This window comes from Mangifera indica, chromosome 7 (assembly GCF_011075055.1).
Source record: "Mangifera indica cultivar Alphonso chromosome 7, CATAS_Mindica_2.1, whole genome shotgun sequence".
In the NCBI taxonomy this organism is placed as follows: Eukaryota; Viridiplantae; Streptophyta; class Magnoliopsida; order Sapindales; family Anacardiaceae; genus Mangifera; species Mangifera indica.
The window spans coordinates 5997364-6069452 of NC_058143.1; the positions used below are offsets into that span (position 1 = coordinate 5997364).

Sequence of the window (72089 nt, forward strand, 5' to 3'; positions counted from 1 at the left end):
CTCCTGTATTTCTAAATTTATTTTATTTTCACCTGGGTGCTATAGAATGGAATTAAATTTACTTACAAACTATTATTAGTAATATATGCAGATTTGATTAAATTTTATATTTAAAAATAATTTTTCTCTTTTATCACTTAAAAAAATGAGTCGAATGGTTATTTCTTTCTTAAACTTTGATGAAGCAACGATTTTCCACTTTTAAATTTGAAAAATTTATCTATTTGTTATTCACTTTTCTTAATAAAAATTATTAAGTAAAAGATAAAATCGTCATTTTTTGTAAAACGCTTTAATTTCTCTTTAAATTTATTCCACATTCCCATCTCATTGTTACCATTATTATCATTGTCATCACTATCAGTTCTATGTGAAAACTCACTATCATCTCTATCGCCACTTACCCTGCCAATAATATATCGTTACACCAACCTCTCCTCACATGTGTCAAATGCCCCTACATTTATAGCCTCTTTTTTTCCCATTCCCTTACCTCGACTTTCGTTTACCCTCCTTGTTCAAACCCTAACTTCATCTTCTTCAAAGTCAAGGGAGATACCTAGATGAATAATAATATTGCAAGTGATAATAATATTAATAGTAAGGGAAATGATAAAAAAATATGGGGCTTCTCAATACGAGCTTGGGCAAGGCTTTAGTTGTAGCCCCTAAGATTGGGACTTAATCCACGAGTAAAGCAACAATGATGGTAAGAATTTAGGCTGAGAGGAGGGTTAAGGAGGCTACTCTAGTGAAGAAACAAGTAGGAGAGGCATTTGTATTTGGCAATTGAAGAGAGGGAAGGAATTGAAGTAAGGGAATAGTGGCATTTTTAGTGAAATCTTCTAATGATAAAAATGAAGGTAAATTAGGGTAGTAATAGATTGTATCTTGTTTCATCTAGTGTAGTTGTGCAGGACATTATCAATGTCAAAAATTAAGCAATCAGGGGATTGGAAAATAGTTTTAGAAATTTCTAAGGATTCGTTTTGCTTGGTGTTCTGGGGTATGACTAGCTGTTAAGGTTAATTTTTGTTGCTTAATGGAGTTATTTGCCTTGTAAGTCATGTAGAAATAATTTATAGTTAGAATAGATTGTTGAATAATCATGTTTTGGATTTGTTTGGATAGGTTATATTCAGAATCTTGTTCAATGTAGTTGTCTATATTTTCCCAACATACTCTTTGAACTTCATTCCTTTTTATCATTTGAATTTTAGCAACCTTTTGCTTCAATTTGGTCATTTGGATTATACTCAAAATGAGTTGGGGTTGCATTTATATAGATATGCCATTCATGGGCTATTAAAAAACCTATTTTCAATGAGATTTTGTTGTTTGACTCAATCTTAATAAGTTTTGTTTCTCAATTTAATTGACAATGAGTATATTTTTATTTTAAAAAATTGATAAGTAAAGATAAGAATAAAATAAAATTAAAATTAATTCCGTAATATTTGAATACCTAAAATAGATATAATAATCAAATTATCATTATGTTATCTATCACGTTACATTGATAATAGAATATTACCAAAATTTTTTATTACTTAATAAACAAAATAATGCAATATTAATAATAAAATATAGTTTACCCTAAACAAAGCACCCCCTCAAGTAAAAAAATGGGATATTAATTAAAATAGGCAAAAAATTTTCCGTTTATACGTTTTTAGGCCAGTGAACAACTGTTTTACCAAAATAAGCAAACCAATATTTTATTTTCCACTAATACCCCTTTCTCATTTCACATAACTAATCAATTTGCGTAACTTTCATCTTATTTCACCGTCGTCTTCTCTCTCAACGTTATTCTTCTACCAACACTTCAACAACAACAAATTTTATGTGTGCTCTCTCTGGCATTCATCATTATCATATATCAAGTAAGTTTTTTTTTGCATTTCCTTTATATAAATAATATCTGTATCCAGAAAACTGTAAAACTCAAATATAAAGTTTAAAACTGTAATCAGCACCTCTTAACTGCTTAAATCTTTTTATAAATATTCAGATTTATGCATTCTATAGTTTTATTAGCCAGATCTAAGTAAAAACAGAAATCGCAGTTCATGCCTGGTTAATTGCGTGGTATGCGTTTTGCGTGATTTGCGCGCTGCGCGGTATGCGCTTGCGCGGTTTGCATTTTGCGTGCTTTGCGTTTTTCTTTTTGCGTTTTGCGTTTTGCATGTCTGCTCATCTTTTTTACAATTTCTTTGATGCAGAAATATGAGTATAATATATTTGCTTAGATATGGTGGACATTGGGTTAACCGAGGTGATAATAGTTTGAAATACGTTGGTGGAGTTGAAACATTTGTATCAGTTAGTAAAAAAACAAATTTTGATGGATTCGTAGAAGCAGTATGTTCTCGCTTAGGCATTAATCAAAGTTGCAATAGTGTAAAAATTTACATGCAAAATCCAACCACTTATAGTGATTTACCGTATTTGTTGAAGGATGATTTTGATATACGGATTATGATGAGATTATCAAAGACACATAAAATGGATCCATTATTTCTTACAGTGTTTACAAGGCCTACAGAAGTCATAACCAATATGCAACAACAGCGAACTGAACCTATGGATGATGCGATTAACTCTGTGGATAATATATATTTTGAGACACAGCTAGAAGGTATGCCAGAAGGTATGCTTGAGGGTGATGGGGTTGAGGTTATGATACATGATGAAATAAGAAGGCAACAAGGCCCTTTACAGGGTACAACAGATAGATGTGATGAGATGGGTACTATTCTGACAGAAAATTTTCAATCAGATGAGGAAGAATATGGTGATTATAATGATTGGGATAATAGGGGTGATGATTTTGGGGATAACGGAAGTGGTCATGATAATGGTGGTGATGAGGAATGTGATGATGCCGGTGATGATAATGATGAAAACAGTGGTCATGAAGCAGGAGTTGGTCCAAGTAGATTAGCTGAGGAAAGTTTGTTTCATAACACTTCAACAATGCATGACCAACCTATTCCTTTGAACGTAGAAGTTACAAATCCTTTTTTCGGTGGTCCAGATCCTTACAGGGATATAAAAAACGAAGGTATTACATTACATTCAGTTCCACCACGAGATAGGAGAATCAAAGTAAATGATCAGTTCACATCTAAACAGGTGTTGAAAGATACGATGTATAGGGATGCCTTAGAAAAAGGCTATCAGATCAAGGTAGCTAGTTCGAACAAAAAAAGATGGGATATCAAATGTGCACATCCTCAATGTAAATGGAAGGCAAGGAGAGTTAAATTACATAACACAGATGTTTTTGTATTACGAAAGTTAGAAACTCACACATGTCCTCGGGATGTGATAATGCCTCACCACAGGCAAGCAGGTAAACGGACACTTGGAAAAATATTGCAATCTGTGTTTACTACTTCTAACCGAATCTATAGGCCAAAAGACATTATAACGGATGTTGCAGATAGATACAAAATAGATATCTCTTATACTCAAGCTTGGCGTGCTAAGAATTGGGCGTTGAATGAGATTAGAGGTTCTCCTGAAGAGTCGTTCAGACAATTACCTGTATATTGTTATAATTTGGAATAAAAAAAACCTTGGCACCATTACACACATTGACACTGATATGGATAATCGGTTTCGTTTTGTCTTTATGGCCTTAGGTTGCTCAATTAGAGCATTTCGAGAATATTGTCGTCTTGTTATTTGTATTGATGGAGCTTTTTTAAAAGGACGTTATTGGGGTACACTGTTTGTTGTTGTGGGTAAAGATGGAAACAACCAAATTTATCCTTTGGCTTTTGGTGTGGGGGGAAAAGAAGAAACAATGACTTAGACCCCTTTTCTGAGAGCGTTATATGGGTGTGGGGGGATATCAAATGTGCACATCCTCAATGTAAATGGAAGGCAAGGAGAGTTAAATTACATAACACAGATGTTTTTGTATTACGAAAGTTAGAAACTCACACATGTCCTCGGGATGTGATAATGCCTCACCACAGGCAAGCAGGTAAACGGACACTTGGAAAAATATTGCAATCTGTGTTTACTACTTCTAACCGAATCTATAGGCCAAAAGACATTATAACGGATGTTGCAGATAGATACAAAATAGATATCTCTTATACTCAAGCTTGGCGTGCTAAGAATTGGGCGTTGAATGAGATTAGAGGTTCTCCTGAAAAGTCGTTCAGACAATTACCTGTATATTGTTATAATTTGGAATAAAAAAAACCTTGGCACCATTACACACATTGACACTGATATGGATAATCGGTTTCGTTTTGTCTTTATGGCCTTAGGTTGCTCAATTAGAGCATTTCGAGAATATTGTCGTCTTGTTATTTGTATTGATGGAGCTTTTTTAAAAGGACGTTATTGGGGTACACTGTTTGTTGTTGTGGGTAAAGATGGAAACAACCAAATTTATCCTTTGGCTTTTGGTGTGGGGGGAAAAGAAGAAACAATGACTTAGACCCCTTTTCTGAGAGCGTTATATGGGTGTATAGGTGATATTCCAGATTTGGCCATCATTTCGGATAGACATCATGCTATCATTCACTCCGTGCGAGAAGTATTTCCAAATGCACACCACGGTTGGTGTAACCATCATATAAAAGGTAATATGCGAAGCAAGTATAAACAAACAAAGCATATAGATGGGTTGTTTTGGCGAGCAGTGAAAGCTTATCGAATACCAGATTTTGAGGATGCAATGCGAATGATTAATGAAGAAAATCCTTCAGCAGGTGCATATTTACAGGGTATAGACTATAGACGTTGGGCCCGTGCTTATTTCCCAGGTATTCGATATAATATAATGACAACAAATATTGTTGAATCGTTTAATGCCTTAGCACGACATGCACAAAAATTACCGGTTATGATGCTACTTGAGTTTTTGCGTTCCACCATTCAGAAATGGTTTTACTCTCGACGCACTATGTCAGGTTTGTATAATTTTTTACTATTTTTGTTCATGATGTTTGAATGTACACTTATAATATATATTTTTGTAATTATGCAGAGGCTTCTACAAATAAACTCACTCCGTGGGCTGAGGAGAAAATAGTAAGTCATATCCTAAAATCAGCTAACATGGTTGTCAAACTAATAAATATGCATCGATATGAAGTCCATGGTGTGGCCCAATCGATCGCTATAGTGGATCTATATGCGCATGAGTGTAGCTGTAAGAAATTTCAATTGTCACATATTCTGTGTACACACGTTGTAGCCGTGGCTAGGTTTCAGAATCTTTCTGATTGTTATCAATGGGTTAGTAAATATTATTCAACCGAATATTGGCAAGCAGTATATAGAGAGAGTGTTGAACCACTAGGAGATTCTTCTGAATGGTTACGTCCGGAGAATCTTCCCACGATCCAGCCACCTCTAATGTAGAATCGGCGTTCAGGTCAACCATTGGAACAAAGAAGGAGACCATCGTAGGGGGAGGAAGTATGTCAACCTGTTTGTAGTTGGTGTCGCAAGCGTGGGCATACTAGACTTACTTGTACGAACCCTTTATAAAAAGCAAGACGAGGTATCTAATTGCTTGTATGTCCAGGTATCAAATTGTTATATATTACATTTGCATTTCGGGTTTTATTTTTTTTACAATAATGTTTTGTATTGTTCTATTGCAGATGTTTAGGATGTGCAATTTGAGGACAATAGGCAGTACAGTGTAAATCTCCAAATGTTTGGAACTATGGGAAATTATTTTTTTTGTTTGGAACATTCACTTTGTCCATTAAACTGTAATATTATTTTTTGTCAAAAATTTCAATGGATGGTTTTTATTTATATATTAAACTATAATGTTCTCTCTGATTGTATTAATAGATGGTAATTTTTGTTCTGTTCTCTCTGATTGTATTAATATTCTCTCTGATTGTATTAATAGATAGTAATTTTTGTGACTGTGAAGTGCATTATTGCTTAAATTAAGGGATGATAAAAGAATGTTAAAAGTAATTTTGATATCATGGCTATAATGGATAAACTATATATATATAAGGTAATATTTTTAAACAATTTTGGCAGAGTCTCCCCTATATTATTATCATTATCCAAATCTTCTTCGTCCTGTTTACATTTTATCAAAAAAATGCACTTCAATATCAATCCAATCAATCCAATCAACCCAACCAAAAATCAACTTCAATATCAATCCAATCAATTCAATCAAAAATGCACTTCAAAATCAATCCAACCAATCCAACCAAAAATGCACTTCAATAGCAATCCAATCAATCCAACCAAAAAATGCACTTCAATAGCAATCCAATCAATCCAACCTAACTCTGTCTCAAAGCATGAATAATATGAAACATCAATAAAATACTATCATGCTAAGCAATATAACATAATAATTAAAATATATGGACTATTTACACATACAATCCAAAAAATTTATAAATATACATAACTAAGAAACAATATCAACAAGTGCATCCGTGAGCAAAAATCTTAGACGCGATCATCCTGCGCAAAGGAATAGTATCAGAGGATGTATAGTTAAATTTTCGACCAGTCGCTAAATACTCTATCATCAAAAGTGTGAATACTCCACAATCACCAAAGGCTTTGCCTTGTTGTGCAACATCAGTACATCGCATCAACGTGAATGGCTCCAAGTTAGGGTTATCACCCCTAATCTCCTAGTATCTAGTGGCATTAATGATAGCTGGAAGATGTTGATATCGTGCCATCATATTAATGAACTTATCCATGGAAGATATGAAGCTAGTTGAAGAGTCGTATACGGTAAAAGTCTACGCTTTGAGATCAATTTCCCCACATGCCCAATGTTGACAATCATAATTGATAGGAATGTACACCTGCAAAAGCAATAACAAAAATTTGGTAAATAACATAACATAATCTTAATTAAAATAAAATACTCTAATATATAACATTTTAAATACTTTGTCAACTTTCGCCCATGCAACGTATCTCATATCCCTTTCCCCTTGTACAAGTTGTGGACTGATCCCTTCGATAGGATCTAGTAATACTCGAGGCCATTGAAAGTTGTCAACATCAGCCACTTCTCGATCTTGTAAAATACGTGGTAACCAACCATCCCAAAATGTATCAACACATGTCCAATTAGCAGTGGAATACGAATGACGCAACATCACTAAGTAATTATCCATATGCTGAAAAAACAACAAAAACATAAATTACAATTACTTTGTTTATAGTAATGAAATCGTATAAATATAAAAATATATTGATAATTAAGCACCTCATCCGTTAACCACTTGTTTTCAGTGCAAATGTGGTCCCACTAGTCAAGCTTCTTACAAGGCCCATGCAAATAAGTCAAAGCTGTATCATTATTGTCAGTATTATCATACCATTGGTCAAAATCAATATTTATTTGTTGGTTCCCCTCTCGTGGTCGACGTGGTCTCATAGGATCAGTAAAAGGGCTGAGTAGTGCCCGCCCCTTCTTGATAATTCTTTCCCGTAATGTCCTTCAGGTATTCGACCGAGGTTGAAGTGGTGTTTCAGTAGGTTTACACTTAGTAGCTATCTCACAATAATCAGGTGGACAAACATCATCATCTTGGCTACCTCAAAAATGACCTCAGCTGACTCATCCTGTGTTATCATAAAATATTATAATTATCATCATCTCATTTTAAATATAAAACAAATCATTTTGGCATTTATACTAACCTCATTTCCGGGGGTGGCATAAAACATACATTGCATATCAGAAACTTTTGTTTCAATTGATGTTTATCGCTCTTCAAAGTGTCTAAAACGTTCTTCCACTGTTTCCATGAATCCACATAGCATTTCCTCAATACAAACATAATCAGTAGAAGATATGGATGCAGCATGTGTAACACCAGGGGATCTTCTTGTAGTCTGCCGAGAAGACATTGATGTTCGATGTGTGGATTGATGCTCCGACCTAGTAACTGGTGGTGGAGTCCATTCAGACCTTACTAGACTATGTACAGGTATGCTTTGACGTGTAGGGTGAGGAGATTGGATTGCATCACTAGATTGAATAGGCATACGATCATCATCAGATTCTTCTATGTACCCCATATAATCCATAACTTCTTTAAACCAATCAGATTGCTTTTCCTCAATACATGGAATCAAGACAAGAGTGACAACATCCTAATAAATATTTTAATAAATGTATCAATTTTTTATATATAACAAATTAACTTATTTTTTAATATCAAAAATATGTTAATATACCTGAGAAGTTTCAAATAGACAGTTAACAAGATCCTACCCTGGTCGCTCAAGTGACTTCCATCTCAACATACGAGGAATTCTATCTGTAGATTTGCAAGCTACGAAACCCCCCAAGTTACTGAGAGTTTCATATATCCATAGCTACATCCCGTAACAAGATCAAATTTATAAAATAAATAACTTAAGCATCAAAAGAGTAAAAATAATATAAATCATATTTAAAACGAAGGATACCTGAAATGCAACTGTAAATCCCATTAATGCATAACATTGCACTAGAATATCTAGATCATATGCCCGATGGTCATTCATAACTTCTTTATATCGTTTCTCTACTGCTCGGCTCATTGATTCTGCAGTCAACTTCCAAACCATAGTCCCCCACGAAAATTTATTGAAACTATCCTAATCATCTACTAACTGTAATATATGTTCTGATACTACTTTTTGATTATCTGCTCCTAATAATCCATAATGTATCAGATATAATACAGCCATCTTCACAGCATCTTCATCATTGTTTCCCCACACATTAGACATGAAACTTTTACCTAGATCTCTATAAGTCACTGATTTATCACTTTGAAAGTATTTGTTTTTAAAATTCAATGAATCTGTAGTTATGTAATCAATCATATCTGATTCCTTACTAAACCTTAACCCAGTAATCATAGCAAACTCAATCAGACTAAATCTACAATCAATCCCATTTAATCGAAACCAAAACACTTCTCCCAACTCATCCTTATTCACTTGTTGAAATAATACACTATGTAATAAAGTTGAACTATATCCATGCACTTTAAGATCCAAAAAATGCCCAAAACATGTTTGTCTAAATAATATTTTCTGCTGTGAATTTAATTTTGCTCTTATATGTTGAACCGTATCCTTGTGACTTCGAATATTAATAGTAACTCTAAAATCATGCGTATTATGAAATCGTCTCTCACCAACTTGATTATTAATTGGAAATTTCTGAAAAAAAACACGTTAAAAATGAAATGATATGAGTTTGATTCAATAAATTTTAAATTTAAACAGGTGATATCGCAGTCCAAAACGTAATGGTTGCGATTTTGCGCGCGGTTGCGCGGTTTGCGTTAAGCGGTTTGCGCAGTTTACGCGGTGCTGTCGTTTACGGCTGAACTTTGCGTCGCTTTCGTCTTTCGACGGCTTCACTTCCAGCCATCTATTACCATTCCAAACGCAAATATATATAATTCGGCAGATTTAGGGTTTTACTGTACAAACCCTAGCCACCATCGCAACCACCGTCGCAACCATTATAACTACCATTATATCCACCGTAAACCTCCGTAAATCGATGCACATTCTCATAATCCATTCAATTAATAACATCCCAACATTATCATCCCAATATTAAGCAATACCCACAATAAATTATTTACAACCGATCAATGGAGATTACATCAACCAAATAAATAAAATAAATACAAATTGTATCTAACCTGTGAAGCCATTGTTGATATATATTACCACTTCGACAGATTTTGGCTGTTTTTACTATTTTTCCAATATTCGCCGGTGATTTTTGCTCTGTATTTTCAGATTGCTGATTTCGGCCTCCCCTTTTCCATTTTCGGCAAAGTAACTTTCAGAATATTTCATTTTGGATTTTACTAGGGTTTTTAACATAAGGGTAAAACAGGTAAAAAAATATTGGTTTGCTTCTTTTGGTAAAACATTTGTTCGTTGGCCTAAAAACGTATAAACGGAAAATTTTTTGCCTATTTTAATTAATTACCCAAAAAAAATCGTTTCATCAACGTTTGGGTGGAAGATAGTCATTTGACATAAAACAATTTCTTAAATCTTTTGTAGAAATTTGAATCCACAAAGAAAATTATGGTTATCCCTTCAAGTTTACATATTTATATTATAAATTTAAACCAACATTCAATAAAAAACATAAAATTTCAAATTAATTAAAAATATTTATATGTGTATATTTAAAAACACAAACAAATTTTTTATTTATATTAAATATATTTTAATAATAAAAATTTATTTAAAAAAGATATCTATTTTAGTTCTTATACATTTGAAACATATCATTTTCTAAAATTAAACTAAATAAACACTTGAAAACTTACAATAAAAGATTATTAGAGATGGATTAACATAATTAAAGGAAAAGGTACGACAATCCAAACTATGCTTTAATTCAATGAATCGAAAGGAGTAGAGACATGATAAACGAGATGTTAATTATCATATAAATAAGTTGTAATTCTAATTTAGATTACTATGTGAGAACTAATAATACCTTAACATTAGTCCAAACATGTCAAAAGGTCAGCCTAACCCTTTTGAAAAAGCATGATTGGCAATTTTGCAAGCCATGTTAGGGTTGTGCTTATACGGGTCGTATTGAAGGTTTTAGGGTTTGGTTTACATACCTCACAAAAAATAAAAGCATAATTAAAAATAAAAAATATATAATTATATAATATGAGAGGTTGACTCGCTAAAACTTGTCATCTCGTTTGTTAAAGGTCCATAAGGGCATGGTGTAAAGGGCTTTGAGACTTGTCGTGCCATGGGCTAGTACAACCTACAAGGCTTGCCTTTTGGTAGGCTTTGGCATGACAAAATCCATAGACATGATGGGTTTCACTAAATTAAATATGAAATAATTCATTATTGATATGTCTACACAAGGGTATGATGGGTCCAATCGGAGACCTAATTTGGCATTTAAAGAATACAATATATAAAAATTATTTTAAAAGAATAAATTTGGTCTGGAACACATCCCCTTCCGAGGCTTTTTATTAAGAATGGTATGGCCCATGAATAAATATATATAATAATGGGAAATTAAATTAAACACCCAAAATTAACACAACTTAAGCAAAATTACCCAACTACATTCACTTTAAAACCAATTTACCCAATATATGTAAAAGGGGTATTAAATTAATTAACCTAAATATCAAGGGTTTAAGCAAAATGGCCCAATTTTTTTGGACTTAAAAAAAATGCCCCCCCTTTTACCTAAATTGACTGAAATGCCCTCATATATAAACAAAAAAAAATATTCATATCCTTACTGATATTTTCCTCGATCCACTATTTCCAAAATCAAAGGATTCAATACTTCCATGAAACAATGACTTTCGATGATTTTCAACTTTTTGGATGGAATTTTTGACATTTTTCAATGATAAAAATGATGAAGAAGGTGAGTAAATCTTCTCTTATCTTGTTTGAATCATTTTTATATTTAGATTTTACTGATTAGATTAAGATTTTGGACATTTTTAGTTTAGGGTTTTTGAATTTGAACAATTGATTTGTGGTTTGATTCTTACTTGTTTTGGATGAATTGGTTTAGGGTTATTTGTTTAAGTAGGTATAAAATCATTTATTGTTGAAATGATAGCCGAAAACTAAGATTTTAGTTAAAAAATTATGTGATTTTGAAATCGAAACTTCACCTCGAGGGAGAAATATTAAACTTGGGGAATCCTAGGTTTGAGAAATATCCTCTTGGTTGAATCGATGTCATGAGGGAAGGGGGCAAATGTGATTTTTTGAATAGTAATTACATTTGGGGGGGGGGGGGGGGGTTTACAGGGGAACACTATAGGAGCGAGGAAATTGCAAGTTTTAAAATAGTATCCTATAAAGAATCACGGGGGAACCTCAAGGGAGGGGAGATTTTTTAAATAGTGATACTCATGGGATCCCTTAGGAGGAATTGTAGGTTTTTAAATATTTTGGACCTGTGGGAGAGAGAGAAATTGATAAGAGGCAAATTGATATTTTTAAACATTTAGGACTTACAGGGGCATGTAAAAATGTTAAGGGGGTAAATTGATATTTTTTTAAATCTAGGTTTTTTTAAGATATAATTTTTGAATTTTATATCTAATTTTTCACATTCTAGGATTTTTTGACATATAGTTTTTGAATTTTAAGTTTGTTTTTTATTTTGTGATTTCTAGGTTTTTTAATATGTAGTTTTTGAATTTGAGGTCAATTTTTTTATTTTTGTTGATTTACGATTTTTCAATGTCTATTTTTCAAACTTAATGTCAATTTTTTTATTTATGTCATTTGTAGCGTTTTTTGACATGTAGTTTTCGATTTTCAGATTTGTTTTTCGGTATTTGTTATTTTTGAGTTTTTTTATGTGTAGTTTTTGAATTTTATTTTAGTTTTTGTCATTCTAGGGTAAGTGGACGTAAGGTTTTTAAATTTTAGGTACTTTTTAAATATTTGTCATTTTAGGATTTTTCGATGTGTAATTTTTGAATTTTAGGTCAATTTTTTGGTATTTGTCATTATTGGGTTTTTTGGCATATAATGTTTAAATTTCACATTGGTTTTTCAGTTTTTGTTATTCTAGGTTAAGTAGATGTATAGTTTTTAAATTTCAGATATATTTTTTAATGTTTGTCATTTTAGGGTTTTTTAATGTGTAATTTTTGAATTTCAAGTCTTTTTTTTGTATTTTTTATTCTTGAGTTTTTTGACATATAGTTTTTAAATTTTAGATCAATTTTATGGTTTTTGTGATTCTAAGATAATTAGGCGTGTAGTTTTTTAATTTCAAGTTAGTTTTTCGATATTTGTCATTCTAGGGTTTTTCGACGTATAATTTTTGAATTTTTGGTCTATTTTTTGATATTTGTCATTTTAAGTTTTTATACGTGTAGTTTTCAATTTCAATTCAATTTTTGAATTTTAATCATTTTAAGAATTTTTGAAGTGTAGTTTTCAAATTTCATGTCTACTTTTTAATCTTTTTCATTCTAGGGTTTTTTGACTGTAGTTTTCAAATTTGAGGTCCCTATCTTTATTTTTATCTCTGATTTTATATCTGTTTTTTATGAAATTCTTATAAGTTTTGTTATGATAATAATTTCTTTTTTACAAAATATTTCTCATAAAAGAATATGTGGGGATAGTAAATTAAGAATCTTAGACGAGGCACGACACTTTTGAGCAGAGATTTCTTCTTGTGTACAGTGAACCACAATGTCCAAGATTAAATCTACATTGGCACAAATATAGTTGCGGTTGTTTGAGAGGACTTGTTTTGGGCATTTGCTCCAATTATCAAATATGAGATTTAGCGGAGTGTTGGTGCACTCATTCATGTTGCAACAGTTGTATTGGAGATTAGGGAGAAATGAATTTTGGTTTAGAATTAATAGAGTTGACATGAGATTCAGTCTATTCAAGTTTGCACTTATGACCGAGCAACCATTCAGTCAGATCATTACTCTTTTATCATATATTCCATAAGGATCCAAAAAAAGGATTCGGGAGACCTATTTTTAGGAATGTCAAAATGTGCAATATTATGTATAGAGCGAGTTTTCCAGACGAGGCCAAAAGGGGATGACGATATTGATGCCGTCAAAATGACTTTATTGTATTGCCTTCATATGATGTTACTAGGGAACAACAAACAAAAGAATGTATATGCAAAGTATCTCTAGTTGGTCGATCACTTGGAAGGTTTCAATTTTTAACTGTGGGGTGTTCCAGTGAGGGAAATGACATATGAGTCAATGTCCCAAGTGAGTAAGAGGATCTACTCTGGTCAGATGCCATATATGCATAAATATGATATTTATGAGTTCCTAGTTGCATTCCAAGTAAATGTATATTTGTTAATTATATATATTGATTGCATGGGAAAAAATATTAAGTGAATTTAAATATTAATGTTTACATTGTAGTATTAAATCTACAAAACGATTGACACATTGTATAATTGGGTCAACTTGGTTCCTGTTAATGCGTCTCCATGAATGTTCAGGTGGCATACGAGAGAAGTTCCTAGATGGAGTCATATAAGAATTATATTCACCAGTGATAAGGTATGTAATTGTTAATTGAGCAGTTGATTGATTTATTATCGATAAATGCAAATATGTCTAATTGTATATCTTAATGAGTATGATGATGTTACTTTTCTGTTCCAATTGTCACTGATTGAGGAGACTACACAATGGTATGCTGACATTGTTGTGTACACGAGTATGTTGGATCCCTAGTCATTCTCATCCTCCTTAGTGCCCTTTTTCGACAAGAGATGAAGTTTCTCTAGCTATTACACTTATGGACATTCCGACCTTTAGTCCTAATACACCTATCGATGTTTAGACCCCTGTTACCAAGTAGACTACATGTCTTACCATTAAGACCCCAGCCACTGAGACCACACATCTTTCACCCCTCCATGAGTGCCTATCAATTGTGTCACCCATTTTGTCCCCCTAAGATATTGCATTGGCTTACTAGTGTAATATGATATTGGGCAAAATTTATAGTTTGCGAGACCAGATGTCTATCTTGCGAGAACGAATGTCTCCAAATGATTGGATGATTGAATAAGTCATTTGGAGAACATCGTTACACGTACACGATTGAATATAGTCAAGCAAGTGACAAAGCCATATCTTATTTGTTCGTTTCATAAATTTTATTTACCCGCTTGTCTAACATGTATATTTACTTCGTACAACATACTTGTGATAGTGCTGGGAGGCCCTTACTCGTTAGCCCTACGATCCATCACCTCCCCAATTTGAGGTTTGTAATTAATTATTATTAGTATATTTTATATAAAATATTATTAAACAGGGTTATTAGCCATGAGAGAGTATCGGTTAATAGTTCTCCACGTACACCTTCCCCGATTATATAGGTAAGGTTGATTGTTGTTATTCATTCAGTTGAATATAGATAAACATAATTATGTGTATTTAAATTGTTTTTTTCCTTCTTTTCAAGATGAACTTTGTGGTTAATTGTTGACCTTCCCAATGTGAGCAAAGTGACATTGATATTAGTTTGCAGAGGGATGAGCGGCTTGATGCTATGTTACAGGGAGAACAAAATGAGGTATATTTATAATTAAATATATTTTTACAAATATATTGATCACTAATAATATTTAATTACTTCTCTAATCCGTTTTTGAGGTACAGATGATTGACTTGATAATAATAGAGAATTTTCTTATCAAACCTCCTTCGTTGTATATCAAAAAGAAAACATTAATCGATTTCATCGTATTTATTAATTAAGATGAATTATTATATTAATAATTTTATATAATATTTTAGTTAGTACAGATTGCTTATTGTAGAGTCATCCGAAAGGGTCCTCTCGTTTATATTCTATCTACAAATCTAATAAAACCAAGAGTGAAACAATAGACTCAGACCATTCCATTCTCTGCCGCCATGCAAAGTCTTCTCCAAAAAATAACCCACGTCCTATTCCTATTAGCACTCATAGTTTTCTTGTATTTTTTTGAATGTACCTATTTTGTCTTACTGACAGATCATTTAACTTTATTTAATTTCTCCAAAAATGTATTTTAAGATATTAAAACAATATTTAAATTAATTAAAAAAAAACTTTCTAGCTGGTGTCTAAGCTACGGTTAAGACTTAAGGCCTGCCAACATTGGCATCATTTCTTGAATGAAAGTGATGGTGCCAGGTGATTAAAATCAAATATTGTTATTTAGTTGCCAAATTTAATTCTGTTTTGTTGAGGCCTGAGGGATTAATAGATTAGATTGAATTTTGAAATATGGAAACCCTCATGCCCCAATTACTGTAACTTCAACGTGCCTATCACCACCTTGATTGTATAATTTCAGCGATACCCACAATTCAGCTGCTACCAATTTTACCCGGAAACCCATATTGCGCAGAACCCATGTGGTTGTCAAGGCTGAAGAGCTTAAGAGTTGGGACAATAGTCTCTGGAGTTGCTAATGTAATGGTAGTCATCGTTGGTGGGATTATTATTTTTGCTGCGTTTCCTTCTTGCGATGGCCACAAAATTTTCCCCATTGGGATTGTTTCAGTGGCTGCTGGGGTTAAATTTTGTGCCATGATTAAAACAGGGATGGCACAGGAAGCCACTGCCAAAACCGTGCTTGAGTCTGCTGCTGATACCATTATTCGCCACGAAAGAAGGGTATTTTTTTTTTTAGCAAATGAAGTGCTGGAAATGTTTGTTTATTTGTGTTGTTTTGTTCAGCTATTGAAGAACAATGCTGTTGTGTGTTTCTTGGCGGCAATTTTTTGGAACTTATTGAGGCATCTAGAAATTAGAGGCTAACTAGAGTTTAATGAAGTCTAAATAGAAGTTTATACACTCTTTTGTATTTGTAATGATCTTGATCATATGATACGTTCAACTATCTTTCATTGTTGGGTTTAATTTTGTCTTCTTCGCAGTTATATAACATGTCTAACCAAGGGTTACATATATGATTTCACTTACAGTCACATGAAAGTGATATCCTGTATGTAATCGAACCTAGGCTTAATTTTGTCTTCTTCGCGGTTATGATTGTGTGTGTTTCACTTTATTTCATTATATATGTAATTTAGTCTATTTGGTGCATATTTTAGTTTACTTATATGGGGAAAAGAGAACGCAAGTTGAAGATGTAATGCACTTTCATATTTATAGGTAGTTTATTACACATCATTTGCTGGTTTCAACCACCATTCAGCATCAGGCATAATTTTGTCGTCAGAGATATCATTTAAGATGTCTAACCATTGCTTACATATAGAATTGTTAACTTAATCATACACTCTTTTCCTGTGAGCTTGTTTAATGCATATTGCTATGACTCAACTGCTTTCACTCTAACATAGAAGATAAAATTGTGTTTCACTTCTTTGAACAGATGAGGTACAGAACATGGCTTTGGTGGACCCGTTTTGCAATAGGAATTGCATTTTTTCAGGTTGTTGGTGCAACTTACCTGATGTTTAACATGGCTAAATATGTTTCTGATGATGGAACTTCAAGTGGTTGTATTTTAGGTAAAGGATCATTCTTGCATCATCATTATGCCCTTGTCACTGTCACTATCATATGACTTGAGAAATAAGTTTGTGTTTGCCTTTGGGTGATTTACTGCTTCATTGTTTTCTCTTAGTTTTTGAATTAAATCTTCCCATTTCTTTTTTTTTTTAAAAAAAAGGGAAAGCAATAGACAGAGACACAAAAATTAAGACACTGTACCATATGGACTCTCTATTACTTCATTAATGGATAAGTTCAGTCTTACATCCATTAGCTGACAAACCTAGGTTTCATTCCAGAAATTGTTCAATGAAATGATCTTGTTTTTTTTTTTTTCAAATGGGAATCATGTCAACGTATGTGCCGAAAGTGTGGCTTTAATATTATTTTAAATAAGTGAAGGGACTTTTCCAAGTAAACTAGTTAAACAGTCTTTTCCACTTCTACTTTTTTTCTTTTTTCCCTTTCTACATTATTTTCCTCTTTACCAAGAGGACAAAAAAGCTATGAATGTACATCTGTTTCACTAATATAAATTAACTCAAGTGTGACAATTAAACCAAAAACTTAGCAGGGCTGGGTTTCCAATTTCAGAAACTTTCCACTCAATTCAGCATTTTTTAATTTTTGTATAGCAGGAGTGGCTTCAAATGGTAACTGGTGGATGAAAAAGCTACTGGTGGTGTTTGTGATCATGGTTTGTTTTGTAGCACTAGTGCAGTGTTTTTTAGGTTCTGATGTTTTAAGATGGAGGTCCTTTTATGCAACCCAAGATGATGTATGGAGAGCTCACTATCATGAAGTATTTAATCATGGCATTCGTGAGATACTGTGCTGTTTCGGACGCATTCAATACTTGTAAGTCTGCTTTCTTAAGTATTTTATATGTTATTGATTGATTCTATCTGATATCAACTTATGTAAGTTGTCCAGAACTGTCTCAGAGGAAGATGAAATATATTCAGTGGCAAAATTACTTGGTGATCTTGTTTCTTATCGAGCATCAGGCACGGGTCATTTGGAACTTTTGGCAGGTCTGTTTTAAATCTTTTGAATTCAGCTAGTTTCTTTGTATGTTCATGTAGATAATACATGCAATCTCTTCATGCTTTTCTATTTTTTGCCAGTCCCTGATAGATAGGATATAAACCTTAACCCTATGCTGATGCTAATCCTGATCCCAACCAACCTTCCCCCAATTGCTAAATCCAGGTATCTTGATACTGATCTTTTAAATCTGATATTTGGTGGAGAGATTCAGAACCTAGTTAGTTTTTTTCTTTCTTTGTATATATATATATATAAAAGGTTTCAAACGCTGCTAAATGCTTATGTACTTGGTTTTTTTTTTTTTTTAAATCAGTTCTTTTTGTCTATAAGGCCTATGCAACATTTACATACTGGAATAATTATAAGTTATTAAGTCTTTGTCTATATGTCTTTTTTGAATAACTTTTACCAACTTTCCCAAACCCTCTGTCTATGATTAAAGTTAAAAACCGTCAATTTTATTTCTCACTGGCTTGTCTTACTTGACACAATAAAGCATTATCTGTTCAGGTTTGGCTTTATTGCAGAGGCATAGCCAATCCTCAGGATCATATGAAGGATTTCCTGAGGCACCTCAAGAACGGCTTAAGGAAGGTGCTGCTTTTCATAAATTTGCTGAAGCTGCCTACACGGTATAAAGCATTTTGTTTCTTTTGTCAATAATAAACCTTTTTATTGTTACTTAGAGTCAATCATATATGTAAGTGATGCATGATGCAGGGACCATTACTTGATGTTGGAAGAAATCCTATATTGTTTCCTTGTGCATGGCTTTATCGGCAAGGAGTTTTGTCTCCATGGACTCGTAGCAGGTAGTCAATTGATTGGAAATCTTGCCTCAGAGACCTGTATGTAAAGGGATTTGAAGTTATGCTGCACGTGTTCAAAACTTAATATCCTTGAAATATTATGGCGATTTTGTTTGTCAATCAATTTAATATTTAACAAAACTAGATATCAATAATTATTCTAGGATGAACTTGCACCTAGTGTAAGAGTAGCAGCTCCTACATCATCCCATAACTATTTGCAGGACTCATTTTTTGGCAGAGTAACCACTAGATCTGATGTTTTACCCTTGTTATACAGGCCAATTTCTAATCAATTGAACATCATCTATCTGGTTCTTGTAGTGATAGTTCCTTTATAGAAATTTAAAGTGTGGACCTGATTATGTGGAAGTGATATGCTTCATATGTATGTGTGTGTGTATGTAAATGCACTTTCTTAGTTATAATTAAATAAATGGAGAGTTTGAACACACTTGTGAGGAACATCTTAAACATTACACGATGGCCTCTATCAGGATTCAGGAAAAATATATTTATAGAACATATAAAGAAGGTTTCCGACATACATTTTGACCCTTCTTTCTCAATGCATAATTTTGCTTGTTAGAGGTTATGACCACCACACGTGTCATGTCTCATAAATAGTCAATGACTTTTGTATTCACACATGAAATACCATTGGAACCTCTGTATACTTTTCCCTAAGGATTGCCTTTTTTGTCCTTTATATTGTGTCATGTTTCATACATTTTTGTATTAAATCGAATCCCATTGTCTGTACACACACTTGCATGCTCATAGTGGTATTTACATATTTACCATTCCTTAGAAAAGCTTTTACTCCACTGCAATCATAAACTTTTATTTGTTTCTTCTCAGGCGACCAACACTTGATGGTGATAACTGGTGGCGAGGTCACGCAGCAGCCTTTCTAAAGTACGTCAAATTATCCCCAAATGTACTTCAGCGAGGTCGTGTGAATCAGGTGAGTTTATGTTGATAGCATATTTTTTTATCTCAGATGTGTAGCTAAAAATTGGTTTGTACTATAAATTTGTTCTAGGCTTGAGACTTGACAGACATATGACGATATATATCCCACATAAATCTCATTGAAGGTTTTTTAACTAATTTGACAGCACCTTTTATCTTAGTTGTTCAAATGAAGGATATTGATAGAGCAAGCCTTGTGGGATTGCAATCTTGCTATCAGAGGAAAATACCTTCTAAACTATGAACATGATAAAGGCAAAGTTATCCAATCTAAATGTACCAGTGCTTTAAAATTTGCAGATTTTTTGAATTATGAGAGGAAGAAATAAGAACCCATTCTCTGTTGTACAAGAAAATGAATGTAAGAAATGGAAACAATAACTTGGATGTGGTACTTCCTAGACTCAAAATTCTTCTTGTATGATTTTTTAAAAATCATTATTTTGATATGAGAATAGAGTAAATGCTTCTGGTGGAATTTTTTATTTTTTTGACAAATTACATAATTATCTTTCATTAAATGTTAAAGTTTGTGACTAACCAATAGATAAAACACTTATTTTCTTATTTTGTTGCTTTAATTCTTTTAGTACAGCTAACGTACCTGATTTTACATGAATCTCATATTTGAACTAGCTATTTCGGAGAGTTTGAAATAATAATCTGAATTCAAAATTACAGAATACTTATTAGTAAATTAATTTGTAATCGTAGAAAGAAAATTTGTTGCTTTAAGTGTCATTTGTAGAAATATAGTTCTTAACTAAGTTAATTTTTACAAGAACTAACACTTATTGACATGATGTTTGGTTGAAAATTTCTTATGGAATGAAATTTTTATTTAGTTATTTTTACAAAATCTGGCAAATTATATTCTAGTTTTACAAACATTTTTATGAAATAAAACTATCAATATTTTTTCTTTTTTTGAACTTAGAAATTATAGTCAATTTAAAAAAAATGTTGCATAATTCTTCCTAAATATTTCAATAGAAAACTCTCTTAATTTTCTTTCTTCCTAGGGCTTTTCTTAGTTAAATTCAGCTCTGGTAAAAGTCTGAGACATCCGTATTCTGTTCACTAGAAATTTACCTTTTCAATATCCTGTTTATGTAATGTGAGTTCATCAAAATGAATCCCTCTTCTGAAATAGCATAGTTGTTCTTTTCTTTAATTTTTGTTCTGTGCTACTGTATTGTGTGGTCCAGAATGGTAAACATGTTTTGTTTTCTATGAATACTCTATATTTGACAGATGTTTTGATTACTTTATGTGGATTCTTTCCTTTTCAGGAAGAATGTAAAGCTGCATACTTTATTTTGGTTTTACATCATCTAAAATCGGTCGTAATTGCTGTACGAGGAACTGAAACTCCTGAAGACCTAATAACTGATGGTTTAGGCAGGGAATGCCTCCTCTCTGCTGAAGATTTGGATGGGTTAATGAAGTACGTTTCTCTCTCTCCCCCTCTCTCTGTCCTGCTAAGCACAAGTATATCTGGATGCACATTTACCAATTTTAAGTAATGTACACATACATGGTTTTTTGTGGTGAATTTAAGGAGACTGAAAGTTTTATCACTTTCATGTTGTAGCTTTATGTATAAATTCAGACAATCTCTTATTTCTTGCACTTCATAGGAGATAAAAGAAAAAAAAAAGGTGATGCAGTGCAACATAATCAGAATAGGATTTTTTTTTTTTAATATATATTTTGGTTTTATAGTTTATTTAATACTTTATTGTTGGGCACTTTTACTTGATTTATGATTCTTTTATTTACTTTTCGGTTGAGGTTAGACTTTCTCCTAAGGGCCACCTAATACAATCAGGGCAGATTTTTGTAATTATTATTAAAAATTTAGTCAAGGTTTGTGTTCAGATCTTATTACGTTCTATTGTTCTAACCATGATCATCCTATTCAAGCTAAGTTGACGAGACTTAATTGACTCCTCTATTCCACTATGTCAAGTGGTGTTAGAGTATTAATACTACACATAGGCTAGTTACATGAGGTTAGAGCACTGATACCACTTGACGTAGCGGAATATAGAGTCAATTAAGTCTTGTCAGCTTGGCTACAATAGGATGATTATGGTCGGAACATAGAACGTAATAAGGTCTGAACACAAACCTTGAATAAATCTTCAATAATAATAACAAAATTTACCTTGATTGTATTAGGTGGCCCGATCATACAATTTAGGAGATATCCTAACCTCAGTAACTAAAAAAATCCTAAATAAAGTGAAAGAGTCCTACAACAAAGTATTAAATAAACTATAAAGGCAAAATGAAAAAAAAGAATCCTACTCTGATTAGGATGCATTGCATCAATAGGGCTGAATTAAGAAGGGTAAAGTGGAGAAATTGAATAATGTTAAAGCCTTCTATTTCAAACCTATTGCAGAACATTTGTCTTGTGTCTGAATCATGAATACAAATTAAATGTTTGAGAAGTGCATGTACGTAAGACAGTCAATATATTAAACTGATAAACTGGAATGAGTTTATCTTTTATATACATTCTGCAAAGTTTCCCTTTGTAAAAATTCTTGACTCCTCTTTTGTTGGGACAGAAGTTATAATTTGATACAAACTCATCCCAAATCTGTGCAATATTTAAATAAGAGAAGGAAACATAGTAAATCATCACTTCTCTACATTTTGATATATAAAACATGTTCACCTACTTGATGACATAATATATATTCACTAGTATGGTCAACTTATTGTGTCCCGTAAATCTTTGTCTCGAAGTCATCTTAGTACCATGCAAGTGGTTGATCCATTATGTTTTGGCCTTGATAGCATGATTGGCCAATTTTGTTCAGGTAGGATGTCTTAGTTTCATGTTTTCAAAAACAATGAAACTATATGTACACACTTTTGAGTACACAATTGGGTACACAAATGATTTGTCACTATGTGATTAGATGATTTTAAATTAAAAACAAAATAATACCTAATTATATAATAACATATGATTTTGAATTAAAAATAAAGTTAAAATATCAGTACTTGAGACTAAAAAAAGGCTTACACTATTGCCAGGTTAGGAACATGGCCAGTTCCTATATGATAGAGATTCATGTAATCAGACAACATATAATTTATAAGCTTCTTTTGAAACTGTGACACATGGTTCTAACTTTTTCCTCAGTCATAAGCAATATAATTCATTGAAGCAACATATATAATTGTATGTCTCAGTCTAGAAATTGATGGTTTTAATCTCATCTAAAAGAATCAACCTCTACCTGTGTACTTATTTTTGTTTTTTTTCTTTTCAGCAATAGTCATATTCACCCAGATGTAAAGCAAAGCGTGGAATCATCTTCCCCGCACTATGGGCACCGGGGTATAGTTGAGGCTGCACGGGAGCTTTATATGCAAGTTGAAGGAAATCCTATAAATGATAGTCATGGTAATGTTGTTAATAATTGTTGTTTTTCTTGTTCTAGCCCTTCTTCACGGTTGTTTGTCTTGCCCTTCATCACTGGTTATTATTTGATATGAATGGCTAATTGGAGGAATTTGGGATTTCATCAAAGAAATCCAATGTCAGGGATATAATAATTCAGATTGTTTTCCATCCAGTTGTTCCGTAAACAGTCGTGGGTGCTTTCTTGAAAATCCTTCTTTAAGGTCATTTTTCGGTATCAATGCAGTCCTGTTGATAGTGGCCAAATCACTTATCAAATCTGAACAGAATTCTACCTTAAAGTCTAATGTGGAAAACCAATTCAACTCAAATAAGTAACTATAAGACTTAAATCCCGAAATTATAAATGTTAATTTTTGTAATTTGATTATCCATCATTTTTCAATATATGAATTGTGTTCCACTTAATATTTTCTTCTGACCTATTAGTGAAAATGGAATGCAGATTTTGGTTCAATTGGATTCCTTTCCTCATTACTAGGAGCCAGATGTGAGTGTGACGGTTACAATGTGCGATTAGTAGGACATTCTTTGGGAGGTTCCATTGCTACATTGCTAGGACTGAGAGTATGGCTTTTCTTGTTTGCACTTATACATTTATCTCTTTTATTTGCTTATATATCTTTTTTTTTTAACCTAGTTATCAGTTGAAACTTCGGATTTTCTTCTAAGATGACCAATTTCATTTTAATAAAATTTTGCAAAATTTAGTGGTAAAAAAGAGGTGATTACTGATTATGTATCCTTTGGCTAAGGTGATTCTGGAATGTACATATGCACCTACCCAATATATTTATAATTACACAAATCTTAAGCCATTATATTAGTGTAGTTTGAATGTTTGAGATTCAATCTACCATTATTAATATACCTTAGAGTTGAATATTTACTCAAAGTGCATTAATTCAATGACTCAACTTGTCAGAGACTGATGAATGTCTTTCTTTTCATACTGTGTTTTCCTAGAGGTTGTTCCCTCCCCCATGGTGTGCCTCCATTCAATTCCCAATAAAAGTATTTTGAATTTGTTGAAGGCATAATTTATTTCCTTTTTTCTGATCCAGCTATATGGTCGATTCCCAAATTTACATGTATATGCTTATGGTGCCCTTCCATGTGTGGATTCAGTGATTGCAAATGCTTGTACAGAATTTATTACTAGGTAATGTTGATTGCCATTCATACTGCTGAAAGTTTAAAAAAAAATCAGCTCCATTCTTTTGCTAAATCTTGCATCATTGTAAAGTTTTAAGCTTTTTGCAGCATTGTACACGAAAATGAATTTTCTGCACGCCTTTCAGTTAGATCGATCATGCGGCTACGTGCATCTGCGATAATGGCACTGACACAAGATACCACAACTGATACAGCATTGATTTTCAGACTTGCACGCCGGTTTCTCTATGCAAGCAAGTATCAAATAAGTAGAACTGTGGCAAACAATTCTGCAGAAAATCATTCTGAGATCAACATTCCTGAGGATTTCAATAACCACATCTATCAGGGTCAGTGTGAGGATGATGAAGTGCTAGTCCCCTTCTTATTCTTGTTTATTAAATTGGTTGGTAAAGTTATGCATGATTATGCTTTTGTTCTCATGACTGTGAAAGATCGTATGCCGGTTCAGTGTGTTTTTAGAAGACAAAAGGTATCTTTGCTGAAATATTTTAACTTCACTTCAGGAGCCAAGAAACCAAATAGAGAGTGTTCCCTTTTGATTGAGGATGACTCAAGAGAAGATAATTTTGAAATGGATGGTGATAATTTTGTTAATCCCTACCACAACATTGCTGCTGGTGCTAGTCCATCAGGTGATCCTGTGTCTTGTTTGATGGAAACTGTCTCTAGAACTGAGAATGGGTCAGCCACAAATCCCACCGAGCTGTTTTTGCCTGGCCTCATAATTCATGTAGTGTTGCAACAACAAAACTCGAATATTCCGCTGTGGGCAAGCTGGAGAGCCCAAAAGAGAAGAAACAATTACAAAGCTTTTATAGCAAACAGAGAAAATTTTACAGATATAGTTGTATCACCATCTATGTTCCTTGACCATATGCCCTGGAGGTATAATTGAGTTCTTTCCCAGTTGTAAAATCTTTGTGCTACAAACAAATAGGTAAAGATTATAAAATTTATTTCTTTTGACCAAATTTATATTTTCCAGATGTTATCATGCCATGCAAAATGTATTGGAAGCTCGTGCTGCGCAAGAATCCCAAGCTGTAGTGGCAGATGAACCTCGAATTCTGTGATATATATTCTACAAGGTTGACTCTAAACTTATTTCTTTTTTATGGTAGCCTCTGTTGTATTGATGATTTGTCTGCCATTTAAGGTAGATCTTCAAAGGTAGATCTACATATATATTCTAAGGAAGAAAACCAAATTTTATCAACAGGAGGGATGCCCTTACTTGATACTGAAGTGATGAAACAGTTCCTCAAAGTTAATGTTGTAATTTCTTAAGTCCAGGGTTCTCAATTGTGGTGTTCATTTTGCAAGCCCCACTCTTTGTTTCAATAAGAATTGTCATAATTAATGGATGGTAAAAGTCCGTGTGCAGTATTAAAAAGACAATGTGCAAAAATGATAAGCAGTCCTCAAAAAGATCACATAATAGGAAGATGCAATGGTGCTATAATTGGTACATACTAGCCAAGGGCTTACCCTCACTATGTCTGAAATTCCTAGATTGTTTGATATTTTGTGCTATCACTGAAGTTTTACCCTCGATTGATTCAATTCTAGGGTGGTGGGTTCTATAAAACCCTCAAGAACGGTTTTCCCACCACCTAGCTTTGGTTGTTAGTGTACCCGTCATTAGTGAATATCATATGTATATATTGTCCTACATTCTCCTGGTACTGCAAAATCAAACATAAACTAAGTTTGCCCATCGTAAATAGGCTTTCATAAGTTTGTTTGGACAGTTGTTTTCTCCAAGTTTTGGAGCTTGGGTTAACAAAAGAAGTTATAGCTCAATCTCTGTTCTAGTCTTAGGAACAAACCTCAAGCTCCATTTATGGTCAATAATTGTTATTTCTTTTCATCTACTTCTCTTTATTTATTTATTTAGTTTATGAAAACCAAATATCTATAATTTTTTATATTTGAAATATTTGATTACTTGTTAAATTAATGCTATTCTTAGTCGTAACTCTAGGAGAGTCTCCTAAAGGTGGTGTTTGGGCTTGGAAATTGAATGTGTCTCTATCTTGAGTTGGGGTGGATTTCAAACCAAGCCAGCTTGGTATTCAACTTGAACAAGTCGAGAGACCACTACAAAAGGATCAACTTGTCAATTTGGAGTTAGGCTCGAGATTGATGCCTCACCAACGATTCATTTTACTTTTTTCTAGCGATTTTTTTCTTCTCTGGCAACACTTTTCCTCTGACGTTATTGCTCACTAACTCAAGTTGGTCATTTTGCATTCGAGCTAAGCTTGAACTAACGCTTGTTCAGGTTTGGCTTCACTCAAATCCACCTGTAATCTTGAGCTTCACTTAATTTGTTAAGCGAATTAAGCTAACTTAAACTAAGTTGGATCCTACTTTGAGTAGTTTCTTAATTATTTGACATGAAAAACTACTTTGGCAAATGCATTATATAGAAGTGTTTTTACTACTATATATTACATATGTGCAAGAGTAGAAGCTTTTTAGATACAATGTTAAGCTTTTCAGTCCTTTTCTTTCAAGGTAAGGATTCAATATTCACTTTGTCGTTTTCAAGGAAGCATTTTTACCATATGGCATATAGAAGCAATGTCAATTTGTGATAATTTTGTCATTATCTCAATGTATTTGTTTAGATCCAGTCGGTGATTTGCAAATATTAGTCTCTTATGGAACAGGCTATTGCAACAGATGTTCATGATTCTTAATTGTGTAAGGTGATATCATGCATTTGATCTTTTGAAAAGAATTCTAGCTTCCTTATTTACAGAACTGTATTCTTATTACTTCGCTTGATCTTTGGGGATTTGATGATTTTGTTAATCATAATGTAATGCATCTTAGTACATAGACGGAGCCAAGAGGGTCACTTGACCTTTTTAGCTTTAGAAAATTGCTTATATGGATATGTAAAATATAAGTGATCCTTTTTTACCATGGAAAATTATTTCTAAGGACATATAAAATTCTTTTCAATTTTTTTTAATGAAATTTAAAGGATATTATTGTTAACCCCTACTAATTTTCTGTCGTTCCCCCTTAGCCTCTTTATATTTTATTGATGTTCTACCTTAATTTGCCTACCTTTCCTTCTTAATTTTGCCACTGTTTTGGTATATACTTTCAATTTTGTGTATAAGAGAAAGTTCCCGTTTGAGCAGATTGAACCTTTTAGGGGTATTGTTTTTCTTTCAATAAAACAAAAGGTGGGGGTGGGGGGTTGGGGTTGCTTACAATCTTGCATATGAGAGCAAGGCTGACCATGAAAGAGTTTAGTTTTAGAGATTCAAGGTTGAAGTGATCAATATCAACTCTTGAAAGAATAAAACTAAACTCAACCGTGGTAGCGTCCTCACCGATAACAACAAGCTTGGTCAATAAAGCCTGCTTGGAAATGACAAACGAAGCGTCTTAAAGTTAATTTATGTCTAACACGAGAATATCACTTGATTATCCTGAAACGTGTATCACCTTTAAATAAATCTTATAATGGTAAAATACAAAATTCCACATCGATTAGAAATGTTATAATGAAATTGATTAAATAATATGTAAATTTTTAAACTGTTAAGATGTATTTTATATTAAAAAATTTAAAATCGAAATCATAATGAATTGTTTGTCTAAATTAGATAATAACTTGACAATAAGTCAAACTATTAGAATTAAGATTTTATGTGTCATCCATCGTATGAGACTAAGTATGTTTTTTACGTGTTAGGTCTAGGTTCGGTTCTCTTTGAGGTGTACCTTTGAATGTCACCGAGAAGATAGGAGGACAAGTGTATATAATTTTTGGTTTCTGTGGCAAATTGAAATGATTCAGTTTCAAATGGGAGCTTCATTTGTTCAATGCTACAGTCTTTTTAGAAATTTTTTTATGCTCTGGACTCATTCTTTATACCGTTGAATGAGATGAATTCAGACATATATAAACATGGCTTTTGACAAATATAATATAGACAGTATTCTTTCTCTCTCTATATATTTATATATACACACATACATAATTTTCTTACGAGTAATGTTATATATCTTCAGTTTTATTTATTTAATTCAATTTTTGAATAATTTATTATTATAAATTGAATATTATTTTATTTTTAATTTAAAATTATCTAATTACATGATAACCCATTATTTTGATACTTAATTGAAAAAAGATTTTATACAATTCAGCTCCATCAAATTATGTTCTTTGAACCATATTATGGAAACTCTTAAATATGAACATTTTTCAAAACTTAGACTTGTTACCATTGAAAAGCATATAACACTATTGGATTAACTTGCCCTTTTATTATCCAAGATTATGTTAAATCATTTTTGTAAACTCAAGTTCAAGATTGAAGTCTTCTTCAAAATTGGTTCAAATTTAAAAGAAACAGTTTGAGATTGACGAATCAAAAATAATTTTATTTTGAATTTAATCCAAATTAATTTAAGCTTGAATGTTCAAATGGGTTTGAACTTAACAGGATTTTGTGAAAATAATTCTAATTCTTAGTTTAAACTCAACTTTTTTGGTGTGCACTAAAATTCAAGTTCAAACAGTTCATATTGAATTAGTCTTAATTTAAATATGATGGTGTGAAATTTAACAGTTGATAAAGAAATGAAACACATTTTTATCAAGAGAAGAGTTGAATACATGAATGAATAAAAAATCTATCAAAAGTGAGTGATGATGGAAAACCATCAGACAGATGCGACTCACAAAGCCATTAAGCCGAAAAGCGAGAACTCCACTGAGTGAACATGTTAGTTGATTTGTAGTCATTTGGAGAAACAAAAGCTATCAGAAAGTAACCACTTTCTTTTGCTTTTATATAATGCTTTTTGTAAACAGTCAAAGCAATCCCAACTCGTTCAAAGTTGGTAAAAATAGCCGGTCTCCAGAGATTGCGTAGTTCCGAAGAACACTACCGACCCATGTGAGAGCCTTCAATTCCAAATGCATCACCACTCAATTTTTGTCATTACAATTCACTGTAGTTTACACTGGAGTTGGGTTATCTTTGATTGTATTTCTTTTTAAGTATTCAATTAAATATTTAAATATTATATTATTAGATAATTTTAAATTGAAGATAAAATATCAATCAATCATATGATCACACATTATTATGATACTTAATTGGATAATCAGATAATATATTTTTAGACGATTTTGAATTAAAAATAAAAAAACGTCTAATCGCACGAAGACACATAATCTAAATGTTCAATTATATATTTAAAACTAGATGTATATAATATTACTCAAAAAAAGTCTAATCGCATGATGCCACATAATCTGAATGTTCAATTATATATTTAAAACTAGATGTATATAATATTACTCTATGTTTTAAGATTAAGAGTTGTATATACTATTTATCCCATTTCAAATTTGCATTTTAAATGATGTGCCAATTAATTTGGCAATACCATCTCGTTCATCAACTTTCTATATGTTTTAGGTTGGAGTGAAATATCTTTAATTGTACTTTCTTTGATGTCGTAAAAGATTGACTTAGGGTTGGATATATAAATTTTCTTCAAATATAATTATAAATTGGTTTAAAATTGATTTTCTTTTTGGTGAATCATCGTTACATAACAATATATTGTAACAAATATTCAATTTAAAGATGAAATATTTGATTTTAGAAAACAACCTTTATTATATTTAAAGATGGTTTTTATCTTTTAAGATAAATTTTTGATTTTTTGAAACGAAAAATTTCATTAATTTTTGTGAAATTTGTTGTAGTGATATTTTAGGTTATGTTTGAAATTAAATTTACACAATGATCTTTTAAATGAAGTGAAAATACATTTCTTTGCATTACAATAACGGAAAAAACACAAAAACAAAAATTAAAACAATGGTTCTTAAATCAAATATATAGTAGTTAATTTAGAAATTCTTTACTCCAATCCGAAATTAACCAATGAATAGACCTGACAACATGGTTATCAATACCTACGATATACGATATGTATTTTATGATATGATATGATATAAATTAAAAATGATTTATATAATAAAATATATTAAATTAATACGATACAATAAACATATCATATAAAACGATATGTATTCTATAATACAATATATATTATTGATATAAATTGATATACCTTTTTAAAGAAAATGATGATATTATAAGGGTATATATGAGAAATTTTAAATTAGAATTTATTATTTTTTATTATTTTACTTTTTCAAAAACTGTTTCTTACGATATTTGACACATGATATAAAAAAATTAAGTTTTTCATACACAATATAACACACAATTCAATTACAAAGACTGACAATTTTTGAAATGACCCATTAACCCAATACACTATGTAAAAAGTCATGTTAAGATACAAATTTTTGACAGAAAATCTAATTCGGTTCATGTTTAGTTAATTTAAAATTGAATTTGATCGCATTTAGGTTAGCTCAAAACTTTATCCTATTAGTCTTGCTAGATTGGGATTAATTTTGGGATTGGGATGTGGAACTAATAGTCTAATCCCTTTAAATGCCACCAAACAAAAAGGGTTTTGTGGGATACCACACAATTTCTTTTAATACTGTGGTTTTATATTCTGAATCCAAAGGATTTTCTAGGATGCACTACTAAGATATTTGTAATGGGATTTGTTTTCTCATTTCTAATATTATAGACAAAGGACTTATTTCCACCCAAAGATGCCTTCTTTCTCAAATTTTTACTCTTTAACTTTGAAAAACCCTTTTACTGACCCATGACTAGTTAAAGTTAACCGAACCCTAACTCCTTAAAATTTTATTTCCTTTTCCCTCTTTAAATCCTAAAAAATAACAATTTTCCCTCATACTAAGTTTTAGAAAATAACATTTACACCCCTCAGGTTTATTTTTCCACCACTAGAGCCATCTCCAGCGCCATCGTTGACAACCTCTCTCACAAACGACCTTTCTCGCCCCATATCTCCCCCAAATTCATTGTCGAAGCATCGAATCATAGATGGGAAGATGAAGCATTGTCTTCCTTTGTCTTCCCCGATGAAGACGAGAGATCTCGTCTTCGTCAGGGAGGACGATCATCTTTCTAAAAGAAGATGAGAATGCACATCTTCTTTTGGGAATACGATCATCTTCTCGAATGAAGATGAGATCTCTTGTCTTCATTTGGGAAGACGAAGCCAAACAATGCTTCGTCTTCCCATCTTTGATTCAACACTTCGACAACCAATCAAAGGGAGAGATAGGGGGAGAGAGATTGCCAAAGAGAGAGAAAGCACCGAAAGGGAGAGTGAAAAACCCTAATTGACTAATAATCTAGAGGTGTAGTGAATAAGATTATTTAAAAACTTTTAACCAAATAAAATCTTTTATGCAAATTTATAATCAAACATCACCAAACAAATAAATTGAACAATATATCCAAACAATTAAGAACAAACTATATTTAGGAATTAATCAAAACATGCAACACATATGTAAGCATAAAGTAAAGAGAGTAAGGAAAGGAAGTGCTCAATAATTTATAGTGGTTCGAAGCTTTCTCTTCCAAGTCTCCTATATCCACTTCTTCAAGCAATCCACTTAAAGTTCCAGTAGTAAAGAATCCCCTCTTTACAATAGTTTTTTGAGATTTCATCCACGTACACTAGTTTTTCGGCATTACGCCCATCACAATAGTTATGCAGGATTTCGCCCACGTGTTTGAATATAGAAAATAATGTTTGTGAATGTTTATACAGACCGATACAAAAAAATGAACACAAATGTATCTCCTAAGAATTTGAGTTATGAGCTTTGGAAAGAAATTCCAGAAGAAATGAGTATTAGATTTTATATTAGCAATCTTTAACCTATTCCCCATTAAAGAGTTTTCAATTTATAATCTTGGATAGTTGGAATAGCTCATATGATTGTTGATTCAGAGAATAGATCCATTGAGTATCAAAATCAACAATTTTTGTAAAAAATTGTAAGAAACATAGGCGTGTGTCTCAGGCATATGAGTGTGTATCCTTTAGTTTTTCACTTTTCACACTTGGTCAATCTTCGGTTAAAGCTCCCAACAGTCAAATTTTCAAATGTGCCTCCTGAGGGATGGGTCTCCCTATTTTTAGGACAGGTGTCCTATCTTGCACCTTCAAAATTCTAAAATGTTTCAAACATGAAAAGACGGGCAAGGGATAGATAAAAGGATGAGCGTCCTTAATACATAGGCGTGTATTTGGTTAGACCATGTTGACTTTGCCCAAAACTACATGGGAAAGATACGCGACCACTTTTCTTCATGTTTTGGCTGGATACACGGACGTGTAGTCATGATGTACACGTGTGTATGTCCTGTTTCTGCATTTTTTAATTTGTGTCCACTTGATAATGTTTTTCACACATTCTTTGGACAATGTTAAATATTCAAACTTATATTTTTAGTATCATCAAAACTCCTAGGGGTCTAATAGAGAAGTTGTCGATGATGGTGCTAGAGATGGCTTTGGTGATGGAAAAATAAATCCTAGGGGACAAATGCTATTTTCTAAAACTTGGTTAAGGGAAAAATTTATTAGCTTTTAGGGTTTATGGGAGGAACCAAAATAAAATTTTAGTTTATTTTTTACATTATAGATAAAATAGTAATTTTACTCTTAAAATTAACAAACTTAATAATATATGATTTTGCTCAAGCTTGAAAACTGCTAAATCCAATTTAATTTAACAAGTATTCAAACCATTTCTCCTTCTTTTTGGCATTAATGAAAAATCAATAATAACTTTAAACTCAACCATTTCAATTACTCTTTTCATTAACCATTTCATTACATAAACCATTTCAAGTTAAACAAAAAAAAAAAATTCAAAATCTGAACTCATTTCATCAACAAACTTAATAATAATTTATTATCATTTAAAACAAAATAATCTCTCTCCCCTTTAGTCGAAGACTATACGCTCCCTCTTACTTTAACACATTTTAACAAACATAATTACTAAGTTTTGGTGTTGAAGTAACTTCATATGATAAGATTTTGGAAAAATTTTGGCATAACGTCCCCTAAATTTTTGATAAATCCCTCCTTCAATCAACAACAAATATAAAAGAATACACTCCAATAAAATCTATTCAATCCATCCAAACTTCTTTCCAAACACCATCAATTTAATCTCAAGAATTCACCTCAATTTCAATCCACAAATATCACATCAAGTTCATCAATTCAATTTTAAGATAATCAACATGAACAAAAGACATTAAAATCAATTGAGAGGGAATCAAAAGGAGATATTATTTATTTAACCTTCTATCTATCCATCAAACATGCAGTATTCAAATAACACATATTCAAAAATATATCCATAGTCAATTCATCACAACTCAATGTTTAAAATTATGATTCCAAAAGCTATTTAATCAATCATCATCAATTAATATAAATATGATACTCAACTAAACATGATAACAAACATGAGAATAAGTTTAAGTACTATAAAAAGAGTATGTTCCTAAAAGAGTCATGATATGCAAAAACTTAAATTTGAGAAACTATTAACATTTTGCATAAAATGATTGGCCAAAAAATCATGAATAGATATTTATGTAAAAGGACATATGATTTTATGAGAATTTTAAAGTTAAACCATGCAGTGAGACAAATGAATTATGTATTAATAGGATTTGACACGTAAAATAAAGTTGGGTTATGATAGAGTTTTTACATAAAATTTAATGCAGATCTTGTCCAAATCAATTTGAAACTGAATGGACGCAAGTCTACCCCTTTAGTCCCATCCTTACTCATGAGCCATGAATATGGAAGGGACTACTAGGCCCGCTAGATCGGGATTAATATTGGAATTGGAATTAGGAATAATAATCCAATCCCTAGAATTGTCGATAGACTAGGATTTGGGAAAAAAATCATTAAAAATAGTCTAGTACCAAGACATTTTCGAGCCCCAAAACATTACCTCAGGGTCTTGCGGGATGGCATACAATGTTTTTTCTTTTTTTGCATAGTTTTGAATTCTTAATCCAAAGGATGTTGAAGGATGCCCTACTAAGGTACTTGTAATAGGTTTTGTTCTCTTACTTCTAATCTTCTATTTTAAAATGCATGTCCATAATAAAGTTAAACTAGTTGGAATCAATGTGTCTCGATACAGAGTAATACTATATATATCTATTTTAAATATATAAATATATATATACTTATTTATGTCATCATATGATTAAATATTATATAAATCTATGTTGAATACACAAATAAGTGTGTATTTATATGTGTTATTATATAATTAAATGTTATTTTATTTATAATTTAAAATTATATAATTATATGATAATACATATCGAATATATACTTAAATGAATTCTCATAGTTTTTTGCTTTAAAAAAATAAATGACAACAAAATTCTCCACTGGACTTGAAGCATGGTACGAAATAGATTAGATACAAAGTCACCGGTTTTGATCCAGGAGCATTTAATTGACTGTATAGTATGAACGGATGAGAATCACATATGTTTCATGCAAAGAAAAACACATATGTATCACGGTAAACATTTGACCACCCAAGAAGATTGAGCATATTTATGTTTAATGCAAAGAAAAACACTTATTGATCACGGCAAACATTTGACCACCCAAGAAGATTGGGCATATTTCAAGTACAAAGCCAAAAAGGAAAGGACTAAACGCTTTTGGATTCCCACTGCTTACAAAAAATTAAATCAATTTTGCTAAAAATTCCTGTAGGATAAAAACTAAATCTGTTAAACGTAATTAATTGATTTACTATAGAGTGACAATAGATGTATTCGAACAGTCTTATTAAAAACTTATCGAAAAACCCCAATGAGACCAAATCTGCTCAAAGGAAAAAAGTAGTACGAAACACAGTTTGTCAAATATATTACTTCTTTAAAGAATTTGTCCGATTATTACTTCGTGCGGAAGTTGATATGAATTAATTTGGCTGCTTTCAAAGTCATCACATGTCGATGTTATGTATACATTTTTCTTGTCTTTTTTAACATAGTATTAAATTCTGAACCCTAAGGATGTTGAAGGATGCTCCATCAAGATATATTTTTGTAATAGGATGTCCATAATAAAGTTTAAGTAATTGGAAGCAATGTGTCTCAATAAATGACAACAAAATTCAGAAGTTGGACTTGAAGTATAGTACGAATTAACTTGATTAGATACAAGTTGACTTTCCTTTCAGAAGCATTTAATCTACCGTATAGTCTGAACGAATGAGGATCTGGATCGCGTATGTTTCATATGGAAAAAAATGACTTGTTGATCGTGGTCAACATTTGACTTTCCAAGAAGAAAGGGACACGGGTTCTTAAATTCAATTGACCATAATATGTAAACCAATTAATGTAATAAGGTCAAACATAATTCAGTAATTGGTTCCTACAATTTAAATAGAGAATACCACTCCCACACGATAATTGGTTTAAGGTGATAAATAACAATCAGTATGATGGGTGGATAGTATAACAAAGTAGTGATAAGAGGGTTGAAATGAAACAAATCAAATTATAAGGGTCAAAGGTATGTTAACATTTGTTGTTACTAAAAAATGAATATATATAATATTATTCGAAATTTTTATTGCAATTTATATTTTGACTTATGTTTAATCATAAATAAAGTACAGAGCCAAAAAGCAAACTGTGGAGTTATGGTTGGGGGCAGGCGCACACTTGTAGTGAATTGCACCGCCTTCATACCGGGCCCAAGCACTTGTTAGAATGCTCACCGATATTTTGATAAATACACTTTAACAACCAAAGAAAAGATGGAAGACCAACTGGAAAGCCTAGATATCTTCTGATTATCCTTTTGAGATCATCACCACTAATAAATAATTGCATTAAATTTCTCGGTGAAAGTCAACAGAATAAAAACACAAATTTACTATGGAACAAAACTTGCTAAAGAAAAAGACTATATAGTACACTATATATATATATATATACATCTTTCTTGAAGAATTTGCCGTTACAAAAAAAAAAGTTTTTAACGAGAAAAATTAATGAGAGTAAAAATACCTTGTCATTATAAGTATTATTTTTATAATTTTAATAATCAATTATATACATTCTCATTAAAATTAAACAAAATTATATTTTCAACAACAAAATTTTAAATCCCACTGAAAAACTTAAAATTTTGTTTTTATCGGTTTTATGGATATGTAAAGAGTTAGAGATGGATATGAATTGAATTGAGTTTAAATATTTTCCGACTCTAATTCAACTTGAATAAAACATAATCTGACTTAAGTTTAATTTAAGTTTGTTGCGCCAAAATTAAGGTTGGTTTGAATTTGACTTGAACAAAAAATAATTTGACTTGAATTTATGACTAAAATCAAAGGTTCGATTTCATTATTTGAGTTTGTAACTCATTAACAAATAATGTCTATTTACCTAAATAATGGGTAAAACGATATTGTTTGTAAACTGATTTAAGAAAACTTTGGAGTTTGTTTCAAAAATTAATAAAAAAAATCTGAAATGCATTAGATGTTTTTAAAGGTGTTTCTGCTTCAACAACTTTAAGTTATGCATTCCATCTTTTTTAATTGAAATTCCCAATCAAAATCCCTAACCTGCGTATCATCTTCTTTGCACTCTGGCATCTCAAGATCTCCTCTCCGGTGTCTCAAATGTCTCATCTCTTGTATAGTCTATATTTTCACTTGGTTGTTGGAATGACATTTAGGTTAATTTAATCTATTTGTTTATGACTTTTATTGCTATTTTAATGAATGGTAAATATAGGTATTAAGCCAAAAATATTCATTATTAACATTATATTTTAGTGACTAGTAAATACACTATAACGACAAAAATATTAATTGTTAATATTATATTTAGTGACTAATAAATATTGCTATAATGACAAAAATAATTATCATTGATATTATGTTTAATGATTGATAAATATTGTTATAACAACGAAAATATTTATCACTATTATTTTCAACAACAAAAAATATTGTTTTAAGGACGAAAATTTTTGTTATTATTACTATTTTTAATGATGGGACATACATCCTTTGTTATTTACATTAACGACGAAACTTTTCTTCCCTTCATTAATACTTTTAACGAGGGAGGTTATAACAATTAGTGATTACGAGATCTTTCTTGTTGCTAAAACTTTTTAACGACGAGAATTCAACTTTAATAATCTTTTTTTTCTTTTTAAATGCCTTTTTTTGGTAGTGTGTTGTCCCTAACTATTGCTCCATTTTATTATAAAAAATTGATATGGATTAATTTGTTTGCATACTAAGTTGTCACATGATGCTACATACCAACTTTTTAAAAGTTGATGTTGATGACATTTTAATGAATAAATATTCAAAGTTATCACTAGAATGTATACATTGATGTGAATTTTTTGGGTTCTTCGGGAGTTCATGTGTAGAAACATAATGTGTGTATGAAATACATACAAATATGGTTATAATAATATGTTTTTAAAGTGAATTTTAGTCCATTTTGCCAAACTTTTCAAGTTTTATTTAATTTTGATGGTTTGATCTTTTGCATTTTGAATTATATTTTTAGATGTTTTAGAGACATTCAAGCCCTTTCGGAGCAAAAATAGAAGCTTAAAGAAGCAAATAATAGAACTTCATATCAAGAGATAGAGGACAATTATGGACAGTCTTATGGCCATAATTGTTGCCCATAATTATTGGACATAAATAATTTAAAAAAAAAAGGAAAATAGGGTTAAGTGGCAGCTATAAAAAGAAAGTTACCTCTTCTCTACTTCCTTATCACCAAAATACGACAACCTAAATGATTTTTAGAGAAAGAAAGCTCTAAGAAACAAAGAGAAGAATGAAGATCCGATATTAAAGATAGAAGACCCAAGAGAATCAAGATTTAAAGATCTTAGAATTTTTTCTATCTCTCTTATTATCTTCTTTTGCTGATTCAAAATGTCTCTTTCTTCAACTTTATCTTATAGTTTGAACTTTATAGTCATAAATAACTAACTTCCTTTGCTAGGGTTTATAATGAATCTATAAATTCTCAAAAATTATGTAATAGTTTTTTATTTTTAATTAATGATGATGAATGTTTGATTTAGTAATTGTGATTTTAACTTCTTGCTTGGTGTTAGGGCCCAATACCATGCGTGTTTGTAGATTGAAGTATGATATTGAGAAATACATACCTAATTAGTTCATGTCTTTGCTAAACTTAGAGTTTTATTTAGAGACAAATATAAATCCTTTGTGGGTAAATTGATTATCATAGAAATTAATGAGTTTTGATTAACATCATACCATGAAAGTAGGTAAACTTTTAATCTTAACATGCCTAATTAACCTTGAGAGAGAAATTGAGTAAAATAGGATAATCAACCATCAATAATTCATCTTATCATTGATTTTAATTAGATTCGTTACCGATTTTTGAGTGATTAATTGTAAAATCATAAACCCTAGGCTTCTTTATATTGGTATTTTACTTTTAATTTGTTAGATGTTTATTTCCCTTTATTAATTTTGACTTAATTAGTTTACATTTTAATTAAATTTCCATCCATAGCATTTCATTTCTCTAGCTAATTTAAATTACAAAACGAATTAGTACTTAACAACCAATCCTTATGAGACCAACATCTTTCTATATTACTTGATTGACTCATATATTTGCGAGCCATTGGCAACAAAAACCTTTGGTAGCATATGTTTGGTTTTATCTCATTTGATGTATCCTCCTCTAATATTAGTAATATAAGCTTCATAATCTTTTTATAATATGCAAGGAATGTTTGTTATGAAAGAAAATCATCATGTATCCTAGATTTGTTGTATGGAAAATTATAGCCATATAAATTCTTGGAGGACTTTAGAGTGCTACAATTAATTTCTTAAAAACTGGAAAATGTTGCAACCAAAGTTTCTTTCGTGGAACACCATAATATTTTTGTACAACTACAAGTAAAAATGTTTTTTGTTTGTCAGAGTGTCTAGTAGACTCAATGATATATTTTAGCGTATTTAGAAGTTATATTAATGTTTAGATTATATGATATTGATGAGCAATAAGGATGTTGTTGTTGAGATAAGAAAATAATATGTTTTTAGCCAATCCAGACATCTGGACCACCATGCATCAGTCATGCATGGCTGCCCCATGGCTAGAATAAAATTTTGGTATGCTACAAATGCTTGTTTGCGTGATAGCACATGCCTATTCATGGTTTGTAAATTTTCCATGTGATAATGGACAAACGTGCATGCATGTTGCTCGTTCATCTTGATGAATGACTGTGCATAAGGTAAAATGATAAAAATACCCTTAGGGTTTAGGAACAACCATGATAGAGAAGGATGGGCATGCATCAAAGGGTGATGAATGCCTATGCCTATAAATAATTGTCCACTCAATAGTGGACAATTGTGTAGTAATGTAAACTATGAAATAAAAAATTAAGTCATGAATCTTGAAAACTCTAGTTGTACAACATAACCCTATAACATAGGTTACTACCTCAAGACTCTAAGATGTAGACCAAATAAAGGTGAAAATGCTACGAGCTTATAGACAGGTAGCTCGAGTTAGCATGCATGATTACATTGTCCATACTAGGGCATTGTTCATAGTAGAATCTGATTACCCGTAGTACGGTGTGGTGAGTCGAAGTAGGCTTGAATTAGATTGTAGTTTAATAGTCATGCAGGGAGTGGACTAGATAGTTATGATACTTACATGGCTAAGATTCCAAATCCCTATATCGACTTAGTCCAATCGGTAAGTCAGTTACAAATTAGTTTTAAGTTAAGTAACCTTTTAGCTATATCATAAAGTACAGATAGGATTCCAAGGGGTCAATAAAGGCTCAACATGAGGAATAAGATTATGCGGTAGACTTAAGGGACCCAATAGATCTTGAGTTTAGATAGTTAAGTATGGGTTCACTTCATCAAGGCTGAGTGACAACTTACGCTCGATGACTAGTTTAGTATGGACCGAGTCGAAGGGCAAAATAAAAATTATGATGAATTCACATTATGCTCTTACTTAGTGATTATCACTCACATTTTTCTATTCTGTCTATTTGCATGAGATAGGATCGAGTGATGGCTGTAGTACGAGGTTTCAACAACATAAGTAGTTGAGGGCATTTATGTCATTTTCAGCATTTCTTGTGTTTATGTTTTTCAACAAACTATGCATTGGATATTTTACATGGATTATGAGTGTTTTGTTTCATGTATTACAGACATCTTTAACACGTTTCCATTTTATGCTCTATTTAATAAGGGATATTTTGGTCTTTTTATTTATTAAATTTATTTTATGTTTTATTTTCATTTATACGAATGCTTATAAAATTAATGTTAGCAATACTTTCCTCTGGAAGGTAGTACTTCTAAAGTGATATTATAATTGGTATCAGAGTATGATTTTGGTACTCAAAGGATGTCAAGGGAAAAGTAAAGTAAGCCCTTCATGCCATGTTGACCACACTTGTAGCCAATCACTATAATTTTAATACCCATGTGAGTTTTCAAGATTCATAATGAGGAGGTCTAAACGACTTAATGGTAATAGTCAAGGTAACCAGCAAGAGGCTTAAGCATTAGGGACAACTCCCTTAGCTTTTCAATCTAGATTGAATGCTCTGGATATCGCAAATTTGATCTGTGAAATATTAAGGGAGCAATAGAGGGGGTTTAGGGTAATGAGTCAGTGTAAGTTCCCCCAAAACAAGTACCTAATGAAGAGGTATCAGAGGATAACCTAACTCTAGGAAAGACTTAATTACATCCAATTTACAACTTATTGAGCATGCATCAACATAAAAAGCTTGAAGGTACTAAGGATCCAATGTAGGTGAAAAGTGGTTGGAATATGTTGAGAGCACTATGTCACTGTTCAAAATGATAAAAAGGGAAAAGTTAAGATATGCTACTTATATGTTGAAATTAGATGTCGGATTTTGGTGGAGTCTTATCCTAGAGATGGTGAAGGTAGCATATATGACTTAGGTAGACTTTAAGACATGGATTTAATAACTAAAACAGATCATGAACTATTTTGAGCTTCGGTTTCAATCAAATCAATCAGACCATTTTAACTGACTAATTCAACCAAATTTTTAATTTTGTGTAAGAATTTGAAAATTTTATATTATAAATAATAATATAATTAAAAATAATAATAATTTATACTTGATAATATTATAATTATATTACAACTGGGGTAATACTGTTTGAACTTTGGATTGTATCTCGGTGAAGTTACAACCCATAAAATAATTTATAAGTTTACTATACTGTTAATGAAGAGTTGATAGGCTATAAAAAGGGTGTAAAAAAAATGTTTATGTAATTCATTTTCATTAAAAAATCTCTCTCTACCTTTTTTAGAACTCTCTAGCTTCTTTATTCATTTGTTCTTCATATTTTTAGATCCAGGTTTTGTCAATGGTTTCTTTTGGAAGATTGGAGCATGCTTGTTGGTTTACTACTTATAAGTATAGAGAACAATATACTTTCGTCTCTATTCTCCAATCATAAAACATCTACCATTGGTAAAGAATCTACTTACAAGTCTAATGTGCATGAAGCTTTAAACGTTAGCAATATGCATGAGAAGAATAGTCGACCATTGGCAAAGCACATAAAAAGAACAACCAAACATCGTCAGAAGTTGGCTGGGTGTGTTTAATGCTAGAACAATAAAGAAAAAAACGTTGCAAGAGAAGACGTATTTTTGGGTTTTGCTTTTTATATTTGAATTTATATTTTTGATTTGAAATGAATGGACCAATGTGACACCCTTAGGCAAATCCCACATCGGCAAGCTTGTGGCGAGTGAAGTGCTATATATGAGTAAGGCCCCCATTACCAGGCATGACACGTTTTAAAGTCGAGCGGGCTAAGGGTTGCCCAAAGCGGACAATATCATACAGGGGGGCAAGGGCCCAAAGTGTTGGTATCAGAGCCCGACCCAAGCTTCTGAGGGATAGTGGGGTAAACCTCAGCAAGGACGCTGAGTCCCGTAAGGGGGGGTGTATGTGACACCCCTAGGCAAATCCCACATCGACAAGCTTGTGGCGAATAAAGTGCTATATATGAGTAAGGCCCCCATTACCAGGCATGACACGCTTTAAAGTTGTGCGGGCCAAAGGTTACCTAAAGCGGACAATATCATGCAGGGGGGCAAGGGCCCAAAGTGTTGGTATCAGAGCCTGGCCCAAGCCTCTGAGGGATGGTGAGGCAAACCTCAGCAAGAATGTTGAGTCCTGTAAAGGGGGGTGTATGTGACACCCTTAGACAAATCCCACATTGGCAAGCTTGTGGCGAGTGAAGTGCTATATATGAGTAAGACCCCCATTACCAGGTATGACGCATTTTAAAGCCGTGTAGGCCAAGGGTTGCCCAAAGCAAACAATATCATATAGGGGGGCAAGGGCCCAAAGTATTGGTATCAGAGCTCGGCCCAAGCCTCTGAGGGATGGTGGGGCAAACCTCAGCGAGGACGCTGAGTCCCATAAGGGGGGTGTATGTGACACCCTTAGGCAAATCCCACATCGACAAGCTTGTGGCGAGTGAAGTGCTATATATGAGTAAGACCCCCATTATTAGGTATGACATATTTTAAAGCCGTGCGGGCCAAGGGTTGCCCAAATCGGACAATATCATGCAAGGGGGCAAGGGCCCAAAGTATTGGTATCAGAGCCCGACCCAAGCCTTTGAGGGATGGTGGGACAAACCTCAGCAAGGACGCTGAGTCCTGTAAGGGGGGGTGTATCTGACACCCTTAAGCAAATCCCATATCGGTAAGCTTGTGGCGAGTGAAGTGCTATATATGAGTAAGGCCCCCATTACTAGGCATGACATGTTTTAAAGCCGTGCGGGCTAAGGGTTACCCAAAGCGGACAATATCATGCAGGGGGGCAAGCGCCCAAAGTGTTGCTCTGATACTAACACTTTGGGCCCTTGCCCCTTTGCATGATATTGTCCACTTTGGGTAACCCTTGGCCCGCACGGCTTTAAAATGCATCATGCCTGGTAATAGGGGCTTTACTCATATATAGCACTTCACTCGCCACAAGCTTGCCGATGTAGGATTTGCCTAGGGGTGTCACATACACCCCCCCTTATAGGACTCAGCGTCCTCATTGAGGTTTGCCCCACCATCCCTCAGAGGCTTGGGCTGGGCTCTGATACCAACACTTTGGGCCCTTGCCCTCTTGCATGATATTGTCCGCTTTAGGTAAACCTTGGCCTGCATGGCTTTAAAACGCGTCATGCCTGGTAATGGGGGCCTTACTCATATATAACACTTCACTTGTCACAAGCTTGCCGATGTGGGATTTGCCTAGGGGTGTCACATACACCTCCCCTTACGGGACTCAGCGTCCTTGCTGAGGTTTGCCCCACCATCCCTCAGAGGCTTAGGCCGGGCTCTGATACCAACACTTTGGGCCCTTGCCCCCTACATGATATTGTCCGTTTTGGGTAACCCTTGGCCCGCATGACTTTAAAACACGTCATGTTTGGTAATAGGGGCCTTACTCATATATAACACTTCACTCGCCACAAGTTTGCCGATGTGGGATTTGCCTAGGGGTGTCACAACCAAAATAAACCAAACTAGTTCACGAATTGACAATGAACCTTTGTTCCAATAATGGTCTAGTCAGAAAACATGTAACCCATTTGAAGTGTCGGTTCATAGTTTAGCCTATTTGATTGATTAGTTTGATCTAGTTATGTAAACCATGCCTAAAGAAGTTGTTTGAGGCAAAATACAAGACAACTAATTTGACATATTTGAGGGCCAAAAAGTTTATTAATATCATAGGAGACCATTATAATGAAAGAATACTTTACTAGGTTCAATGCCTTGGCTTGATATGCACCTGGTATGGCTAGTACTGATCTAGGCTAGATAAAAAAGTTTATTTAAAGGTTGAATCCGACAATGGCCCATAAAGTGATAATGAGAGTTGTACCACGATAGACTTACAATAAGGCATTAGATATGGTTCTTAAGTCAAAAGTATTTATTCAAAAAATGAGTTATAAATCACTACCAATAATTCCTTTGAACAACAATATTAGTGTCAAGGACCAAACATAACATAAGACGTCTAATAAAAGGAAGCAACCATTCTAACCTAAGGGGAAGAAGAACTAGAGTGCTAATAGGAAGTTAAGAAAGTCAGATGCCTCAATTTGTTAGAAATATGGCAAACAACATAAGGGTGAATGTTTGAGTGGCTAAGGGTGAATGTTTGAGTGGCTAAGGGTGAATGTCAGGTGTAAACAGCTACTACACCTAGCCAAGGATTGAGTGGACCATGGGATGAGCTACAATTATAGTATATGTTATAGCCTAGGGTCAAATAGAAGCTAATCTATTAGTTGTAACTAGTCAGTTGTTTTTCCTTGAAACTCTTTTATATATGTTAATCAATTGTGGTGCTATGATTATTTTGTAGTTAGAGATATAATAGAAAGATTAAAAGTTACATCAGATACCATGTTATAGAAAATGAGAATAAAGCTACCTAATGGGGATATGGTTATTAGTGATCAAATTCTAATGGGGTAGACGATAATAATCAAGGGCAGATAAATGATGGTAGACTTAATCACATTTAGAATGCTAGATTGCTGAAGGAAGAATGTTTGATTTAGCGTAGATGATGAAATCAATTCAAGTTTAGTAAATGATAGATTAGAAGCCTAATGATCAGTAGCATGAAGTCTTAGAAGATACTAAATAAAGGGTGCACTAGGTTAGTTGCCCATATAGTGAGTAAGGATGAAAAGGTAAGTTTGAGAGTTGACAATACACTAGTGGTCTAAGAATTTTCATATGTTTTTACAGATAATCTATTAGACTAGTGACAAAATAGGAAGTCAAATTCAACATAAAGGTGGTGCCAAATATAACACCTATCTCTAGAGTATCGTTTAAGATGGCCCTAACAAAACTCTAGGAGTTAAAGAAATAGTTACATGAATTATTAGATAATGAGTTTATCAGATTGTGCAATTCACTATAGGGAGCTCCAATCTTATTTGTGAAGAAGAAAGATGTGTCATTAAGGATGTGTATTAACTATTATGAACTTAATAAGATAAGAGTCAAAGAATAAGTACCTATTGCCCAAAGTTGATGTCCTGTTTAATTAGTTAAGGGAGCCTTAGTCTTTTCAAAGATAGATTTGAGGTCTCAATACTATCAAGCTAGGGTAGCTAAGAAAAATATTCCAAAAATGATCTTTAAAATAAGACATAAATATCATAAGTTTGCGATGATGTCATTTGGTATTACAAATGCCTTAGCCATTTTCATGGACTTAATGAATTAGGTATTCTAGGATTGTCTCAAAAAGTTTATTGTGGTGTTCATATATAACATTCTGGTGTTCTCAAGAAGCAAGAAAAAGTGTGAAAGTCACTTAAGGTTTGTGCTATAAAAATTAAGGTAGAAAAGTTATATGGTGAGTTCTCCAAGTATGAATTTTGGTTTGATCAAATGATTTTTTTGTGGCATGTGGTGTTCATAGATAACATTTTGGTGTTCTCAAAAAGCAAAAAAGTGTGTGAAGGTCATTTAAGGTTTGTGCTACAAAGATTAAGGGAGAAAAGTTATATATTGAGTTCTCCAAGTATGAATTTTGGTTTGATCAAATGAATTTTTTGAGGTATACGGTGTTAGCATAAAAGAGTATCAGTGGACCCGAGTAAGATAATAGTTGTTGCTGATTGGCACGAATTGAAGACGGTTAAGAAAGTTCAAAGCTTTTTAGATTTAGCTAGATATTACTGTAGGTTTGTTAAATGATTTGCCAAATTAACTAAGCCCTCACGATGGTCATTAAGAAAGAGACATTGTTTCAGTGGATTAACTCTTATAAGAAAAGTTTTCAAGAGATGAAGAAGTAATTAATTACAACATCAGTGTTGATTTTACCTAAAGATGGGGTGGAATTTGATGTTTATATTGATTCTTCTCAAAGTGGGATTGGTGTTATGTTAATACAGCAAGGTAAAGTGATAGTCTACCTTTCAAGACAATTGAAGGATTTTGAAATGAGATATCATATTTATGACATAGAGTTGACAACGGTGGTTCTTACACTGAAAATATGGAGGCATTATTTGTATAGAGTTTGATGCAATATTTTTACAAATCATAAGAGTTTAAAGTATTTCTTCACCTAGATGAAGTTGAATATAAGAGAACACAGATGATTGGAATTAATGAAAGATTATAATTGTGACATCCAGTATCACTTGGGTAAGGCTAATATAATAGTTGACCCCCTAAGTAGGAGGACATACCTATCATAGATTTCAGTGCAAAAGGAAATCCAAGTAGAGTTTGATAAAGCATAGATAAAATGGGTCACTAGGGTATTGGCTAAATTAGAAATCAAATCAACTATGTTAGAGGAAGTTTGGGTTAAATAAGCTATAGATTAGTGGCATGGTTAGATGATCCAGAGGATTAAGGATAAAGTTGAACTAGAGTTTTAGATCATGGAAGAGGTATTAAGGCTTTAAGGGTAGGATATATGTACCTCAAGACATATAGTTGAGACAAAAGATCTTGGCTGAGGTACATAGTTCTCTTTACACAACTTATCTTGGTGGTATAAAGATGTATCGGAACTTGAAGAAGAGTTTTTAGTGGTTGGGATAGAAGAGAGATATAAGAGAGCATGTAGCTAAATGTCTCACGTGTTAGTAAGTTAAAGTTAAACTTTAAGGACTATCAGGGTTGTCTTAACTATTGAGTATGCCTGAGTGGAAATGAGAGCACATTTCCATGGATTTCATTATACGACTTGTAAAAGTTCAAAGGTACAATGCATTATGGGTGATAGGACCAGTTAACCAAGATAGCCTATTTCTTACCTTAAAGGATTTGACCTCTATAGATTAGTTGGGTTGTATCTATGTGAAAGAGGTAGTTAAACTTTGTGGAGTACCCAAGACCATAGTTAGCCTTTTGGAGGGTCTTCAGAGATCCTTAGGTATAATTTTAACCTTTAAGACAACATACCACCCTTAGATGGATGGTTAGACAAAGAAGACTAATAAGGTGATGAAGGATATGTTTAAAGCCTATTTTCAAGATCATGGAGCAAGTTGGGTTGAGTTATTGCCATTGATAGAATTTACCTATAATAATAACTACTATACGACTATTAAGATGACACTTTATAAAGCCTTATATGACAAGAGAAGTCATTCCCCTTTGCATTGAGATGTGATCGGTGAAAGGGATGTTTTAGTTCATTTGATTAGGTTGGAGATAACCCAAAAGATTATCAAAGATGTCAAGAAAATTAGACAAAAGATGAAATAGGCTTATAATCATTAGAAAAAATACGTTGATCAAAGATAATGTGAGCTAGAGTTCAATATGAGTAGGAGAGTTTTCATGCGAGTAACCAATTTCAATTTCAAACATGTAATAAGGTTTGGGAGGAAAGGCAAGTTAACTCTTAAGTTTATAAACTTATATGAGATAGTTGAATGGGTCAATAACGTAGCCTACTATAAGGAATTTTTGGGTTATCGATAACCAGTGAATGTAGCAAAATATAATGAAAATTTTTAAACATCTCATAAACCCTTTGGATCACGTTTTAGGTGTAATTATTCATGAACATGACATCATTAACTATACTGTGTTTAGAACATGATACCTACATTTGGAGGCTCTTTCAGTCATTGAGCGATAAAAAAGTGCCTTTCTAACCCACTTTGAGGTGGCACTTTAGTATCAACATGAAACACATATGAAATAAGGTTGAAATCATTCATAAGAGGCTATTAGGGCTTTGTGAATGAGAAAAGTGTCTAAAGGGACAAACATGTGTCTATATATTTTGCAAAAAGATGCGAAATTGCAAAATCACATTTATATTTATAGGATGTCATGAAAGACTTTTCATAAGGCATGAATAGTCATTCTTCCTTAATCCTTATCCCATATGATCTATGATTTATTTGTATCTTTAGGCCCAGATTTGGATAAAGTTTTATCCTAATTTGACTTACCATGACTATTTATTGATAGAAAGTTGTTAATGGTTAAGGAAAAATTTACTTAGGCTGATTCAATCTTATTAGACAACCCCAGTTTATTCCTAATTTAACCTTAATACAAACACTTCAAGATCATTACCAAATAAGCCTATACCTTCAGATTTTGAATTGACTCCTATATGCATGTGATCCATAAGTTTTTCATTGAGTTGGTAGTGTTTGAATTCAGATTGAATTTTGACAGAGACCAAGATTGGCCTCTAGTATGGTATCATAGCCATTTAATCAATAGGGTGTCAACAGACAACTTTTAAGCCTTGTCAAATTCATGGTTACATATAATATGATCTGTCTATTAACTGATATCTCTTAAGGTTGAGACATAGATACGTGTTTATCTTAGTAACGTTTTGATATAAACTGATGCACATCAATGACCTTATGATTCAGATCAGATTACAACTTGATCTTACTATGGCCCCAGTTTGAATGGCTATTGATATCTTTTGGTATAATTATTTAAGACATCATTTTTTGTGCTCAAGAATGACGAATCTTTTATTTATCCACTATAGCCTTCATACAAATCTTGATATGGTCAAACACTACTTTTATGGTTATCCGTATTACAACAAGACATTGAGTAGCATCAAACCATATTGATCTTTACATGAAATGATTCAATAACTTCAAATAGAAGAATCACATGCACTTGTGAGTTAGAGGATGTCTACCATAGACATTGGAACATCCATGTATATAACAATCTTTATGTTGGGTCAATTCGGTAAACACGTTTTACACCTATATGTTACGCCAAACTATTAACTAATAACTTTGAATTATTGCTACATTTTTATGGAATCACTTAACACTATGATAATTTCATCTCTATTACTTGTGTCTTTGGTTAAATTGATGTTGGGAATATGAACTTTTCTAGAATGACCACCTAGTGTGTTCATTGAGGTCTCATGATCAATCACTTGATCCTTTTGTCATAGTTCTAACATTTTGAGGACATATTATTTATACAATCATAACTACTATACTTTTAATATGAATAAATGACAACCTATTATTAATAAATGAATAAATTACATTATATACAAGTACAAATCAATTTGCTTTAGGGTACTATCCTAACAATCTCTTACTTGTACTATAGTCAATCTCTCATATGTCTAATGTCGTGTATGGCTACATGTTTATCATGCTTCTGCTATGACACAGGCTTAGTCAGTGAGTCTACCAAATTGTTTTCTATGTTAACGCTTACAATATGTATATCTCCACATTGACCAAATTCTTGAATAAGGTGAGATCGTCTAAATATTTTGTTAGACCTTTTGTGAGATCGTGGTTTCTTGACCTGAGCAATGGCTCCATCATTGTCATAATAGAGCTCTAATGGTTTTGCAATGTTGTGATCAAGTCCAGTTTTGGTCAAGATTAGTCAAACAAAATTTGAATGCTTGTACATGCATGTATTTAGTGTGTACAAGCATACACAACCTCAAAATACATACACATAAGCCCAAGGGTGGTACACCCATGTGTTTGGAAGAAAAACCAAAAACACAAGTGTAAATTGGCCACTATACACCCATTCTAAAAGTAAGGACTAAGTGTACATTGAGTTTTACTCATGGTACACCTAATCCAAAAACAAAGACTCGGTGTACCATGGCTTTTGGCCATGGTGCTCTTGTGTGTCTTTTGACAATAAATTAGTCACACATTAAGTGTTTTAGGCACACTTGTGTATAATGCATATCCCAAAATCTTATCTCAAAAAAGAAATTCTAAAATATTCCCCATAATTTGATAGTCGTTGTTGAAACAAGACAAAAATGACATGCACGTTAATCATATCTTAATAAGGTCCATTTTGATCAACAAGGTCACATTGGGCATTAACTAGAGAACACATAAATTGTAATTTTATCAACATAAAATCAAAAGGCTAAAAATCAACATAATTAAAAAATAATTTACGTTAATAAACATCAATTAAAAAACTGCTATGACAATTTTTTAATGGCCAATTATAATTTCAAACAATATATCAATAACAACTAAAATTACAACTAAAACATAATAAATTCACATGTATTTAATTTGTGAATTAACTCTCGAGTATCGCTTTAATGCCATTGTAGGGATTTGTGACACTCAACAATAAAATTTATTACAAAACAATTTCATACAACACCACAAATCCTACTTAAAATCACCCTCATAAGATGATTAATTCACAACATACAAATTACACAAAAGGGGTGTTTATTTGTTTATACCAGTGTAGGTGGCTTCTTCATCTTTCTTTGATGGCGAGAGGTTATGAAGTCGTACTCTTAGAGTTAAGCGTAAGTCTGCTCCTTAGTATCCACACAAAGTAGTAATTCAAATGAAGGCTAAAAGTACACTCAAAGTTTGCTAGAACGTAAGGACATTTCATATTATTTTAGTCTTTCAGCCTTGTGTGTAATTGATTATGCTTAAGTATGCAACATGTTGAAAACCGTGGCATACGGTTGTGTGGGGCTGCCGTATGCCTATATGTGTTGTGGTAAAGGGTAAAATGGTCTTTTCCAAAATAATTTGCATAATTTCACTAAGTCTGGAAGACATGCATAGTTGTGTATGAATAGTACATGCTCATGCATCGTCAGTATGTTTGAACTTTTAGATAAAGAGTAGTTTCATAAGGATTTTGAAAACTATCATTTTTGTGTAACAACATACATGCTCGTGTATGAATAGTATGTTTGTGTGTCGCTTATTACAATGAAAATTAAAATGAATCTACACATATGTTGGCTTATATTCACACACATGAAATACAAATTTGTCTTGTCAAAACTGATTACTTTAATAAGTAAATATTTTAAGCTGTTTAATTATAATTGATACAGATGTTTTGAGTTGAATGTTTAAGGCATTTGGATTATTAAACTCGATGATTTTGTCATTGATAAACACTTTGTATGGATATATGAAACTTGGTAACTTTGTTGTTGTTGCAATTATGTGGGATAAGGATTTGAATAATTGTATAGGTTGAATGATGAACTAAAGCATGTTGTGTACTTTGAATGCATGTTCTTACGGTTGTAGTTTATAATTTGCCTAAGTTTAGGTAGTGTTAAGTATGTGATTAATTCAAAAAATGTTAGTTGGTTAGTAATTGTGAACGTGGTTACCTAAAAAGTAGTTTAGTATAAAAAAAATGATAGAACCAGGCGAACAGATTATCAAGAAATTTCTCGACACATACCCATGTGTCATTTGGTACATGGTCGTGTGTCATATGGCATGCAATCGTATAGAATTAGCAAGAATTCTCCCTATATGTGTGTGGCATGTACATGGACATGTGTTAGGAGATGTAACGTCCCTGTGTGTAGGAGATACACCCTCGTGTGCTTTTAAGAAAAATAGACTTTAGGGATTCCAAGGATAGGTTTCTTATAACTGTTCAAATGACCCTTTTGCTCTTAAAGGGGATGATTATGAAGGAAAATAGGATAAAAGGTCCTAACAAAGACTATTGACAATGGGAACATTATAGAGGTGCCTAATTATATAAACAATAACATGGAGCCCAATCAGAGCAATTCCAAGTCAAAAATATGAATGATGCACTATAAAATTCTTACCACCAAGTTATATGCGTTGTGTATTCCACCAAGCTTATTGCAATGTGGAACAGTCACCAAGCTTACTATAATGTGGAATAGTCACCAAGCTAAGTGCAGTGTGATGTATCATGGAGTAGTGTGTAATATGATGTAGCCACCGAGTTTTATGAGGTATGACGGTGAAAACAAAAAGGTTTGTTTATGACCCCAACCCTAAGCCCGATTGATATAAGTACAATATACATCATAGAGTTGACATTGAGGATGTCACCTGCCTTCACCAGACATCGGGAATGCCATTTTACATTGTTAGACGATTCATTAGGGATGAAAAAATTATTTGGAATAGACTTAGTGTATTGGATAAATCAAATGGGCATTTGGAATATTGAGAAAATATTTAAAATACCACAAAGTTGATAAATATGGAACATATGGGGAATAACTGATAATAATATGTTATGTGTTTTTCTAATTATTGAGTGTGTTTCACTCACTATTTTCCCTTATGATTTTGCAGGTAAATTCGCAAAGTACTAGAGTACTGGTGGAGGTAGTGGTTTAACCTGCGACATTACATGAGGAGCAAAGACATTTTAGTCATTTTGGTCATTTTTTTATGTGAACCTTTACTTACATAATTTATATTGAGATTGCTTATGTTTTATATTTCATGATTATGGATACTTTGACATGTGGTTTTGGATTGGAATATTTATAATGTTCAATAATTTACAACTTTGGGTCTATGGATATTTATATTAGGAACCATGTATTTATTATTTAAATATTTGTTATCATAAATGTTTTTTTGTAAATTTTTTAAGGATGACACATCACTTTGGGTATATATTATGGACAAGGGTATGTAACTGGAGAAGGGTGTTACATTTTTGGCATTAGAGCATGTTCTTAGGAACACAAAAGTATTAAATGTCTTAGTGTGTGTGTGTGTATAATTGCCTAGATAGCCTGATGCAACGCTGACCACTCCGACACACCAACTATTGTAAGTATCATATAACCTACATTTGAATTATGGTTTATGTATGTCTGAGCATATGTGTTATTTTAGGATAATAAGATTCAAGAGACTTATTGGCAATGAGTAAAAGGTCCTTATCCCAAAAGGCAATTAGGGGGAGACATAGGGATAAACAATTGACATAGCTGTAACATCACAGATGATACCTTATTGATTACATAGATGGTTTACTAAATTCTTCAGGAGAATCGGGAGGCTTTTGAGAATATGAGACATCAAGTTGAGGTCCCTATAACACCCACAAGTATATCCAAGGGTATTTCAATCTTATGGTCTTATATATGTATATTTATGATTAAGCAATAATATGTGTTAAACAATGAACACACGACTGTGTGCGAAGGTCACACGCTTGTGTGTGTAATGGAAAAAAGGAAAAATCATCTTTTTCACTTAATGTGTTCTATTTGTTTAAGTTTTAGTTGATCCACACACTAGTGTATGATAGTCTTCATGTCTGTGGTCAATGTATTTGAATATTGAATAAGGATGCGTTTCACAAAGATTTTGGAATGTGACTTTTTTGCATAACGACATACATGCCCTTGTGTCTTAAGTACATGACTATTTGTGTCATTATTTTTGAAAAAAAATAAAAGAACATATTCATGTTAGCTCACCACGTTTCATATATTTTCTTTAATAAAGCAGAGAGAGTTGAGAGGATTTGGTAGGTCTTGAAGCCTTAGAGATGAATGGAGGAAGGGAGAAAGCAGTCAAAGCCACGTGAAAGTCATCAAAGCATAATTGGATGAGAGGTAAGTAAGCCAACTACTCTTTACAAGCAATGCATGATTTGGTATTCAGTTATATTATTGTAAAGTTTCTTTGCAATGGATATTACGATTTCATGTTTATTATGTGGATTAAATTATTGAGATGATCTATTAGACAAGTTTAGATAAATCGTTGGTAATATTTTATATGAATAATTTGTCTTTGTGTTGAAAATTGAGAATGATGTGGTGATAAAGGTTCTTTTGGAATTATATATGTCGATTTATTGATAATAATTAGAGTGTAATTGATGATCATCTTTGGTGAATATATATGCATAAAGTGTAAGGCTCATGTAGACATTTTGATTATGATATGTTGTATAATTGGATGGCTTTGGCTCCTATGATACGCTGTTGGTAATCTTGAAACATATTTCGTATGGCTAAAAGTGTTTTTGTATATTCTAGAATGATTTAGTTGAGGATAAAAGATTAGAAAATACAGATAAGTAGTTGTCGAATTATAGAGAAAATCGCAATAAAGTCCATGTGTTTTGTGGGAAAATTCTCCCTGTGTTAGGTCAATACCAAGAGAGTGTGGATTTGAGAGTGGACACATGCTCGTGTGGTATGGGAGACACGACCATGTGCCCTACCCTAAGGATACACCCTCGTATGCTTGGTTGCATGCTCGTGTGGATTAATCAACATACCCTATGTGTGAGAAATACAAACTTGTGTACGTTTTGGGGAAATGTAAGAATAAAGATATGAGGAGTTAGTAAATAAGGCATAATGATTAGTTATGACTGTGAGAGTTTAGAACTAATTAAATTACCTTTAAAAGGAATAATTATGAGAAAAATCAATGATATGGCTCTAACAAAGATTGTTGATGATGGAAATCATTAAGGGTGTGCTTGACTGTATAGACAAGGCTAAAGGACTATTTCCCACCCAAGGTATGTTGTAATCTCAAGTTTCCACCCTTTATCTTTGATAATACCAAACACTCACCCATGAGCAGTTAAAATTAACAGTGGTAAGGGTAAAATCATTATTTTCTCTATAATATTAAAAATAAAGTAAAATAGAATCTATTTTTGCCCCTCAAAACTTTAAAAACAAAAATTTTCCCCTAGCTTAAGTTTTAGAAAATGGTAGTTTCACCCTAGGTTTCGTTTTGAAATCTTCAACGATATCTTTGACTTTATTATCAATGACCTCTCCTTCCTGAAGCATCTTCTCCTTTCGGCGATCTCTTTTCTCCCATTTAGACGTCTGGCTAATATCGAAAAAGCCTTAGGAGATGAAGTCCTTCATCTTCCCAAACGAAGACGAAGCTATCATCTTCATCTAGGAAGATGGTTGTCTTCCCAGAGGTCATCTTCTAGGAAGACAATCGTCTTCATTTTCATCTGGGAAGACGGTCATCTTTCTAGAGGTTTTCTTCTGAGAAGACGATTGTTTTCCCAGAAGAAGACGACAACTTCATCTTTGTCTAGGAAGACTAAAAACTTCATCTCTTCGTCTCCTAAGGCTTCTCTAACGTCGATTGAGCATCCAAATGAAAGGAAAGAGATAGTCGAAAGGAGAGGATGCTTTGGGAGGGAAAGACCATCGATAATAGAGCCAGAGATGTTGTTGAAGATTTCAAAATGAAGGGTAAAATTATCTTTTTTTAAAACTTAGGCAGGGGAAAACTTTTAGTTTTTAAAGTTTAGAGGGCAAAAAGAGATAAAATTTTAAGGGATTAGGGTTCCGTTAATTTTAACTGCTTATGGGTGGGTGTTTGGTATTATCAAAGATAAAGGGTAGAAACTTGAGATTGCAGCATGCCTTAGGTTGGCAATAGTCCTTTGGCCTATAAACAATGACACATACCCTAACCAGAGTGGTTTCGAGTTGAAAACCAAAAATGATGTAGTAAACTAGTTCGAACCATCGAACTGTGAATGAGGTGGTGGTGAAAACAATAAGGCTAATATAAATAGAATTGTACACTTAGATAATTTTGCACTAATGACGGGCATCATAGCATTTGAGATGCATGTTCTATTATGAAAGAGGCTTAGGCTCTTTTAATATGGAATCTAAAGCCCAAGCTTGATTGACATGTGTATGACGTACACTTATAGATGACATTTAGGATGTCACCTTCTTTCACCACATGTCTGGGATATTAACATATGCCATTTGACACTAGTCATTTGAGATGACACTGTCATTGAGAAAAGGACACTAGGTAACAAAATAATCTAGATAGGTATTTGGGATATTGTGAAAACATCTATAAAACCACTAATTGAGAAATAAGGGACAAGTATACGTGTGTGTGTATGTGTGTGTCTCTCTCTATATATATATATATATTTGGGTTATAAATTTCCTACTTATTGAGTGTGTATCACTTACATGTTCTGTTTATATAGTTTGGTAGGTAGAGTTGTAAAACAAGAGGTGACAACAAGAGAGCCAATAGGTCTACTTGTGGTGACGCATGAGAAAAGGGTGATTTTATTATTTTTATTTTATAAGATAATTTATGTAATTTGAAATATTGGTTCTCTATGTATGCATTTTAGTTTGAGATATGATCTTTTTGGATTTATATACTTGGTTTTCATTTAGTCATTAATATACTTTTGAGATTGTTGGATTTTATTAATAAAGCATATTGGCATTAATTCTATGCATGCATAGTTTTAATTTGACAAATCTCTTTGGATGCATTTTTTGTGCAAGGGTATGTGTTTCAAGAAGGGTATTATAGTCCCTATAGTTGTTAAGCACCCACTAGTGATGTATGCATCACCCTAGTTAGGTTGAGTGGGTTAAGGGATATAGAAGGCTACAACTACTTGTAATAAGAGATAACTCCACCACATAGATAGTTTAGCAAACAGACACACACTCTTAAAGTTCCATGGTATAGGGACAAATTATGTGTTAACCAAGTATTAGTTAGAGATCGTTGAAAAGGCGATGAAACATTTTAAGATGATAAACTATGAAAAGGCCTGATATGCTAGTTACTTGATCAAGATTGATGCCAAAGTGTGGTAGCGAGCACTCTGTGACACTCGTTGGGCAGACATGATAAAATAGGACAAGTTTAAGGAGGCTTTTGAGAGGCAGTTCTTAAGAACAAATACATTGTATGTTTGAGCCTAGAAATATCTTAACTTAAGATAATATTATATGACAGTTAACGAGTTTTCCATCAAACTAAATGCATTGGCCTAGTATGCTCCAAGTGTGGTTAGCATGGATAAGGGGAAGATAAAGATCTTTATTAATGGGTTCTGAGCAGACATCGCTAAGGATGTGCTGACTAGAGATAACCTTCTAAAAACCTACGTAGAGGCAATTGGTAGAGCCCAAAAGTCAGAGGTTATAAAATGAGAAACCATAATAAAAAGACCCACTGAGGCGTGATGATCGTTTTTCTTACTACAGGTGTAGGCGTAGACACACCAACGATTGTACAGGGCATAGATTGTGTTATAAATACAAATAATCAGGTCATTTCACTTGAGAATGCACTATTATAGTACCAACCCTAACTGAATAGACTATTAGAGAAGATCAGGCTAGATTATTTGTAGCCATTCATCTATTGTGATGAGTCAATTGAATTTCCATCTTTATTACTTATATGTGCTAATTGATTCTAATATCACTCATAGCTTTATTACATGAGGTATTATTAAAAAACTAGGATTAGAGCATACACCAGTAGATAACGTATGTATTGAATTGCTTGATGGGAAGAAAATTACTAGTGATTAGATGTTGCTGGGTAAGACAAAAGGACAAAGATATGATAACCAACCTGATTGTGTTTGAAATGCCTAATTTTGATATGATCTTGGGTATAAATTTCTTGAGTTGGTATGGAGCTAAAATTGACTATTAAAAGAAAAAAGTTTGATTCCTCCTGGATAATGGTGAGAAGTTCACATTCAATAAGGGTCGTGTGTTGAGTTTCATAATTAGTAGCGTTAAAGCCAAAAAATTGTTGAATAATGGTTGTACAAGTTATATGGCACATGTTGTGGGTAAGAATGATAAATCAGTCCCTAGTTTGCAATCGATTTTAGTTGTGTGAATTCCAGAATGTGTTTTTTGATAAGTTACTAGGGTAAGCACTAGAAAGGGAGTTAGAGCTTAATATTGAGTTGGCTCTCGAGACTGTGCCTATTTCTAAAGCTCTATACATAATGACCCCAATTGAACTTCAAGAATTGAAGAAAGAGTTGTTGGAGCTCTAAAACAGTGATTTCATTAAGCCAAGCCATACACTTTAGGGTGCATTAATCCTCTTTATGAAAAAGAGTGATTGGTCAATGCGCATATGCATTGATTACAAAAAGTTGAATAAGGTGACTATTAAGAATAAGTACCTATTGCCATTGACCAATGATTTATTTGACTAGTTGAAACGCGCTTTTGTGTTCTCCAAAATGGACTTGAGATTTGGGTATCATCAAGTCACATGGCTAAGAGAGACATTTTGAAGATAACATTTTGAACCAAATATGGGTATTATGAATTTTTGGTGATGCCTTTTGGATTAACTAATGCACTAGTAATTTTCATGGATTTAATAAATAGAGTATTTCAGAAATGTCTCAACATATTCATTGTGGGGTTTATCGATGACATCTTAGTGTATTCCAAAACTCATGAAGAATATGAGAAACATTTGAGATTTGTATTATAGAGACTGTGTGAGAAATAACTGTTTGCTAAGTTCTCTAAGTATGAGTTCTAGTTAGATCGTGTGACATTTCTAGGTTACATGGTGTCAACTGATGGTATCTCAGTGGACATGAGTAAGGTAAAGGCTATACTTGGTTGGCAAAGGCCTAAGACCGCCAAGGAGGTTAAAGTTTTTCTAGGTTTGGTAAGATATTACAAATAATTTGTAGAAGGCTTTGCTAAGTTAGCTAGACTGTTAATGGAGTTAACCAGGAGTAATATTCCTTTCACATGGTTTGATACATGTGAAAAGAGTTTCTGAGAGTTGAAACTGAGGCTGACTTTTACAACAATTTTAGCATTGCCAATTGAGGGTGAAAAGTATGATTTGTATACTGATGCTTCTCGTTAGGGCCTAAAAGTTGTTTTGATGTATAAGGGGTAGAGTGATTGCATATGCCTTACAACAACTTAAGGAGTATGAGATCTTATACCCTACCTATAATCTAGAGTTAGTTGTAGTTGTGTTTGCTTTAAAAATATGATAGCATTATTTATATGGCGTGAAATGCAATGTGTATATAGACCATAAAAGCTTGAAACATTTCTTCACCTAGAAAGAATTAAACATGAAAAAAAATAAGGTGGTTAGAGTTTGTTAAGGATTATGACTATGACTTAAAAAAAGGCTAATATGATGGCTAACACTTTGAGTAAGAAAGTAACCCTATCTCAGATCATTGTTTGTAAAGAGTTATAATAGGATTTGGTAAAGGAACAGATTGAGTTGGTTACTAGACTAATGTCTGATGAGATCTAGATGATGTAGTTGTCAAATGAGTGATGTGTCTAGATGAGACAAAAGGTTGTCAAAGGTATTGAGACTGAGTTTTTTGTGGTTAATAATGTGTTGATATTTCGTGACTGGGTTTATGTTCTTAGTGATGATAATTCGAAGCATAAGATCCTCATGGAGGTGTATAATTCCTTTTATACAACCTACTATAGGAGTGTAAAGATGTATTAGGACCTGAGAAGATCATTTTAGTGGTTCAACATGAAAAAGGATATGGCCAATTTTATTGCCAAGTGTTTAGTGTGTTAGTAGGTTAAGACTGAGCATGAGAGACCATCAGGGTTGTTATAGCTTCTAAGTATTCTTGAGTGAAAATAGGAACACATTTGTGGATTTCATGGTTAGATTGCCAAGGGTTAAAGGAGGATTCAATGCATTGTGGATGATTGTGGATTAGTTGACTAAGTTTGCTCATTTTATCCTAGTCAAGGATAGTACGAGTTCTAATTAACTAAGGTAGATCTATGTTAGGGAGATTATGAGACTTTATAGGGTGTCTAGAATTATTGTGTTGGATAGAGACATGTGACTTGTTGCAACATTCAAGCAAAGCTTACAGAGATCTATGAGACCAGATTGGCCTTAAGCATCACCTATCATCCTCAGACAGATAGGCAAACTGAAATAGAAAACCAGGTGATCAAAGACATGTTAAAAATATGTTTCATAAATCAAGGAGTGAGTTAGATTAATGTTCTACCTCTGGTGGAGTTTGCATATAATAATAATTATCAAACAACCATTCAAATGGATCCATACAAGACACTTTATGAGAGAAAATGCATATCACCACTCTATTGGGATGAGATAAGTGAGAGGGATACTTTGGAGTAGGCTTTGGGACAAAAAATGGCCTATAAAATGATCAAGGATGTAAAGTTGATGAAAGAACGGATGAAATAAGCCTAAGATCATCAAAAAAGTTTTACATATCAAAAAAGACAAGATTTGGAGTTTGATATGTATGACATGGCCTTTGTTAGAATAACCCTTTTCCAGCATGTTATAAGGTTCAGATAAAAAGGTAAACTTGCTTCGAGGTTTATGAGACCTTTTGAAATTTTGGAATGTATAAGTAAGGTAGCTTATTAGTTTGAGTTACCAACAAGCATGGAAGGGATCCATAATGTGTTTCATGTATCATTGCTACATAAGTATATTAGCGACCTGAGTCATTAATGAGGATTAAGGATGTGAAGTTAAAGAGCAACTTGGTTTATGACGAACGTCTAGTGCAAATTTTAGATTGACGAATTAAACAACTTAGAAACAAACATATCCCATTGGTTAAGATTCTCCAAAAGAATCATCAGGTTAAGAAGGTCACTTAGGAGGTTGAGCAAGATATGAGAAAATAGTTCCCATTACTATTCGAGTGAATTTTAAGGATGAAATTTTCTTAAGAGGAGAGAAATATAACACCTAAAAGTATGTCTAATAGTATTTTAGTCTTTTGGCCTTGTGTGTAATTTATTATGCTTAAGTGTGCAACATGTTGAAAACCGTGGCACATGGTTGTGTCAGGTTGCCATACACTTGTGTGTGTTATGGCAAAGGGCAAAATGGTTTTTTCTCAAATGATCTATGTAATTTGGCTAAATTTGTAAGGCATGCACGATCATGTATGAATAGTTCACGGTTGTGCATCATTAGCACATTTGAATTTTTGGATAAGGAGTAATTAAAGATTTTAGAAATTGTTACTTTTATGTAATGACGTACACGACTATGCATGAATAGTATACACCCTTATATCGCTATTATAGGGAAAATAAAAATAAATCTAGACGTATTTTGGCTCACATTCACACACTTTTCCATAAAGCTAAGCATTGTGAGGGTGAGCCAAAAGGAAGTCTTAGCCAAAGGGAAAACCATTAAAGGTTAATGTGAGGAATCCTTGCCACGTGAAGAACTTTGCACCATTAGAAGAGAGGTAAACAATACGATCCTTTAGTTAGGGGTGTTTAAAACGGATTAACCAAACTGGTTTGCTAATTTTTTCAACCGAACTAAATTTTTGGTTTGAAAAAAATTATGAACCGAAGTCAAACTGATTTAAAGATTAACATTTTTTAAACCAAATCGAATTTCAATTAATTGGTTTTTTAACCTAATTTTAAAGAATTATCATATTTTTTATTTTTTTCTATATTTTTTGAAAATATGTTTAATATTTTATCAATATTTTAAAGAATTATCAATATGTTTAATATATTATTGATAAAATTGATCGGTTTGGTTAGCTAGTTTTAAAAATTACACAAACTAGTAACTAAACCAAAAAATCAATTTTTCTATATTCTTAAATTGGTATCCAAACTGGTTTTTTAAATAACCTATTTTTTGGTTTAGTTTTTTATTTAAAAATCAATTCAGTTTGGTCACTGGATAATTTTGAAAACCCTTACCTTTAATTCATGGAATGTATGTTTGTCTCTTGAAATTCTTTGATTATTGGATTGTGAATTAATACACGAAATATTTATTTGTCTTGTAGAAATTGATTACTTTGATAAGTAAATATGTTAAGTTGTTTAATTATAATTGATGGGGATGTTTGAGTTGAATTGTTAGGGCGTTTGGATTGTTAAACTCTCTAATTTTATTGTTGATAAACATTTTGTATGGATATGTGAAACATAGTAATTTCATTGTTACTGCAATTATGTGAGTTAAGCATTTGAATAATCATATAGGTTGAATGATGAACTAAAGCATGTTATGTACTTTGAATGCATGTTCTTATGGTTGTGGTTTATGATTTGCCTAAGTTTGGGTAGTGTTAAGCATGTGATTAATTCAGAAAATGTGACTTGGTTAGTAATTGTGATTATGGTTGCCTAAAAAGTAGTTTGGTAGTTGGAGAACAATGGACCTAGGCAAAAGCAAAATTTGGAAATCTTCTAACACGTGTGTCATGTAGCACACGGTCGTGCGAAATTGGGGAGAATTCTCCCTGTGAGTGTGTGACGTGTACTTAACATGTGTTAGGAGAAAGAACACATTTATGTGTAGAAGACACACCCTTGTGTACTTTTGGGGAAAATGGACCTTAAGGATTCAAAGGATAGGAATATTTCTTATAACTATTGAAACAATTGTTTTGCCTCTAGAGAGGGTGATTATGAAGGAAAATAGGATAGAAGACTTTATGAAGGCTATTGATAATAGGAAACATTATAAGGGTGTCTGACTGTTTAAACGATAGTATAGACCCCAATTGGAACAGTTTTGAGTCAAAAATACCAATGATATGCTATTAAATTCTTACCACCAAGTTGTGTGATGTGTATTCTACCAAGCTAAATACAGTATGACTTGTCGCCAATTTGTGTGTAGTGTGACACATCATTAAGTTGTGTGCAGTATGATGTAGCCACCAAGTTATGTGTAGTATGGAAGTGAAAGCAAAAGGGTTTGTTTTTGTAACCTCAACCCTAAGCTCAATCGGCACAAGTACAATATACATCATATAGTTGACATTAGGGACGTCGTCATTTTACATCAATGGACATGAGTCATCGAGGATGACATGAATATTTGAAATAGGCACAAGGTTCTAGAAAAGTTAGATGGATATTTAAGATGTTGAGAAAACATTTGGAATATCACAACGTTGATAAATATGGAACACCTGGGGAATAATTGATAATAATATGTTATGTGCTTACCTACTTATTGAGTGTGTTTTATTTACTGCGTTCCCTTGTGATTTTGAAAGTAGATTTGTGGAGCAATGGTTTAGTCCACCACATTACATGAGGGGTAGGGATGTTTTAGTCATTTTGGTCATTTGTTTGTGTGAACCTTTACTTATGTACATTTATGTTGGGATTGCTTATGCTTTATATTTCGACATATGGTTTCGGATTGGAATATTTATGATGTTCAATAATTTACACCTTTGGGTCTATGAATGTTTGTATTGGGAACCATGCATTTATTATTTAAATATTTGTTGTCATAAATGTTTTTTTTAAAATTTATAAGGGGTGACATGTCACTTTAGGTATATATTCCAGGCAGGGGTATATAGCTGGACAGGGATGTTACAGGCTCAATCACTCATTCAAAGGCTAAAGAGCTTCAATCAATGCTTGGGTTAATATTAAAAGAGAAATCTACCTAATCGAAAAGTTTAGAAATGAATGCAATTGACCCAATCACGTTATTCAATTGCTTGGAGGAATACGTGTGGATGGCTTGGAGTGGAATTTCTTGTTTTACAGCAATTACTTGTTTAAGAGTTTTACTCATTTCTTTTTTTTTTTTAAACTTTAAGAATCTTAATTAAGTTGAGATATTATTTAAGTGTTTGAATATAATTAGGAGTTGTTATTTTAATAAGATAGGAGTATTTAATAGGAAACCTTATTGAATTAGGAATTATTAACATTAATAGCAATAATAGGAGTTGAAATCATAAAAGGAATCTGATTTTGCTACCTTCAGCGGTGTTCCCTAGCTATATAAAGGGGTGTGGAAAAGGAAATTAAACATATGATTTTGAAGAATAATTTCATAAAGTGCTATTTGCCTTTGTTCTAATTCTTGTCTAAGCAATTAATTTGTTTAGTAGCGAATTCCCATATATTTTTATCGCTATTCTTTTCTTCTTTCTTTGAGTATAGTGAATCAACCAAACTTTTTCTTGTTTGTGGTGACATTCATATCAAACAAGGGTCACTAATTCTTCTTCTTCTTGTTTTTTGTTTGGTCATTGATCCAAACCCAAAACCATCCTTAAAATCCTTACAAACATTACCTTAATTAATCGTGTACACAAACTTTGATTCTTGAGCACATCAAATAACAATTCAATGAACAAGCATTCCATTGATTGGAACGGTCGTTCCTCATCAGACTAACCTTATTCATGAGTTGTATATATCCAAGCGGTAATGTAATTTATTATGAACAACTCTTAAGTCACTAAAATGAGTGTTCTACCCTATGGAATAATTGTTTGTTATCTATTTGATATACAACTTTGCCAACTATGTAATTGTTGGAATGACTGCTCTGTCATGTCTATATAAATGTGATACTCCTAAACAATCCCCTATATATAAAGTATAAGAGAGATGTTAGGTATGAATGTACTACTTGTATCACTTAGAGATGCTAATATAAGACTAAATAAATAGCTTGTGAGTTTCTAAGCCGTCAAGACATGTTTTGGATTGCAAATCTCAAAAACAAAATCATGATGAACTATGTGTTTAAAGTGAACAATATATTTATTGTGAATTGGGCTATTAGACATAGATGTTATAAATGGTATCAGAGCCACTCCGTGTGTCCTTTTAAATGATTGTGAGACAAATCTCATCGACAATGTTAAGTCTTGTAATAGGGGGTAAATATGACACCTTAGGCAAATAACACATTGTTGAACCATGAGAGAAATGCAGGATATTTATGTACGTTTCATATCGCTTGGGGATGCTAAGAAAACACTGGTTAAATAGCATGTGAGTTCTTAAACTATTAAGATATGTTTTAGATTGCAAAGTCTAAACGCAAAACTATGACAGATTGTATGCCCAAAGTAGATAATATGTTAACAATGTATCGGGTTATTGGACCACAATGTTACAAAGGTGACCTCTAATGTTGAGCTTTCTTTCCTACTAGCCATGTCGAACTTTGATTATACAGGATTATGAAAGCTCTGATGAAATTTCACATTAGCTATTCCAGTCTTAACTTCACATTACTAAACCTAAGAGGCTCTTACAAAAAGAGTTTCAAGAGGAAAAAGTTCTCAAAACTTTCAAATTAATCAGCGTTTTACCATGAGTGTTAAGTGTTTTACTTGTACATAAGTAGTAGATTTTAAAGGTCATGGTTGAAGAGCCTTAGTTTGTAAAGGCTCAAAATCCAGTGAAGAGTTTTGAATTAAGAGTATGGAAGACGAGGAAAATTTTAAGAAGTTGGGCGAAACCAGTAAATTTTTTTTTTTTTTTTGGGCAAGTGAAACCAGTACTTACAATTGGGATTGGCTGTGTCGGTCTTGATTAAAGTACTGGTTGTTAAGGTCATTATGTTACAGTATTTAATGTAATAGTCAAGCAAATTTTTACTTCAAATACTTGAGAGGGAGAGAGAGCGGGGGTTGTATAATGAATGATATTTCATGGGGAAATTTGACTTTGAACTCAATTGTGTTTCATAGAATTCCCAGAAAAATATAAACATAAATTCTAAATTTTCAAGAACAAAATTGGGAATATTCTAAATTGCATTAAGATATCTACACGTGGGGATGACAGTTGTATCCTAATTGTTGAGTCCCAGTCGCAACCCACCTTGTATGGGGAACAAATTCCCCGAAATAAGTGGGACAGAGGCAGAAAAAATTCCCTCTAACATGGATGGGCATACATATATCTCCGTCCCGACATTCAACTATGAAAGTGGCTCCAGAGAGCCTGAGAGAAATTTCTGTTGAACAAGGAAAAAATTCCTAATGTTTCTTGGAGATGACGGAAATCTTAAGCAAGGTAGAAAAAGGTTGCAGAATTTGTATAATTGGCTGAAGTGAAATGATCAAAAGATTACATAGAAGGAAGTCAACTTTTTATTTATAAAAGCATCCAACTGTCCAAGAAACTAATTGCACTTGGTGGAAGGAAAAGAGTAATCTGACCATTTATATGAGTAGATAATTGGCTTTTCACATTTTCTGAATATAATTGTTCAAAATCAAATATATGTATATTTCAATGTATAATATATGTCACATTGTGGTTATTGTTGGTGAACTCTATATCTGCTTTATTGTTTAGGTAGGGCACAAGATGGGGACTGGCATAGGGACAGAGTGGAGACTTGGCGGGAATGGGAAAAACGTCCCATCCTGCAAGAACAAGGACCAGGAATGGGGAATTTGACCCACCCCGTCTTGCCCCTTTCCCATTCATATCTACAAGCATCGGTAAATCGTCGGTGCAAGAAAGTGACAAATACCTGAAGGCTTCAATGTATGCATTACAAATATTCAAAATTCTTGGTATGGACCACTTTTGGAACCCCGTGGCTTTAATTCTCCTTTTTACTTGTTCAAACAATACACATATCTTCAAAACTAATCACCCTGTGGCTGCCTTACTTTTTCAGCAAGTAATTGATGAAAGGAAAACAAATGAATTAATTGAAAGTTTTGCATTTAGTCAAGTAAAATTTCACTTTCTCAATCGACAGAAAATTTCAATGTTCTTCAATGCCAACAAAGCTGTAAAGCAACGCTTTGTGACTTCTAGGAGGAAGCATAAAATATATTTTGTGTATGAAATTTTCTAAAGAAAATGATCAACAGGGCTAGATGCATTGGACTATTAGACTATAGTTATAAAGATAGCTAGAGATAAAAACTAATTTGGTGAAGAAATTTTTTAGGGCCGATTGACGGTCCAATTCTTAAAGGAATTAAAAACTAATTTGGTGAAGAAATTTTTTAAGGCCAATTGACGGTCCAATTCTTAAAGGAATTTGGCAGATTCAGTAGCAAATTCAAATCTTTTGTCTTCTAAATTCTACATAAAGTTGATGAATATCATGAGCCAGTAAGAATTCTTTAAGAAAGATTCCATCTTATTGGTTTTTTGTTTTTTTAAAGATAAAATTAGAGAAAGATTGGGAGAGATACATGGTGTAGGTGGGAATCATTTGACTTTCAATAAAATTATACGTACATATTTTTGTTATATAATTTGAGTATACAGATGATGTATCATTTATGATTAGAAGATTTTGAATTAAAGATAAGTAATACCTAATCACATGATAGACATATCATCTATATGCGTAAATTATATACAAAGATATATATACATAACATTCCTCTTTAATTTTATAATTGATCATTTTAGTGTCAACATGAATGATAAACATATTTAGATGGCAATTGATAAACTACATCGACCATGCACATAGAATAATTTTTTTTTTAAAATAATATAAGCATCAATTTAGCTTATATGTTTAAGAGTTTCCTTTTTTTTTTTTTTAAGTTGAACTCAATGCATTTTGTATGTTAGACATGCCTAAAATTTTAGAATAAGGTGATTAAGTCTCACACCCTTTTTGTTATACAATATTATCCAGCTTGCGAAATTTCTACCTAAAACACACCTCTTTAGGACTATAAGTCATTTAGACAAATGACTGAATGCAAAACAGCGATGACAGCACTTTAGTTCTCTCCTATCGGATAGCCAATAACATATAAGGATAAACTTTTCAATTCGAGACAAGTAAAAAAACATTTTTCGAATGAGAGATTTATTCATGAAACTAAAAGAAATTTACCAGAGATAACTCTCGAAAGTCATAATTAGTGTATACAATACTTATCTATCAATAGTTATACCGTGGACATAGAATTCTAACCATTGAGCCAACTCATAATGAAAACCTTTTGTATTATTTTCTTTGTTTTTTGATTCATTTCTTTTATATTTATATTACCCATGTTAATAGTGTTAATAGTAGTATATTATAGTCTATTCAAATTCTAATTGCTATTATTTTAGTCTATTTTGTGTAAGACTTTATATTATATACATCAGATGATGATGAAAATATCACATGAACACTTGAAAACTAAGAATGATACCTCCAAAATTTTAATGGGGTGTCGATGCTAATTTTTGAAACCTGTGGGAGTTGACAAAGGCTATATATGTCAATCTAACTTCCTCCGTGAATAAAAATAAAAAGTACAACTGATGTGGCAGTCAAAATGTGGGAACCTTGAAGAGGAAGTGCTTTTGATTGGTGGGATTCATCTACATCATTAACTACTAAAATAATAATTAATTTAATAATGATATAGATTTTGTCAACATTTAAAGTTGCGTCAAATAAGCACAAACAGCACGCCGCTCCCTTGTTTCTAATGGAGGCTTATTAGAAGTTTGGTATTTTCTTGGACTCGAAAAACAATTGTCTCTTAAGTAATGAAGTAGGAAAAAATTATTTTTATATATTTTATATAACACTAAAGCACACTTTAAATATATAAAAGGATAATTAATTGAATTAACTAAACTAATTCAATTTTATGTGCTTTTAACAAACACACCAAAGGATATACAAATATAAAAAAAAAAAATGCAATTTACCCAAATTGTCCCAATAAATAAAGCAAATTTGACCATAATTGACCTAAATTAAAAATTGCATACCTATTGACCTACCTTAAACCCTAAACTCTAAATTCTAAACTGTAATTTGTTGCTTTTCAGCCAAAATTCATTAACTTTTTCTTCCAAAGCTGAGTTTAAAAAGGTTAATATTAAGTGATTTTATCATTTATTTTAAAATTTATAGTGAAGATTTGTATTTAGATTTAAGTTTTCAAATTTTGCTTACGAATGTCACATTTTAAATTGAAATTGAATGTTATTTGATTTGTTGATTAGTGTAAGGTGTGATTTGTGGCTTGAAATTGTGAATTTTCCTTGAATTTTGAAGATTTTCAGTAGGTATGATGTTTTGTATATCAGTTTAAGTTATAAAACTTTAATTGTAAATGTCACATTTTTTAAGCTGACATTGGATGTTAGTTGATAGATAAATGCTTTTAGCTAGTCTGCCTTGTGATTTGTTGTTTGAAACCATGAATTTATCATAAAGTGGAAGATTTTTCTACAAAGGGGTTTAATTGTAAATGACTACTAGGGGTTTTGTGATATTTTCTACAAAGGGGCAATGTGATATTATCAACTAGGAGTAAATTGATGTATTACATATTTTTGTTATTTTTGGCATTGCTTATTTATAAAATATGGTTGTTAAATTTTATGTATAATTACTTTTATTATATATGTGCTTCGAACGTTTAATTTGTTTTGATATTTAAATTAATTAATTTTTTTAGAGATTATCATATCTACAAGTGCGTTGGGAATTTTTTGTTGTGCACTTGTTTCAATGTCAATTGCATAATTAAACTTAGGGTCTTCAATTAGAATATCACCTATCTCTACCTCTTAGTATCATCCTTCCATCCATGGATTCATTCCTCTATGTCAAGAACTTCAAGATCTTTCAAATCAATGCCAATATTCACAATACAACCTCACTCTTAATACTAGCTAAAGAAATTACCACCTTCTTTTAGCTTATACTATGATTGTGAAACTTCCACATAAAATGTAAATAACGAACAATATTGATCCTTTAACGGTGTAATGGAAGGTTTAGCAGTGTGTTGTTCTTCGAAAGCCTTATCTTGAAATTTAGCTTATCTTTCCTTACGAGTTGCTATCGCATAAAAGGTGTTGCTAGTGTCATGTTCTCAGCTGTTGAACCCTTACGTGTTTTGATGATGAAAAATCTAAGTTAGAATTGCTAATATGTCTAAGGAATGTATTAAAACATTACCAAATAGATTAAACCTGAAAAATACAGATACAGACTTGGTGACAACCTTTCATGATAGATGAACGCCTATTCATAAAGTACATGCATAAAGACAAATGAGGTTGTTCCTTTCTATGTTCACGCTTCTAGAATAGACATTCATAAGATAATGAATGTTTGTTCACCAAAAAGTGGTGCCCGTTTATGACTTATTACAAGCCACTCACGAGGAAGTAGTCCCCATCAATTATGTTTGCTTGGATTGAAATAAAGTCAGTGTGAGATAAAGTTAATCGATTAAGTGAATGTATATTCATTAGCAAGACTGATGCCTGTTCATCGAAAATTATGAAAACTTATGGATAGTTCTACATCATTGCCCTTGTTCACGATCAAAGTGAAGGTCAAGGGGTTTCAAATCAAAAATTGAGTAACACCCATTCACAAGACTGTGATGCCTATTCACAAGGCAAATTCCAATCGTTTGAGTCCTCGTTTGTGATTCATTCATTTTAAACATTCATAGCTCTAAAATTTTAAAGGCTTTGAGATATGAAGAGACTGTAACATCCCTCCCTAGAATTACTATTCACTGAAGGAGAAATATTACGAATTAATATCCAGAGCGTCGATTTTTTTTCTTTTAAAATACTTTAAAATAAACGCATCACTAAAAGTGTTTAGAAAACATTCCAAGAAAACTGAAAATCTGGAAGCGAACAAAAGATATATATACTCATGTGAAAACTCATCTAAAAATATCTGAAAATATGGAGTAATCATAAAAGAAAAGGAAGTGAGTGATAAGAACACTCAGTAAGGGGGAAAGAATCAAGTAAACTATCTCTTTTCCTGTTCTACCTCACTTTCGAGACTCAACCTCACATCCTAACCTCTATAAGAGATTAGGGGGGTAATCTAGTTCATTCTTTATTATTTGGGTCATACTTTGTCCCATCTGGTGTCTATTTGATACTTTCTAGAAGCTAACTATAGGGATTTGACACTTTTCTAAGCTCAAGCTCTCTTTCTTTCTTTCACTACACTATTTCTGAATCTGAATTGAGCTCTATTACAAGCGGACCCTACTAGGGGTCTATATCCTACTACAGACGTGTCCTACCGCGGACGTGCCCTACTGCGAGCGGTGTTCTGTAAAGTACCCCCTTATAGTTTATAGTATGTATGCGGGTGTTATATCTTACTAATTTTGCTTCCATCTAAATTTATTCATAACTCACTAGACATTACTCTTGGGACGACCCCTAAATCTTGAGCCCCAAATTCTTTTTCTTGCTTTTCTTTCTTTTTCTTGCTTTTCTTTTTCTCCTTTTCTTTCTTTTTTTCTTGCCCAAAACTACGAAATACTGTTCACAGAATAGCCATTTAGACAAATGACTGAATGCAAAACAGCGATGGCAGCACTTTAGTTCTCTCCTATCGGATAGCCAATAGCAAATAAGGATAAACTTTTCAATTCGAGACAAGTAAAAAAACATTTTTCGAATGAGAGATTTATTCATGAAACTAAAAGAAATTTACCAGAGATAACTCTCGAAAGTCATATTTAGTGTATACAATACTTATCTATCAATAGTTATACCAAAATGTGGAGTTGACAAAGGCTGTATATGTCAAGGTAACTTCCTCCGTGAATAAAAATAAAAAGTACAACTAATGTGGCAGTCAAAATGTGGGAACCTTGAAGAGGAAGTGCTTTTGATTGGTGGGATTCATCTACATCATTAACTACTAAAATAATAATTAATTTAATAATGATATAGATTTTGTCAACATTTAAAGTTGCGTCAAATAAGCACAAACAGCACGCCGCTCCCTTGTTTCTAATGGAGGCTTATTTAGAAGTTTGGTATTTTCTTGGACTCGAAAAACAATTGTCTCTTAAGTAATGAAGTAGGAAAAAATTATTTTTATATATTTTATATAACACTAAAGCACACTTTAAATATATAAAAGGATAATTAATTGAATTAACTAAACTAATTCAAGTTTATGTGCTTTTAACAAACACACCAAAGGATATACAAATATAACAAAAAAAAATGCAATTTACCCAAATTGTCCCAATAAATAAAGCAAATTTGACCATAATTGACCTAAATTAAAAATTGCATACCTATTGACCTACCTTAAACCCTAAACTCTAAATTCTAAACTATAATTTGTTGCT

The 72089-nt window shown here is 32.5% G+C and overlaps 1 protein-coding gene across 5 annotated transcripts; it reads left to right on the top strand.

Moving 5' to 3' along the window:
* The first annotated feature begins 15650 nt into the window (after nt 1-15650).
* Nucleotides 15651-26953, top strand: LOC123221352 (diacylglycerol lipase-beta). Of its 5 annotated transcripts, none has more exons than XM_044644200.1 (15): nt 15652-16200; nt 16925-17063; nt 17682-17904; nt 17980-18080; nt 18607-18728; nt 18817-18908; nt 19767-19872; nt 21173-21327; nt 23174-23307; nt 23771-23892; nt 24390-24487; nt 24589-24830; nt 25008-25389; nt 25490-25592; nt 26477-26953. In XM_044644200.1, exons 1-14 carry the CDS (start codon nt 15937-15939, stop codon nt 25575-25577), a joined length of 2268 nt encoding a protein of 755 aa, XP_044500135.1. In that variant the 5' UTR covers nt 15652-15936; the 3' UTR covers nt 25578-25592; nt 26477-26953. The 5 variants fall into 5 exon arrangements, with proteins under 5 accessions (XP_044500137.1, XP_044500135.1, XP_044500134.1 ...); XM_044644199.1 differs by having other exon boundaries at nt 15653-16200; nt 26489-26953; XM_044644202.1 differs by lacking the exon at nt 26477-26953 and having other exon boundaries at nt 15651-16200; nt 17972-18080; nt 18624-18728; nt 25490-25806.
* The last annotated feature ends 45136 nt before the right edge of the window (nt 26954-72089 follow it).

Excerpts from the sequence above, each read along its gene's own strand:
- LOC123221352 (XM_044644200.1), top strand. The coding sequence starts at position 15,937 with ATGTGGTTGTCAAGGCTGAAGAGCTTAAGAGTTGGGACAATAGTCTCT. Across the intron at positions 17,064-17,681 it reads TTCAAGTGGTTGTATTTTAG|CAGGAGTGGCTTCAAATGGT; the intron begins GTAAAGGATCAT and ends ATTTTTGTATAG. Across the intron at positions 24,831-25,007 it reads CAATAACCACATCTATCAGG|GAGCCAAGAAACCAAATAGA; the intron begins GTCAGTGTGAGG and ends ACTTCACTTCAG.